The sequence below is a fragment of the Gossypium raimondii genome, chromosome 3, assembly GCF_025698545.1.
Source record: "Gossypium raimondii isolate GPD5lz chromosome 3, ASM2569854v1, whole genome shotgun sequence".
NCBI lineage: Eukaryota > Viridiplantae > Streptophyta > Magnoliopsida > Malvales > Malvaceae > Gossypium > Gossypium raimondii.
Window position 1 is genome coordinate 37,606,693 of NC_068567.1, and position 72,089 is coordinate 37,678,781.

At 35.2% G+C, this 72,089-nt stretch overlaps 3 non-coding genes across 3 annotated transcripts; 1 reads left to right on the forward strand and 2 right to left on the reverse strand.

The window, feature by feature from the left end:
• Window positions 1-11,805: 11,805 nt before the first annotated feature.
• LOC128040034 (small nucleolar RNA R71) lies at window positions 11,806-11,912 on the reverse strand. The gene has a single exon (XR_008194694.1). It is a non-coding gene; the product is annotated as a small nucleolar RNA R71 (small nucleolar RNA).
• A 12,204-nt stretch (window positions 11,913-24,116) lies between these two features.
• On the forward strand, window positions 24,117-24,222 carry LOC128040269 (small nucleolar RNA R71). The gene has a single exon (XR_008194926.1). It is a non-coding gene; the product is annotated as a small nucleolar RNA R71 (small nucleolar RNA).
• Window positions 24,223-48,781: 24,559 nt separating this feature from the next.
• On the reverse strand, window positions 48,782-48,888 carry LOC128040260 (small nucleolar RNA R71). The gene has a single exon (XR_008194917.1). It is a non-coding gene; the product is annotated as a small nucleolar RNA R71 (small nucleolar RNA).
• Window positions 48,889-72,089: the final 23,201 nt, after the last annotated feature.

Genomic DNA, 72,089 nt, shown 5'->3' on the forward strand with positions numbered 1-72,089 from the left:
TACAACTCTTTACGTAAGCATACGCGTCTCTGAACAACGTTGGCCAAAAGAATCCAGCTTGCAATACTTTGGTTGTAGTTCGTGTACCTCAAAGTGTCCCCCACTCCGAGCTGTGTGAAAATGATATAAAATCTTATGTACCTCATTTTCTGCCACGCATCTCCTAATCATTTGATCTGCCCACTTTTTGAACAAATATAGCTATTCCAGAACTAGTACTTCATATCGTGAAGAAACTTTTTCTTTTGTTGATACGTCTTATCAATCGGCATTAAACCTCAAGAAAGATAGTTAGCAAAATCAGCAAACCAAGGGGTATCATGGACAGGATTTACCTTAAGTATGTGCTCGTCTGGAAATGTCTCCTGAATGGGTATAAGTGGAGAATTTCCTTCTTGTGGCTCCAATCTGGATAAGTGATCTGCTACTTGATTCTCTACCTTTTTTTCGATTTTAAATTTCTAGATCGAATTCTTGGAGTAGAATTACCCATCGAATCAATCTCGGGTTGGCATCTTTCTTAGCAAGTAAGTATTTAATTGCCAAGTGATCTGTATAGACAATCACTTTGCTACCTACAAGATACGATCGAAACTTGTTAAAAGCAAATACAATAGCAAGTAAATTTTTCTCTGTTACCGTGTAATTTAATTGAGCTCCCTTTAGAGTTTGACTTGCATAATAGATGGGATGAAAAACTTGTTCCTTCATTGGCCCATCATAGCTTCTATCGCGAAGTCACTTGTGTCACACATCAATTCAAACGGCAAATCCTAGTCCAGTGTGACGATGATTGGTGCCAAAACTAATCGACTTTTCAAATAGTTGAAAGCTCTTAAACCCTCCTTATCAAATTTGAACATTGTGTCCTTCTCCAATAATTTGCATAAGGGTTTAGCAATTTGGAGAAGTCATTGATAAATCTCTGATAGAAATCGGCGTGGCCCAAAAAGCTCCTAACACCCTTTATATATATTGGAGGTGGGAGTTTTTTAATAACGTCTACCTTTACTTTATCTACCTCGATTCCATATCTCGTTATTCAATGCCCTAGAACAATACCTTCTCGTACCATGAAATGTGACTTTTTCCAGTTAAGTACGAGGTTTGTTTCTTCGCATCGCCTTAGTACCTCAGCTAAATTGGCTAGACAATCATCATATGTATCTTCGAATACTAAAAAATCATCCATAAAGAATTCCAAGTATTTCTCAACCATATCAGTAAAAATAGACATCATACATCTTTGAAATGTAGCAGGTGCATTACATAAACCAAATGACATTATTGTTTATTTAGGTAACGCTTCTACTTTGCCTATGATTGTTTCAGTGGAGTTAGCCGTTGAGTAAGAAGAGAAACTCATCTTAGTATTGAAACAATTGAAGAAGACTATCGGATGGACTATAGCCAATATTCGCGGCATTAGTCCGTCTGTATGCATGCACAAGATCATCCTAGAAGATGACGAAAAAGGGACGATTGATGGAAAACAAAAAATAAACCCCATCATGAAGGATGTGGTAAAGAAAGAAATCATCAAGTGGTTAGATGCGGGTATAATTTACCCCATCTCAGACAGTTCATGGGTAAGTCCGGTTTAGTGCGTGTCAAAGAAAAAAGGTATGACGGTCATTGAGAACAATAAGAATGAGTTGATACTAACTAGAATGGTTACGAGATGGAGAATTTTTATTGATTACTGGGAGCTGAATAACGCGACCAGGGAAGATCACATTCCTTTACCGTTTTTGGACCAGATGCTGAATAGACTTGCAAAGTGAGACTATTACTGTTTTCTCAATGGATACTCGAGGTATAATTAGATTATAGTAGGATTGAAAGATCAACACAAAACAACATTCACCTGTCCGTACGATACATTTGCATTTAGACGCATGCCATTTGGTTTATGTAATGCGCATGCTACATTTCAAAGATGTATGATGTCTATTTTCACTGATCTGGTTGAGAAATACTTGGAATTCTTTATAGATGAATTTTCAGTAGTCGGAGATACATATGATGATTGTCTAGACAATTTAGTTGAGGTACTAAGGCGATGCAAAGAAACAAACCTCGTACTTAACTGGAAAAAGTGTCATTTCATGGTACGAGAAAGTATTGTTCTAGGGCATCGAATAACGAGACATGGAATCGAGGTAGATAAAGTAAAGGTAGACATTATTAAAAAACTCCCACCCCCAACATCTGTAAAGAGTGCTAGGAGATTTTTGGGCCACGTCGGTTTCTATCGAAGATTTATCAAGGACTTCTCCAAAATTGCTAAACCCTTATGGAAATTATTGGAGAAGGACACGATGTTCAAATTTGATAAGGAGTGCTTAAGAGCTTTCAAAGATTTGAAGAGCTGGTTAGTTCCGGCAACCATAATCGTCACACTAGACTGGGATTTGCCATTTGAATTGATGTGTGATGCAAGTGACTTTGCGATAGGAGCTGTCATGGGCCAGTGAAGGAACAAAGTTTTTCATCCCATCTATTATGAAGTCGGACTCCGACAGGAGCTCAACTGAATTATACGGTAATAGAGAAAGAGTTAATTGCTATTGTGTTTGCTTTTGACAAGTTTCGATCCTATCTTGTAGGTACCAAAATGACTATTTATACAGACCATTCGAAAATTAAGTATTTACTTGCCAAGACAGACGCTAAGTCGAGACTAATCCGATGGATACTACTACTTCAAGAGTTTGATCTAGAAATTCAAGATTGAAAGGGAGCATAAAACCAAGTAACAGACCATTTATACAAATTGGGGTCAGAAGAAGGGAATTCTCCACTTATACCCATTCAGGAGACATTTTCAGATGAACATATACTGAAGGTAAATCATGTCTATAATAACCCTTAGTTTGCTAATATTTTTAACTATTTAGCTTGTGGTTTGATGTCGATTGATAAGACCAATCATCAAAAGAAAAAGTTTCTTCACGATGTGAATTACTATTTTTGGGAAGAACCATGCTTGTTCAAAAAGTGTGCAGGTCAAATGATTAGGATATGGGTGGAAAAAGATCAAGTACATAAGATTCTATATCTTTGACACTCAACTCTGAGTGGGGGACAATTTGGAGGTACACGTGCTGCGGCCAAAGTATTGCAAGCTAGATTCTTTTGGCCAACACTATCCAAAGACGCGCATGCTTATGTAAAGAGTTGTGATCGATGTCAAAGGGTTGGAAACATCACCAACAGAAATGAGATACCCCAAAAAAACATCATTGAGGTAGAATTATTCGATATTTGGGGTATTCACTTTCTCAGTCCTTTCCCTCCATCTTTTGGTCACAAGTACATATTGGCAGCAGTAGACTACATGTCTAAAAGGGTTAAGGCTGAGGCATATCTGACAAATGATGCTAAGGTTGTGATGAATTTTTTGCAGAAGCATGTGTTCACAAGGTTTGGAACCTCAAGAGTTATCATCAGTGATGAAGGGTCCCATTTTGTGAACAGATGGTTGAAATGGTTACTCGACAAACATGGAGTGAAGCACAAGTTGCCACAGCTTACCATCGATGTAACGCCCCAAAATTCAAGTTTTTAATGTTTTCATGTTTTCTCACAATTGCTTGTTTGCTTCAATGGTTAAGTGATTTGGGTGTGTATGGGGTGTTTGAGAAGCTTAGGTTCAAGTCTTGGCTTTTGCAAAATTTTTAAATGTTTCCCTTAAATGAATCTGGACACTAGCATATAGGCTTTATAAATATTAGTGTTGGTTTTATGACACAAAATGAGCTTGTGGTCTAGTGGCAAGGTGGCGTGCTGTGTAGCTGTGAGGTCTGAGGTACAAGTCCTGGGTTGCATAATGAATTGTTATTTGGCTGCTTAAGTCGTGTAAGTGGCAGAGTTGGAGTTAAATACTGCCGAAGGAAGTTTGAATTGGTCATGGAGGAAGTTGAGGAGAAAATGGTGGAGTGATAAAGGGAGAGAATTGTGGAGAAAATCGAGGAGGGGTTGAAAGGGAGAGTTGTGCCATATTGGGGCACTGGTACTCAAGGTTTCGACTAGGCTTGTGCCGAATTAGTCACCTGATAGTAGAAGCTTTCAGTTTTGGGAGTGTTTTGCCTTTTTCTGTGACGCCAACTTCGGGTTACTCTCCTTTCACATTAAGTGCACATTTCGACAAGTACTGAACTCGTTTCTGCTCATCTTATCTTTTTCTTTTTTTAAAAATTTGGCCGAAACACTCCCCTCTCTTCTTTTCTTCTGCTGCCAAAAGCTCCTCTCCTATTCACTTGGTTGTTCTTCTTCTCTCATCTTTCCTTCCCAACCCGATTCTTTCTTCTCTTTTGGTCGAACCTTCCTTTCTCCTAGTGGTTGAATTTCACAACTATCCTCCCCACCTTTTATTTTCTTTTTTCCTCCTCATCTATTTGGTTTTCCCCTAATCAACTCCTCCCCCTCTTACTTCCTCTGATCATCGTTTTCCCTCTCCTTTTTCGGGCTAATCGTCGAGCTACTTCTTGTCGTCGTACTCTCGCACGTTGGGTAAGTTTAGCAAAATAAGTGATTCTCTCATATCAAATCAACTTAAGTGTTTTCCAATTTCTACTAGTGCTTAGGAATCTCGTGAAGGGACGAGGGTTGGCAAATACCTGAGTAAGCGAACCATTTTTCTTTGCTCGATCGAAGTTGGGTAAGTGTATGGTCGTAACAACTTAAGTTTAATTAATTGTATAATTGTGTGGTCGATTAACGAACTTTGATTCCCAAATATAGGTTCGGCATTCGTGGATTTAAGGCGTCTTCAAAATCAGGTGTGTATCCACACCACCTCTACTGCGAATTGGCAAAAGCAAAAAAGTCGAAACACGTTAATCAAGGCTACATGAGCTTGCGATCGCTCGTGCCAAAAATTGAGCCTACGAAACTGGGCTTTGGACTGTAGAGACCTCTATGGGCATTTTCATAGGCTTGGGCCTGAAAATTTCTGAAATACCCTCAAAGGGTAAAATTACAGAAATACTCCCATAGGGTAAAATTACCGGAATACCCTCGAATGGTAAAATTATCGAAATGCCCTCAAAGGGTAAAATTATCGAAATACCCCCAAAGGGTAAAATTATCGAAATACCCTCGAAGGGTAAAATTATCAAAATACCCCCGTAGGGTAAAATGACTGTTATACCCCTAGGAGTTGAAATATGTGTATGACCAATCTGTTCTATGATATATATACATGACTGTTACTGAATATGACATACTGCATACACGTATGATTTATGAAATGACATACTGCATGGGGTTGAGATTCTGATATAGGGGAAGTATACTATACTGGTGGATTTGCCACATATACTGTCACTGGCAACATGGTGTGTCGGTGGTACGGAGTGGTGTGTTGGCTGGATTGGGATGGGTTGTATCACTGCATTGTATTGATTTCTGTATTGGGCTAAGGCCCACATGTTACTATAATAGGCTAAGGCCCACACTGTGCTGATACTGTATAAGGCTCAGGCCCAGACTGATTCTGCATAGTGATTGTTTAGAAAGGGATTACACAATGAGTTTCGTAAATTCACCCTCTCCTTTAGCTGTGCAGGTAATCCTTAGCCTTAGGCAATTTAGTGCTGTGAGGGACTTGGAGATGGCCACACAATCACTGTGGTTCACATTAGCCTGTATTTTTGTATTAAGGCCTTTAATTTGGTTTAAGTTTTTAATTGGGCTATTTCTTTATATTTTAAATTGCTAGTTAGATGAAAACGAGTTTTCAAAATAATTATTGTTTTCAAAGACACGAACTTTAATCGTTACATTTAACAAATGCTTTCGCGTTTTAAATCAACTTAAAATAACAATAGCAGTTAACAAGGCAAACATTTGGTTAATTGTACAGTTAAAATTTAATAAATTGGTTTCCAAATTTAAGAATCGAGTTTTACCAACTAGGCCAAAGTTTGAGAAACACTTCGATGTGACACATCGGATTCTGCCATAACGTCTAGGCCGGGTTTGGGTTGTTACAATCCACAGACGAATGGGTAAGTGGAATTGGAAAACAAAAAGATCAAAGGCATACTCGAAAAGGTAGTTTGCCCGAACCGACAAGATTGGTCCAAAAGACTGGATGATGCTTGATGGACCTACAGGACAGTATACAAGACACCTTTAGGGACGTCTTCCTATAGGTTGGTCTTTGGGAAAGTCTATCATTTGCCCTTCCAATTAGAGCAGAAAGCTTACTGGGCTTTGTAACAACTCAACTTGGATCTTAAGCTTGCTAAAGAGAAATGAATGCTCCAACTCAACGAGTTTGAAGAATTCTAAGTGTTCTCATACGAGAATGCCAAATTACTCAAGGAAAGACTTAAGAGATGACATGACAAGCACATTCAGGTTTGAGAATTTGAAGCAGGTCAGCAAGTCTTGTTATCCAATTCTAGATTAAGGTTTTTTCCAGGTAAGTTAAAATCACGTTGGTCCAGTCTATTTACGATTCACCAAGTTTATCCATATGGAGTTGTCGACCTTCAAAGTAAGTGAGGTAATTTTCGAGTTAATGCTCAGCGGTTAAAACATTACTGGGGGGATAAAATTGAATGGGATCAAATCTCATTCATTTTACCAGATATTTAATTTTTCTTATTTTTCTTTTTAACTAAATTATTTAGGGTATATTTTCAGGATTAGTATGTTTAAATAAATTCTGTCTAGTAGATTGGAACTTAAGCGGGACCGCTTGGGACCCCTCCAATCTTTCCTGGGAATTGATTTTAACCTAATCTTCCGAGAAATTATTCCCTAAATGGAAAAATAAATTTTTAGTGTTTAAAATAAAAGGGTAAATTTTGATCCAAGTTTTAATTGCAACTCAATTTCAAATTTTCTATAAGTCTAGATACTTAATTGAACTATTTTCAAATTTTGGTTGCTCTTTTGTAAATACTAAAAATAGATTCTTTTTGTTGTAAATATTTTCAAAAGACATCTAGAATAAATGTTATTAATTTAATTTAATAAATAAGATGATAATCATTAATATATAATTATATCTATTATAATATATATTAAATATTATTAACTTTGCATAGAATTAGGATTAGTTTAAATTTGATCATATTTTATTTAATAAGTATTTATTTTTAATAAATTAATAGCAAATAATAATTTAATATACATTATATTGATTTCATGGCATGCATTCGACAAATTACTGAAGCTCTTAATTGGGAATTATTTTGTGAGAAAAGACCGAGTGCAGATAAAGAGTTAGTTTGTGAAATTTACGAGAATTTGACCTCAAGCAAATTGACGGAAGTTTCTATTCACTGAATCAATCTACCAATAACCTCAAACGCTGTTAATGAATTCTTTGAATTACTTGATTTCGAAGACGACTAATATTCCTCCTTGATGAGCAATATTGAGTCTGAAAATCTGCAAGAAATTCTTGAAGAACTTAGAGTTCCAGGTTCTAAGTGGATTGTGTCAAAGCAAGGGATGCACACTTGTCGCAGAGAATATTTGACACCTCTAGCAAAGGTATGGTTCTATTTCATTTGACTCAGCCTTATTCCTATTTCACATGGGACTACAATTTCATTAGAGCGAGTGGTCTTATTATACTCGATTTTAACTAGAAAGACCATTAATGTGGGAAAAATCATCCTGAGAGAAATGTAAAATTGTGCCGCTAGACATTCTGGCCCAGCTTACTTTTCCTTTACGATAACGATTTTGTGTTTGAAAGCTAAAATTCTTGCAAACGTAAAGAAGAAAGGTTATAGCCAGGGCACAATCACAAATTGGGACCTCTACCGAATAGCTAGAGACTTTATTGTACAGCAATGAGTTGAAGAGAGTGATGATCCCAAAGAAGAAGAAGAAGATCCCAAAGAGATCGAACCAATGCAGTCAGCTGAAATCCCTGATAAGGCAGAACCAATGGAAGCAGTAACTGAATCTGACGTCTTAACTTCAATGTTCAGAACTCAATCACCTTGCCTAGATCTTGGAGATTGAGCTGTCAAAGTTGATAGACATAATGCAACATATGCAGTGGCAGCAACAAGCTTACTAGAGATATTCAAAAATACGGGATGACTCAATGAAAAACACTCTTACAAAAATATACAATGACCCATTTATTTTTGTGCCTGAGTTTTCAGATTTAATATTTGAACCATGGAGTCCACTATCGAAAAGGGAGCAAAGTGATTCATGCAAAAACAAAGACGATGGAGTAAACGATGAGTCGAATTCAGAGGGATCCGCAAATAAATAAAAAAAGGGGATCTTGACTTTATTTTATTTTCGTTCTTCGGTTATTTAATAGGATTACGTTTTATTAGGAATTTTTATTTTTGAATAATAAAACAAGAGGTGAAAATCATAAATAAAAATGAACAAGATGCAAAGTACAATGTGTGGCAATAGATATATACATGTCTAGGATTGGATCTAGAGAGAGCTTGGAACTTAAGCAGTCAAATTGACTCACCTCCTCTTTTCTACAATCCTACCTGGTGTATAGTATCTATTCACTTTTAACAATGAGGACATTGTTCATCTTAAGTGGGGGGACCTAAAAATTGAAATTATTTCCTGTTAGAATAAAATTTTCTTTTAATTATGATTAGGATATATTTTGTTCAAAAATTTGAAAATTTGTTAAGTATGCTAAACTTTAGTACAAACCCATTGGTTAAGTATGCTAAATTTGTTAAGTATCTATGTCTCAAACCCATTAATTTCTTAACTTCTCTCTCACTTTTCTCTCTTCATTCCCTTCCATCGTTCTTCATTTTCTTCCCCCATTCCCTTGTCAATTTCACCTATTGAAAAAGAGTTATTAAACCACCATTTGGAGCAGTATTCAAGTCTTCGTGGAAGCCTCAGTTCAACAAGAACAAGCAGAGAAGGAGGAGCGAAGCAAACTAGCCAAGCCTTGGAGAAACACTTGATTTGATTTTTGTTCCCTATCCTTTTTAATTTTGTTGTTGTTATGATGAATATGTTTATGAATATTTGTGATGTTGATATGTTTAATTTAATTAATATGGCTTAAATTTAATTTGTGTTAGGTTGGTTGCATTCTGTCTACTTAATTTATTAAAATTGTGTTTGTGTTGTTATAGGTCTCGATAAGATGTTTGATTAAGTAAAACCATGACTAAGTTATTCTTACATTACAATTGTAAGGTAACTAATGAATTATTTTTAAACAAATTGAAATTGTAATTAATTGACACGATACTTAATCGATGCATGTTTAATCATCTAAGGTAGCTAAGGGTTAAATTAACAACAGTATCTAACGATACATTAGCTTTGCATAACTTGCAAGATTATTATGATTAAAATGTTTCAAGGTAGAAATACATTGTAACCTCACGTAATCTTTTATGTGCTTATGATATTGAATTAATTGTTTGAATTGGCATAGAGATATGTACAAGAGATAATTTTAATTTCATAAGTATGTATGTGTAAATGGAAAATATATAGGATTTTTCCTATGTAATTTATCACCTTTTACTTAAATTCATTGTTAAAACTAAGTAATTGTTTAATAAATTAATGACATATGTGAAAATATGAAATTAGGACATAAAAATTATTAAAATGTGAGTTTATGCTTTATTATATAGTTTTCACATAATAAATGACTTATTTTATATTAATTTGAATATATTATATTTTTAAGATATAAAGTGGGCCATGCATGATTAAATTATATAATAAAATATAAAATTATATTTAATAATTCATTTCAAAATATTTCATTTATAATTTGGGTTTTTAATTGCACAAGGTCCTTGAAGAGTTGAAGAAATTAGAGATTTACCTAAAGATTTGCACTTGACTGAGTCTCAGTCCTGAGTTGTTGTGGCACTCAAATTGACCAAAAATCAAGAAAAATCAGCTAAACTTGCTCAATTTATGGTCGGCCACCCATGGAAGATGCTTCAAAAGATGAAAACTCCTATTTTCAGCAAATTATCCCGTCTCCACATCTATAAATAAGACCCTCTCATTCCTTCATTCATCATCCCTCAAGCATCATTCTCTCTTTTCTCCAAATTCTCTTAGCCTTTTCCATTCCCATGCCTAGCATCATCTCTTCATAGAGATTTTAACAATTAAACCTCTTAAAGAACCCTTGGTCAGCGACCTTGGAGAGCCATCAGCAAAGGAGCAAAGCAAAGGAATGACGGAGCCTCGTCAGTCAGAGTCTTGGGTGACAACCACTCTGAATTGGGTTTAATATTCCTTTTCTTTAATTTAATATAAAGATGTTTGCTATGTGTTCTTTGTTCTTGTTTACAACAATGTTAGCTTAATTTTATTTAAGTTAGAATGATTGTTTTGATTAAATAATATTTATTTGATTCATGTTTATAATGTTTGTGCCTCAATCGATCATGTTTTCAATTAAAATCAAGTCTGTATTTCATTCATACGTGATTGAAATGCACCCGAATTATCTGAGCGATCTTGACCAGACGACGGCTAATGGACCCATAATTGAAATGTACATGCTAAATTTAGATCCTGACCTGATTAAATTGAAGGTTGCATAGTAACTCTGACCAAGCTCTATTATCTGCATAGTTTTTAGATTTGTGTGATTAAATTGTTTCAAACCCGACACGTCCCTATTACCTCAAACGAATGCTAAGAAACCTTTAGTAAATAAGGATCAGTAAAATGCATATTTACTAAGTAAAGGATTCTGAAAGAACCTAATGTGGTTTCCAAACTCATGAAAGATCGAGTCGTCATGGAATGTTTTTCCGAATGTTATTAAACATGTTAATAATAAATTGAGTTTGATTAAAGTAATTATCCTAGTTATTTATGTTATAATTGTTGCAAATTGTGTTTAATTTTACTGAAATCTATTTTATTCATATAGTTGTCATACTTAGGATAATTTGCATTAGGGACCATTGCATTTAGTTTAATATATTTTAATCACCATTTCTCAACTATATTGTGTTTTTATTTACTGAATTGTTAATATAATTTTACAAATTAAGTGACTTAGCACAAATACAATCCCTATGGAGACGATAACTTGATCCTTACTTATTACTTGATAACGACTGTGTACACTTGCACAAACCTACGCGTTACAAGTTTTTGGCGCCGTTGCCGGGGACTGTCAAATGTTGCCATAGTGATTTATTTTTTTGTGAAATTATTTATTTTTAATGTGATTTATTTCTAACATTACTAATTTATTCTTTTTAATTTTTGCGATCTTCTTTTCAGGTGTTTATGAGCATAGATTGAATTATCAATTTTCCCTGTAGACACTGAAATTGAGCGAACTTTTAGACAAAGAAGACGTGAACGAACAGCTCAAAGACAAGTCAAGATAGACCTTGGAAATTAGAATCAAGACCAAGGTAATGAAGCCGGTCATGTATGAAATCCTATCTTCATTGCGGATGATAGAGATCAATGCATCAAACAATATGTTGTGGCACTTTTCAATGAGTTAAACCCAGGAATTAGAAGGTCAGATATTGAGGCAACCTAGTTTGAATTGAAACCAGTGATGTTTCGAATACTACAAATGGTGGGCCAATTTAGTGGTATGCCCACGTAAGATCCACATCTCCACCTTCGATTGTTTATGGAGGTGAGTGATTCATTCAGGATAGCCGGTTTGACTGAAGATGCACTAAGGTTGAAGTTGTTTCTTACTCGTTGCGAGATTGAGCAAGAGCATTGCTCAATTCATTACCACCAAGTTCCATATCTACATGGAAAGAATTAGCAGAGAGATTTTTGGTTAAGTATTTCCCACCTAGCAAAAATGCAAAGTTAAGAAATGAGATCACAACTTTCCAGCAATTGGATGACGAGTCTTTGTATAAGGCTTGGGAGCGATTCAAGGAGTTACTTCGTAAGTGTCCTCATCATGTGATTCCTCATTGTATCCAGTTGGATACATTCTATAATGGTCTCAATGCAAATACAAGATTGATGGTAGATGTTTCCGTGAGTGGTGCAATTTTTTCTAAGTCTTATAATGAGGCTTATGAGATCATCGAGAGGATCACGAGTAATAACTATCAATAGCCAGCAGATTGAACAGTTTCAAGAAGACGTGTAGCTGGAGTTCATGAAGTTGACGCCCTCACTTCGTTATCAACTCAGGTATCGTCTATGTCCTCTATGATAAAATAATTAACCGCTAATAGTACTAATAATTCTGCAGTTCAGCCACCAAGTCCATTTGAAGTAGTTTCCTATGTGTACTGTGGGAAAGGTCATTTTTTTTAGAATTGTCCATCAAATATCGAGTCAGTGTACTATGTGGGGAACCAATATCAAAATAGGAGTGGAAAAAGACCCTGGTCCAACTTTTATAATCCTCCATGGCGTAATCATCCTAACATTTCTTGGAGCAACCAACGAAATGGACGGAACAATAACTTATTGCAGTAAAGACCCAACCAATCTCAAGGGTAAAATCAGCAAGCTCTGAAACCACCTCAAGCTAAGGCATCAAATAGTTTGGAGAACTTGTTGAAAGCGTACATGGCAAAGAATGATGCTTTGATCCAAAGCCAAGACGCAACACTAAAAAAATTTGGAAAACCAAATGGGTCAGTTAGCTACGGAGCTACGAAATAGACTATAAGGAACCTTGCCGAGCGATACTGAGAATCCAAGAAATTTGGATAGAGAACATATCAAGGCAGTGGCATTGCGATGTGGTAAAATTCTAGAACCCCGATTGATTGATGTCGAAGATAAGCCCGTTGAGAAGAATCAACCAGCTGTTGAAGTTCCTACCCCAAAGGAATCAGAATCTGCAAAGTCTGACAAGATAAACCCTGACTTAGTGAATCCAGATATTTTAACATCTTCTTTGAATGCAAATTTACCTACTCAGAAACATTGTCCGGTTCGACCGAAAGTTCCATCACCTCCATATCCGCAAATATTGCAGCAAAACAAGCAGAAACAGGAGGTGCAATTCAAAAAGTTTTTGGATGTTCTGAAGTAGTTACACATCAATATTCTGTTGGTGGAGGCTTTAGAACAAATGTCGAATTATTTGAAGTTTATGAAGGATATACTGTCCAAGAAGAAACGACTGAGTGAGTATGAGACTGTTGCCCTGACAAAGAAGTGTAGTGCGTTCCAGTAGAAAAAATTTCCACCGAAATTGAAAGACCCAGGAAGCTTTACTATACCCTGTAACATTGGTGAATCTTACTGTGGTAAAGCTTTCTGTGACTTAGGAGTGAGTATCAACTTGATGCCTAAGTCTATTTCTGAGATGTTATGGATAGGTGAAGTAAGACCTACAACTGTGACGCTTTAGCTAGCGGATCGATCTTTAGCATATTTCGAAGGAAAGATCGAGGATGTTTTGGTAAGAGTCGATAAATTTATTTTTCCTGCTGATTTTATTGTCTTAGATTTTGAAGCAGAAAAGGAAGTGCCGATCATCCTTGGGAGACCTTTCTTAGCCATGGAAAGAATGTTAATTGATGTGCAGAAAGGAGAGCTCACCATGCGATTTCAAAACGATTAGGTACACTTTAACATTTTTAAAGCAATGAAATTTCCCGATCTGGTAGTGGACTGTACAGTTATGGAAGAGATAGAAACCTTGGTTTTTATGGAAAGCAATTTTGAAAAAGATCCATTAGAGAAAGCCTTAGATCTTGACCCTCTGGAGGATGAAAAAGGTGAAGAAAACATGGCTTTGATGGAAGCCAATCCAAGAAATTTTATTCAATCCACACGGTTTGTACTGTTGGAGTTGGAAGTCGGAGAATTTGTACAACCCATGTCTTCAATTGAAAAACCACCTAAACTCGAACTAAAGGTACTTCATTCCCATTCGAAATATGTTTATTTAGGTGATTGTTCTACTTTGCTTCTGATTATTTTAGCGAAACTGACGAAAGATCAAGAGGAACAACTAATTGTTATTCTAAAGAAATTTAAGAAAGCAATTGGTTGGACTATAGCTGATATTCGAGGTATAAGCCCTTCTTTTTGCATTCATAAAATCATTTTAGAAAGTGAAAAAGCTTGAATTGATGGGAAAAGGAGGCTCAATCCTATTATGAAAGAAGTTGTGAGAAAGGAAGTGATCAAATGGTTAGATGCAGGAATCATCAATCCTATTTCAGATAGTTCGTGGGTAAGTCTGATGTAGTTTGTGTCGAAGAAAGGTGGAATCACGATTGTTGAAAATGAGCATAACGAGTTAATTCCAATAAGAACTATTATCAGTTGGAGAATCTGTATTGATTACTGAAAGTTGAACTAAGCCACTCGGAAGGACCATTTTCCGTTGCCTTTTATGGATCAAATGTTAGATAGACTGGCAGGTAATGAATTGTATTATTGTTTAGATGGCTATTTGGGATATAACCAAATAGTTGTAACTTCGAAGGACCAACATGAAACAACCTTTTCTTGTTCGTACGGTACGTTTTCTTTTATTTGAATGCCTTTTGGTTTATGTAATACGCCTACAACTTTTCAATGATGCATGATGACAACATTTACTGATATGGTTGAAACTTTTGTTAAGGTTTTCATGGATGATTTTTTTGTTTTTGGTAACACTTATGATATCTGTTTGAGTAATTTGGCTAAGGTACTGAAGAGGCACGAAGAGACGAATCTTGTCCTTAATTGGGAAAATTGCAATTTTATGGTCAAGGAAGGGATTGTTTTAGGTCATAAGATCTCAAAAAAAGGAATTGAAGTCAATAAAGCAAAGGTGGACGTAATTGAAAGATTACCAACCCTAATGAATGTGAAAGGAGTTAGAAGTTTCTTAGACCATGGTGGTTTTTATCGAAGGTTTATAAAAGATTTCTTGAAAATTTCTAAACTGTTGTGTTTGTTGATAGAGAAAGATACAATGTTTGATTTCAACAAAGCATGTTTGGAAGCTTTTCAAGAGCTAAAGAAGCGGTTAATCTCAGCCCCAATAATCGTTACACCTGATTGGAACTCACCTTTTGAGTTAATGTGCGATGCAACTGATATGCAAGTAGAACTTTGACGAGAGCCCAACATAATTATACGGTAACCGAAAAGGAACTCTTCGCTATAGTTTTTGCTTTTGACAAATTTCACTCATATCTTATTGGTACCAAAGTTACAATATTTACAGACCATGCGACCATTAAATGCTTGCTCACGAAGAAAGATGCAAAACCAAGGCTAATTCGTTGGATACTTTTACTCCAAGAATTTGACCTTAAATCCATGACAGAAAAGGTGTCGAAAATCAAATAGTTGATCATCTATCGAGGTTGGAGCAAGATGAGGTAACTCAGTCATGTGTGTCTATCAACGAGAATTTCCCAGATGAACACTTATTTGAGGTAAAACGAATTCATGAAATACCCTGGTTTGCTGATTTTGCCAATTATCTTGCATGTGGAATAGTTCCTCAAGAAATGACATACCAACAAAGGAAAAGATTCCTTCATGATAGTTGGTGTTATCTTTGGGCGGATCCATTTTTGTTTAAACAATGTGCAGACAATATAATCTAAAAGTGTGTAGTTAAAAGCGAGATTGCTGAGATCTTGTATCATTGCCATTCATCTCCAAGTGGGGGACACTTTGGTGGTTCATGTACTACAAAAAATATTTTGCAAGCAAGTTTCTTTTGGCCTACATTATTTAAAGATACTTATGCTTATGTGAAAAACTGTGATAAATGTCAAAGGACTGGAAATATATAAAGAAGGAATGAGATGCCCTTGACAAACATTTTGAAGATTAAATTGTTCGACGTATGGGGCATTGACTTCTTAGGCATGTTTCCTTCTTCGCATGGGAACAAATACATCTTAGTTGGTGTGGACTATGTATTTAAGTGGGTTGAAGCTGAAGCATACCCAACAAATGATGCTAAGGTAGTCATGTGATTCCTACATAAGCATGTGTTTACACGATTTGGGACACCAAGAGCTATTATTAGTTATGAAGGTTCTCACATTGTGAACAAATGGCTTAAGTGGTTGCTTGACAAGTATGATGTGAAGCACAAGATTGCTACTGCCTATCACCCCCAGTCTAATGGGAAAGTTGAAAGAGTGAATTGTGAAATCAAAGGTATCCTTGAAAAGGTAGTATGCCCTAGCAAAAAAGATTGGCCTCGAAGGCTCGATAATGCATTATGGGCCTATCGAACATCATTTAAGACTCCGTTAGGAATGACTCCTTATCGGTTAGTCTTTGGAAAGGCATGTCATTTGCCATTAGAGTTGGAGAATAAAGCTCATTGGGCTTTGAAGCAGTTGAACTTTGATCTTAAGCAAGCTGGTGAGAGAAGGATGTTACAACTTGATGAGTTGGAAGAGTTAAGGTTTTTTTTCCTTTGAGAATGCCAAAATGTGTAAAGAAAGATCCAATATATGGCATGATAGTCATATACAACCTCGCGAGTTTAAAAAGGAAGGTTTTGTTGTTTAATTCAAGGTTGAAGTTATTTCCTGGGAGGCTTAAATCCCGATGGAAAGGACCTTATACCATCTACCGAGTTTATCCTTATAGAGCTATTCAATTATACAACAATTACGGAGGTACGTTTAAAGTTAATGGTCAACGTCTCAAACACTACTGGGATGATGAAGTTGAACGAGTTGAATCCTCGCTCAAATTAACAGACCTTTAATTTTTCATGAACTCATTTTGTAAATAAATAATTAGAACTTATTTTCTTATCTTATTACATTTAATTAATTTTGTCTAAGGAGATTGAAACTTAAGCAGGACTGCTGTGACCTTTTCAACCTTTCCTGGGAATTAATTTAATGTAATTTTTTAAGAAGAAATTTTCTAATTAAGACTTAATTTTTTTAATTTCATTTTTTCTGTTTAAATTTTAAATTTTTATATTAATAAAGGGGGTCAAATTTGGCCCAGTACTAATCAGATTTTTTTAGTAAGATACACTCTGAGTTTGAGGCCCAAGATAGTAAAAAGTAGGGAAAAATCCATGCCTTGCCGTCACACTCATTGCTTGTCGCCCTGGTAACCCTAATGTAGCTAATTTTTTGCTACATGTTGCCCTAATTTTTCCTATGTAAACCCCTTTGAATTCTACTAATATTCATATCCCTCAAAGCAATTTGCATACACCCTAAAAATACCTAAATCTCCATTTTGTGCTATCAACCTCAAATTTCAAAAGAAAACCTAGTTCTCTTCCCTTTTGCCATCACAAGATTTTTACCGTAGCAAGTTCTACCCACTTTGCTGATTTCTCTTCTCTCTTTTCTGTAGAAACTTTGCCGAATTTTTGGGAAAAGATACTATGTCTCGCAAAAGAACCAAATCTTCAATTTTCAATTTTCGAGCATCAACCTATGATGTCGGAAAAATGTTTTGACTTGAAGAGTAATGATTTGATGTTTGTTGCTATACCAGTTAGAAAGAAAATCAATGCTCTCAAGTGGGAACAATATTGTGATGCAAGTTCACTTCCCGATGATGAACTAGTTCAAGAATTCTATGCTAGTTTGACTACGCATGATGCTACTGAAGTCATTGTTCAAAAGAAAAAGGTACGTCTTACTTCTAAGTTCATCAATGATTTGTTTAATTTACTTGATGTTGAAGAAGATGAGTACTACCCTATGATGAACAATATCAATTAAGATTTTCTTTAACAAGTGCTTGATGTTGTGACAAATCCGGGATCCCAATGGATTATAAGAAAGTATGAAAGCTATTCTTGTCGAAGAGAATACTTAAAACTAGTAGCAAAGGTATGGTTTTAATTCGTTCGCTACAGTTTTATGCCTATCTCACATAGTTTGGCAGAAAAGTCCATTAATGTTGGGAAAATTATCCTTAAGGAGATTCACAATTGTGCTAAAAAGAAGGCAGGAAGTGTTTATTTCCCACCATTAATCACTTCACTTTGCTTAAAGGGCCATGTTAAACCACAAGCAAATCTGAAGGGGTGATATGTTCAAGGATGAATTAAAAATTATGATCTTTAAATATTAGTAGAGAGGGTGCATGAACTGAATCAAGGCGAACAAGAAGAGCCAACTGAGTCAAATACAGAGGAGTCAACAGAGGGAACTGAAATTGAAGTTAATTTAGTCACAAACACTGAAGAGGAAGAATCTGATAAGGAACCGAACATTCCTGAACCAAGGGTTGAGCCAGAAGAAGAACCAGTCAAGCTAAGTGTTGAACTTGAATATACAACTCCCATGCCGACTTCTGCAAGTACTTTAAGGAAATCGGAGTTGTCAGTTTTGATAGATATGTACAAGTTCATGCACAATCAACAACAAACTTACTGGAAATATGCAAAAATTAGAGATGTCTCAATTAGAAATAATTTTAAGAATATCTCTAATACTTTTGTTCCTGAGTTCCCAGATGCTATCTTTAAGACATGGATGGAAGATACTGACGATGCAAGCAGAGATAGAGCTAAAGAAGACAAGGGGAATAAGTCAGAAAAATAAACGGGGGGATTCTTGTCCTGTTACTTATTTAATTATTTTTAGGTCTTTAGGAATTTATTTCTTTTGTAATTAGGATTTAATTTCTGCAGAATAAAACATAGCAAGCATGAACAAACTTAACACTTCTTTAAAAAGAATAAGACTATGTGATGTGGTAATGAGAATGAACATGTCTAGGATTGGGTTATTAGGGAAGAGTTGGTATTTAAGCAGTCTTAATGACTCACCTCTCTTTCTTTACAACCCTACCTGGTGTTCAGTTTTCATTCATTACTTTGTTCTTGCAATGAGGACATTGCTTCTTTTTAAAGGGGGTAAGGCAAATAAATTGCTCAAACTTTTAAATTTTTTTTTCAAGTATGCTTCAATTATTTATTTCATAAGTATGTTTTAATAAATGAATGTTTAAAGATTTTTTTTTCTAATGAGATAGCTTGTATGCAAGTATGAATAACGATTTTTATCTGAGTGAAAGTATGTTATCATGAAGAATGGAATGCTTGTATGATCTTAGCCTTAGTAATGTTTGCCATGAAACCTTAGTTTCTTTTGAGATGAGACATGCATGAAGGTTTATATCTTTAGAATTGACTTAGTAACTTTCTTGAGGAGAAATCCTAGGGGACATAAAAATCTAAAATGATATAGGCACTATTTATTTGGACCATTTGAGCCTTTTCAAGCCAACCCTATGATATTAGAGCTTTGAAACTGTAATTTTGAGCTTAAAAGCCTATTTTTGCAATGAACCTACATTATAAGCCAGTTACCATCTTTTTAAAATTATCCTAATTTTGTGCACCTATCTTAACTAAAGTTGTCTTGGGAATCAACATTTGAGGAAACTTTCATAAAGATGTATGTGCTCATGCTTAAAAAAAAGAGAAGAAAAGTTCGCTCAGTCTCCAAAAAGGAAAAATGTATTTAAAATAAGTTTGGGGGTGTTCCAAAGGTTCACTTAAATAAAAAGGTTGTATTACGAGAAAACCAAGAAAAAGATAAAGGTTAAGATTTTTAAAACCGAAATGTCCCATCTCTTAAAATCCCTACCTTTAACTGAGCCTCATTACAACCTTACAAAAGACCTATTTATTTGATGATTATGTCACCTACATTAGTAGAGAGGAAATCCTAAGTCTAACATATGAAGATCATAAATAAGCCTTGTGATTGTTTGCTTGATTGATAGGAAATTATCCTGAATGAAGAATGTTATCTATGGCTGTGACATACATGCAAACTGTGATTCATGTTGGCATATTTTGAAGCTTAGTATAATCTTAAGGAATGTTTGCATATGAATTACTTGTTAATAAAGAAGATCGATAAGCATGAAGTTATTAATGTATGATTATGGGACAAAGATTGATGTTGCTTACACGATTAGCAATTATACCTTAGCAAGACCTTTTACTGTGCATAAACATTACTCGGGATGAGCAATGATTTAAGTTTCGGGGTGTGTAAACGGAAAAATATGTAGGATTTTTCCTATGTGATTTATCACCTTTTTACTTAAATCCGTTGTTAAAACTAACCTTTTTACTTAAATCCGTTGTTAAAACTAAGTAATTGTTTAATAAATTAATGAAATATGTGAAAATATGAAATTAGAACATGAAAATTATTAAAATGTGAGTTTATGCTTTATTATATAGTTTTCATGCAATAAATGGCTTATTTTATATTAATTTGAATATATTATATTTTTAAAACATAAAGTGGGCCATGCATGATTAAATTAAATAATAAAATATAAAATTGTATTTAATAATTCATTTTAAAATATTTCATTAATTATTTGGGTTTTTAATAAATTAATTAAATTGTATAAATTTTATTCTTTGGTCCTCTAACTTGTTGATTTATTTCGGAAAGGTCTGATAGCTTTATTGGATTACAAAACCGGCCCAATTGGAGACCAAGTCAACTCCAAAATTTGGCTACACATGGCTGTTCATAAACCACTCTTTGGTTTAATTGTACAAGGTCATTGAAGAGTAGAAAAAATTAGAGATTTACTTGAAGATTTGCACTTGACCGAGTCTCAGTCCTGAGTTGTTGTGGCACTCAAATTGTCAAAAAATCAAGAAAAATCAGCTAAACTTGCTTAATTTATGGTTGGCAGATGCTTCAAAAGTTGAAAAATCCTATTTTTAGCAAACTATCCCCCTCTCCTCACCTATAAATAAGACCCTCTCATTCCTTCATTCATCATCCCTCAAGCATCATTCTCTTTTTTCTCCAAATTCTCTTAGCCTTTTCCATTCCCACACCTAGCATCATCTCTTCATAGAGATTTTAGCAATTAAGCCTCTTAAAGAACTCTTGGTCGGCCACCTTGGAAAGCCATAAGTAAAGGAGTAAAACAAAGGAACGAAGGAGCCTCGTCAGTTAGAGTCTTGGGTGACAACCACTCTGAATTGGGTTTAATCTTCCTTTTCTTTAACTTAATATAAAGATGTTTGCTATGTGCTCTTTGTTCTTGTTTACAACAATATTAGTTTTATTCTTTTAAGCTAGAATGATTGCTTTGATGAAATAATATTTATTTGATTCATGCTTATAATATTAGTGCATCAATCGATCATGTTTTCAATTAAAATAAAGTTTGTATTTCATTCATACATGATTGAAATGCACCTGAATTAGCTGAGCGATCCTGACTAGACGACGACTAATGGACACATAATTGAAATGTGCATTCTCAATTTAGATCCTGACCTGATTAAATTGAAGGTTGCATAACAACTCTGACCAAGCTCTGTTATCTCCATAGTTTTTAGATTTGTGTGATTAAATTGTTTCAAACCTGACACGTCCTTGTTACCTCACACGAATGCTAAGAAACCATTAGTAAATAAGGATCAGTAAAATGCATATTTACTAAGTAAAGGATTTCGAAAGGACCTAATGTGGTTTCCAAACTCTTGAAAGATTGAGTTGCCATGGAATGTTTTTCCAAATGTTATTAAGCATGTCGATAATATATTGAGTTTGATTAAAGTAATTATCCTAGTTTATTTATGTTATAATTGTTGCAAATTGTGTTTAATTTTACTAAAATCTATTTCATTCATATAGTTTGCATACTTAGGATAATTTGCATTAGGGATCATTGCATTTATTTTAATATATTTTAATCACCACTTTTCAATTATATTGTGTTTTTATTTACTGAATTGTTAATATAATTTTACAAATTAAGTGACTTAGCACAAATACAATCGTTGTGGAGACGATAACTCGACACTTACTTATTACTTGATAACGACTGTGTACACTTGCACAAACCTACGCATTACAGTATGTGGATTAACATATTTGCTTATAAAAATTTGTTTAATCGGTTGAATGGACGTAGAGATATAGTCAAGAGATAAATGGATTTTAGTAGGTGAGTATGTTCATAAGTTAGCAAATTATCGAGTATTCTTGAATTTAGTTGTAACAACTTGAACATGAGTTCAATAATTTTATATTAAGAAATGTAATTAATCTAACACAATTATGTCATCTTGATTAAAATCATCTTTTGAAATCGTGCATTGGAACTTTTATTTTATTTTTATATATTTTACTTTGTTAAAATCCTATTTTTAATCACCTTTTCAGATCAAAATATTTTTCTTCACCAAAGTGTTTTTAAAATTGCATTCATAAATAATTATTTTTACAGTCACTGTGGGTACGATAAGTCAACATTTACTTGTCACTTTATTACTTGTTGCGATTGTGTACACTTGCACATTTTCGCCGTTCCAAGGGCTTTAAATGGAGTTTTAGGGAAACTTTGATGATTGTTTTGCAAGCATAAAAATAAATAAAAAAATCAGCTGATTAGGTTAGCTTATTGGACGGTTTTGGGCTGCCAATTTTCTTGCTAGATCAATCTTCTCTTCTTAGCATACTAGGCCACTTTCTCCTTCAGGCTTTATATTAATTTTTAACCCAATTAAATTTGGATAAAAATATATAAAATACATAAAATAATCATAATTTGGACCATCCATGTCTGGAAAATATTATTAGCCTTGATCTTGATCACTTGATGCACAACATTTCCCCAACGATTCAAACTTCTCGAGGTTTCTGTCGAGCCAATTTCGCCCTTTGTGCAAAACTGTCGAAAATAAACCAAATTTGTGTAAATTTATTATAAAAATAATTAAAATTAAATATGTTAATAATTCAAGTGTAAATTAATTATTTTATAATTAAAGTATGAATTTTGACAAAAATTATTACAAAACTGCACGAATTAGGGCTCAAAAGGTGTTGAAAAAATCTACTTATTTTTGTGTTTCCACTGGACATGGGCATTAAGTTAATGCTCGCACCCAAATCGCATAGTGCCTTACCACAATATGTTGCTCCAATGTTGCAAGGTATGGTAAAACATCCAAGGTCATTCATCTTTGGGGGTAGTTTATTTTGAAGATATGCATTGCATTCCTTTGTCAGGGCTACCATCTCGAATACTCCAAGTCTCCGATTCTTTGATAGGATATCCTTTATGTACTTGACGTAGTTTGGCATCTGTTCAAGTGCTTCTACCAACGGAATTTTGATGTGTAGTTGGTTGAGTACATCTAAAAATTTCTTGAACTCGACTTCATGTTTTTGCTTTTGAAGTCTTTGAGAGTAGGGTGGTGGAGGATTCTTTACTAGAATAGGTTGATTTGTATTTTGTGGCTATTCTGCATCTAATGAAGTTTTTAGTTTATCAGAATTGACTGGTTTAGAAATTACCTTATTGGGTTTTGCAGGTTCTGGCTCTGGTTAAGCTAGAAATTCAACACTTGGTTGAATTTCCATTGAATCTTGATCATTAGCCGGCTCCTATTCACTTTCGATAGTCTTGGACTCTAATTTCTTTCCGCTCCTCAATGTAAATGCTTTACAATGCTCTTTCCTCAAATTTCTTGGATTTTTCGTATCACTAGGTAGAGCACCTTGTGGTCGATTCCTAAGTTCAGTAGCAAGTTGACCCACTTGATTCTCCAAATTCCTTAAAGTTGCGCCATTCTTTGCCATATATGCCTTCAATAGGTTCTCTAAGCTATTGGAAGGTTCAACTTGAGTTGGTTTCTGAACTTGTTGGGTAAAAACATGTGGTTGGGTTGGTCTAGGTTATGCATAAGCGTTACTGGTTCCAGCCCATTGGTTGCGCAAAAATTAAGGTGGTTTCTCCAAGATGGGTTATAAAAATTGGATTGCAGTCCTCACCTTCATTGGTTTTGGTTTTGGTTAACCATGTAATACACAGATTCTAGGTTTGATGGACATTCTTCGAACAAGTTTCCTTCCCTATAATAAACATAGGCTACTGTCTCAAATTGATTCGGTGGCTGAGCTACAAAATTATTAAACCCATTAGTGGTAAAAATTTTAAGCATTGAAGAAATCGAGGATACCTGAAATGCAAGTGATGTGATAGCATCCACTTCATGTACTCCAATAACTTGTCTTCCTAACATTGCTTGATTTATTGGCCATTGATAGTTGTTACTGGCAACCCTTTCAATGATTTCATAAGCCTCGTTATAAGACTTAGAAAAGAGAGAACCATTAGCAGAAGCGCCCACTACCATCCTCGTGTGAGCATTTAGACAATTATAAAATGTCTCTAATTGGTTGCAATGAGGGATTCTGTGATGAGGGCATCTTCGTAATAGTTCTCTAAACCTCTCTCACGCCTCATACAAGGACTTGTCATCCAAAGTTGGAAGGTAGTGATCTCATTCCTTAACTTAGCATTCTTGCTAGGTGGGAAATACTTCATAAGGAATCTTCCTGCTAACTCTTGCCATGTGGTAATGGAATTTGGTGGCAATGAGTTCAACCAAGCTCGAGCTCTGTCCCTTAGAGAATATGGGGACAACTTTAATCATAGTGCATCCTCGGGTACTCTGGCTAGCTTGAAAGAATTGCTTACCTCCATAAACAATCTTAAGTGAAGGTGAGGATCTTTGGTAGGCATTCCATTGAATTGGCCCATTGTCTGAAGCATCCGGAATATGACTGGCTTCAGCTCAATTTGTTATGCCTCGATTTTGGATCTCCTAATACTTGGATTAAGATCATGAAACACTGGCATGCCATACTATCTTAGAGCTCTATCCCTATCATCAGCAATAAGGATATGATTTTAAGTAAGGTTTGCTCTATTTCCTTGATTCAGATTTTGAGAGTTCATCTCTTCAGTCCTTCTTTGAGCTGCTTTTCTTCTTCGTTGTCGAAAAGCCTTTCAATCTCAAGGTTTATGGGGAGTAAATTTGTAATTCGATCAATACTCATCAACACCTTAAACAAACACAAAAAAATTGAATAAGTTAAAATTGAATAGAAAAAAATAAAAAAAATAGAAAAACCAAAATACAAAATTAACAAATTCACAAATAATGCCTTTTAAAATATTCCCCGAAAATGACGCCAAAAACTTGGAATGATGGAAATGTGCAAGTGTACACAATCGCAACAAGTAATAAAGTGATAAGTAAAATGTCGAGTTATCGTACCCACAGGGACTGTGGAAAGAAATATTTATGAAATGCAATTAAAAACATTTTAGTGAAGGAAAATCTTTTGTTTTGAAAAAGGGTTTAATAAAACCAAATTTTAACTAAGTAAATTAACAAAGAAAATTAAAAGGTAAAAATTCCAAAGCACGATTTTTGAAAAATAGGTTTAATCAATATGACAAAATTCTATTAGATCAATTACATTTCTTAACTTAATATTACTAGAACAATGTTCACGTTGTTACGAATAAATTCACGAAACTTGATAATTTGTTAACTAGCACATACAAACTTACTAAATTAACTAATCTCTTGAACATATTACTATCCCAATTCAAACTATTAATCAAATTTAATAAGCACTTAAAAGAGTAAGTGAGGTAACAATATATTTCTATCTGAAATAGTTTAATCACAATAATCTTGAAAGTTATGCAAGGCTAATGTACCGCTTAATACCGTCTCTAATTTAACCCTTAGCTACCTTAGAATATTAAACATGCACTGATTAAGTATTGTGTCAATTAATTACAATTTCAATATGGTTAATAAGTAATTCATTAGTTAGCTTACAATTTAATTGCTAGCATAATGTAATCATGGTTTTACTTAATCAAACAATATACCGGACCTATAACAACACAACCATGATTTTAATAACTTAAATAGACAAAATGCAATAAACCTAACATGAATTAAATTTAAGTTATGTTAATTAAATTAAGAATAAAAACATAACAATTATTCATAGACATGATCATAACAACAACAAGAAAAGTTTAAGGATAGAAAACTAGAATCAAATCCAGCGTTTCTCTGAAGCCAAACTAGTTGCACCTCTCCTCTGCCACTCGTTCTTGCTATTCCAATGCTTCTATAAGCATTTGAAATCAACAAAGGAAAGTAGAAGGAAAAATGGGAAACAAAGGAGAGAAAGTGAGTGAAAGAGAGAGGGATGTGTGGAATGAGAGGTGTATTGAATAAATAGGTGAATGGGGTATTTATAGGTAGGATTGGATGCTAGAAATAACAAAAACTCAGCAGTCATGCACCCCCTTGTGCAGCCACACATGTCACAAAGCTTGATGTTTCAAACTTTACTAAATTTAGCTTGGGGAAGATCTTTAAAGGCACAGAAAGTGGAGGGGTTTGAATAGGATTTTAAGGAGACTTAAAGGCTATTCTGGAATTCATTTAATCAACTAAATACACTGATTGGGTCAGCTTATTGGGTCAGTTTTGGGCTAAAAATTTCCTCATTGGATCAGTTTTCAATGCTTAGCACACTGGGCCACTTTCTCATTCAGGCTTTATATTAATTTTTAACCCAATTTAACTTGTATAAAAATTAAATATAAATTATATAAAATGATGAATATTTGGACCGACCTTGGCCAGAAAGATATTTAACCTTACCATTGGTTCACTTAATGCAAAAATTCCTCCAACGGTTCAAGCATTTTGAGGTGTCTGCCTAGCCAATTTTCACATTTTGTGCAAAACTATCGAAAATAAACCGAATTTGTGAAAATTTATTATAAAAATAATTAAAATTCAGTATGTTAATGATTTAATTGAAAATTAATTATTTTATTATTAAAGTGTGAATTTCAACAAAAAATTACTACAAAACTGAATGAATTAGGGCCCAAAAGCTACTGAAAAAGTCTATATATTTTTGTGTTTTCATTGTTCTTATGATCTAAGTTCGAATCCCATATTTTTACTTTTATTTGCGCAAGTTTGAGAATAAGGAAGTGAATAATCTAGTTGTTTATTAACTTCTTAGCTATCCTTATGGTCCAAGGTTCAAGTCTTAATGTTTACACTCTTCTATTTAATTATTTTACAATATTTCCATGTGATTTAAGTTCTTGTCGTCCACCCCTTTTTCACCATAAATAAGAGGATTCCTTTCCTCTAATATATTTCAATCTTACCTTAAGCTGAGGGTACATGATCCCCCTTTTTACTCCATGTCTCCCTTATTTACCAAAACTTCTCATCCTTGCCATACAAGAGGTTCATTGAACCTAGACCTAGTTGACCAATCTATTCCTACACTCCCAACATCACTTTGCCACCCCTACCTCCCTCTTACTCTCATTTTCTCTCTTTTTCATTTCTGTTCTCATCCATTTTATCTCCATTTTGTAAAATAACCACCGCCCTTTCTTTTACTCATTGCTCATTTCCTCCACTATGACCAAACCCTCCACCACCGTTAACCATACCTCATGCCCGTCACACCTCCTCACCTCCTGTTTTTCTCCTCCCATCACCGTCGTGATCGCCACTGCACACCACAGCGGGTCTAATTTTTTCTCTGCCATTACGCTGAAACCCTATAGCCCCCTACTGTCAGAACATCACTCCACCATCGGTGAACTACCGTTGAGCCACCGCCATTGTCAGACCACCACCGCCACTGCCGTCGATGACGAAAATTCTTCCTTTCTCTTCCTCTTTTCCTTATCGATTCTTTAAATGATTAAACTTACATATTCCCTTCATTCTATTAATCTTTTTAGATCACTTGATTCATCGACCATTTCGTATTGAATCAAGTTGTAAGTGTGGTTATTTGGATCGCAAAATCCTTCTCCTAGTGGTTTCATATCATGGTCAAATGGTATCGTGGCGATACAGACAATGCTACATTTTACTATCATCTATTTATTATTGTACTAATACTACTCCATACCATCTTGAAAGACCAAACAATAATTGTAAGGGAGACCCCAAGTTTCACACTAGGAATTATCTTTTCGAGAGTCCAAAACCGTGGGGTAAGTGTTGGTGAGGACTTTGGTAACCGATCTATTAGTGATGAATATTTTTCAAACAGATCCTAACTAATAAACATTATTCATGAGTTAGATTCATCTTTCAAGTTAGATCAAAGTGAAATCGTTATTAAGGATTGTGGCAAATCAGGTCTACGATATAAGGTGTGGGATTGTTACTATTTGTTTGTGTGATATAGTTATTTTCTTACATTAATAATTTAGTTATATTAAAACATGAGTACATAAAATATTCATGAAGAGTGAAAAAACTTAACAATATGAACACAAGTAAATGACTCTAATCGAGTGATTCTATGAAATACATTATAATTGATGTGATTATGATGTATGTGTAAATTTCATCCTCGTGATATATGATGTATGGCTTATGTGATATATGTGATGATTGAAGCATGTAAGACTTATATATGTGTATGTGAAAATTAAGATCCATGATCTAATGTGAAAAGCATGTTTAACATGTTAAAGTGATTATAAGTGATCACTAAGTGATATGTGATTATGATAGCATGTTTACATGCCTAAGTCTAAAAGTGAATAATATGTGTTAAAAAGTGAAATATCCATATCACATGCATGGGGTGGGGTTTTGTGAAAGGTGAAAGTTATGTGACAGTTTATTTGCGATTATCTGGATGTTATCGATAAATAGGAGGTGGATTGTCCACAATGTGTTATGTGGTCGTTTATCAGCATTTATGTGGTGGCTTGTCCAAAAATGGTGTGTTATTGGATGGACGAGTTCTGGGGAACTCGATATATACTGTGTATCAGAGAAGGGTAGGAATGTTTATAAAATGTTAATCATTTTTAAAGTATGCATCAACATGTTCATGCATAAGTATCAGTATCAAAACTTGTGATTATTTTGGTGATTAATATGATGAGACTAATTTTGTGATATGTATGTGATTATATTTGTGTTGATCTTACATTAGGCTTTTAAAGCTCAACCCTTTTTAATTTTGACTTTTCAGATAATAATAGAGGTTAGGACGGGCTCGGCTTACGGAGGTGCTCTCGATCATTTTCAAAAAATATATTATTTTGGTACTCGATATTTTGGGGATGTGTTTTTTTTGCTTGGGATTTTCATTTGGACTTTGGATTGTTTTGATTTTGGATTTTTCTGTATGATTTAGGTTTTAAAATTATCATTTAAAAGATTGTGAAACTAACAATTTATGATTGTTTTTTCATAAATAAGTCAAACAAGGCCTAACAAGGGTGTTTTAAAAATTCAATACTTTGTTTTCGAAACTCAACACTATCTGCTCACAAAATTGATATTTTCTGAGATATATATTAAATCTACGTTTTAGAAATGACAAACGAGTTTTAGATATGCAAATTATCTGCTGTGATGTTTTAATTGAAGTACGACACTTTCTGAAAAACATATCTAAACTTGAGTTTTCTAAAGATAAACAATTTCAAACAAATTTTGTTTTCTTAACAAGAACGATTTTAACAACGACAATTTTTAAGGGAAAATATCTAAATGATTTTTTGCGTCATCAATATGGCCAATGTGATCTTCAAGATTTGGCCATAACGTCTAGGTCGGGTTTTAGGGGGGTTATATTTACTTCATTTTAGATTTAGAGCCTTTATCCCTGATAAACTGGTTAGATATCTCACCTTGTATCATTGGTTAACTCTGGTGACTAGTACACACGTCATCATAACAATGGATTCCTTTTGTAACTCCCCTCACCCGGCCTGACTACCAGACCAGAGTTACGAGATACTACAGTAAAGACAAACATGAACATTCACATACTAATATTATTAAGAAATTTGTTTGAAATCATTATACTTAGGGTTTAATATAAGGTTACTACATGAACTTGTCCACTTCTCCTAGATTGGTCTCTATGGTTCTTTTTTTCCCTAGATTGATACTTGAACTTTTTTTCGTCCACAGATTTGGTACTCGAGCCTAACGGCGTTAAGATTTTGCTAATGTGGCAGATTTTACCATTCGTGCACCACCACATGTCGCTCTCTTGAAATGTTTTTGACCTTTTTTACCCGATTATGACCATTGTCTTCAACATTTTTCCCTATTCCTCTTTCGTTTTCTCTGCATTGTCTTCTCTGCCATATGTTTGGATCATTTTTTCTTTTCTTTTCGTTTCTTTTTTCCAACCCAACCCTTCGAACAACTTTTGGAGCTTATTTGCAGTATACATTATGCATTAATTAGAATGGTAGTTTCAAGTTTCGAGTTTCCACTACTTTAAATAGACACCACTTGGTAAAGGATCATCCAACAATTCATCAACCACTTTAAAATAAGGAAGCCATAACAACACTAGAAAGTTCTGCATGACATGGTGCCAATTAATAGCGAATCCACAAGATTATAACAAATGAGAAAGCTTTAAAAAAAGAAATATAATTGTTTATCATCTAACTATTTTCCCAGAGGATGTAACTGCTAAACATGATTTCTTTCCACAAACCCAGATTCCATTTGATTATAGTAATCACAGTTACCATTCTCAAGAAAAAAAAGAGTTTTAAAAAAAAGGAATAGCTTTTCTGCTAGGAATAATATCATAGACGATGATGCTTGGAACAATGTTGCTATTCCTCTCTTTTTTCACAGCCTGAACGGTCTTATCTGTTGATGGCGTACTAAATTTCAAACTAAGAGAAGAATCAAAACGGTCTTATCTGTAGCGTAAAACCTATTTAGATATCTAAAATAGCTAAGAATGTTGTAGCAATTGAATATCATTTCAAAAGAAAAACCTTCATTCATGTTTTTACAACCAAATTCTAAACCCATTACCCATACAAACATGTTATATAGCTTCTGGTACTAAAATTTTTGATTCATCACTTATATTTTTATGAATATTCCCATTACAGAAATGTTTGGAAAACTCTAGTTAGATACCAGTTGCTTCAACATTTTATGCTATACCAAAACTTCACTGCTCAACATCAATGGAACTTCACTTTTAGTTTCACTTTCTCCTATAGAAAAACTCGAACCCTTCACCAAAATGAAGCATGAAAGCTTCTCGAGACTCCCAATGGAGGAGGAACCAAGAAATTCAATAGAGGTAAAAACCAGAGTCTTGATAATTAGTGTGAGTCCAGTAACCAGACTTTGGGGAAAAACCTAGATAGAGAAAGTAGAGTAAAATTGAGGGAAAGTTTTTGTAACGCCCCAGAATTTGATCCTAGAAGTATTGGGCCTTGAGCAAAGGAACGGTTAGGAAGCTGAGCATAAAAGTTTATGTGAGCTAGAATTGGCACAAAAGTATGTTTGTTTTAGTGGATAAGAGTCCTGAGAGGAGTTGGAAAAGTCCTAGGTTTGAACTTGGGCTTTAGCAAAAATTTTGGTTTTAAGTTGATAAAACCTTGAATGCTTGGATGTAGGTCTTTTAGATTGTTGTGTTAAAAAATATCATAAGGAAGCATGTGGTCTAGTGGTTGTGGCATCATTAAGGTTGCAAGGGAGCTTAGGTTCAAGTCTTGGCTCTTGCAGTTTATTTTGGTTTGTTTTAAAGGAACTTGGACTTTGGCCTTTAGACCTTTTTATTAATTGAAGATAAAATGTGGCACAAGGAGCTTGATGGCCTAGTGGTAAGTGGCGTGTTACCGCTTCTAAGGGGCTTGAGTTCAAGTCACGTTATGCTCAAAGGAGTACTTATTTTGCTTCTTTGTCATGCCCTTCTGGGACCTGAAACTCTTGAAGAATCTTTTCCATTTTTTGGTTATATATGGAAAGATAAAAATAAAATGACCACAATTTTGGGTATTCACTTAATTTTGCTAGGTATAGATGCATTTTTCTAGTATTCAAGGCTCTTTATTTTGGGGGCGTATACGATACCTGGGCTCCAGGAGGGGAGATGTAAGGAAAATTACCAACTTGTCTCTTAGCCCAAGTGTTATATTTGGTTATTTACTAAACTCGCCCTTTGGAGGCGAAGGGTGGATTGTTAGTGTGGACAATTTGGAAGATATAATTGGAGGACATGTATGGTTAGGTTCCATTTGTATATTTGGTGGAATCTAGCATATCTTAAGCAAACCTTTTGCATGGGCTCGCCGTGCACTTGTATGGTCGGGAGAGGCTTACTTGTCTGTGAGAAACAAAAGTTGATTGAAATACTACTGAGTAGAAAAGAGTTTGAATTGGTCTTTGAAGAGGTTTGTGGAGAGAATTTAGGAGAGAAATTGGGGTGTTTGATAAGGGTTCGATTTGTTGTCGTTGTGGAGAAATTATTGGAGGAAATCAAGGCTATGTGAGGGGAAAGGGAGAGTTGTGCCGTATAGGGACTTTAGGCACTCTTGAATTCAGTTTTTGTAGGGTTTTTCTTTCGGAATTGGGTTGGTTTGTGGGAGGGAACTTGTTTTTAGTCATACTTTTGTTACTTTTCTCTGCTTTTTGGTTTCGGGAGGCCGAATAGGCTATAGACCCTTTCAGTCTTGGTTTAAGGGATTCTCTGCTTCTACATTCCGTACTCTGTCCATTCCTTTTTTTTTGGCAAGTAGTCTCTATTAATCGAACTTTCGATGGGTGAAGAGGGTGCTAGTAGTAAAGTGATAGCAAAGGTATCGGCTGAGTTTGAGCGCGTAGCCTCTACTCCCAAGTTTAAGCGGTGTAAGGTGTTAGCTCTTCGTGATTTTTCACTAGGTTGTGGAAGGGTGGCTGCACCAATCTCTGGAACTAGTGGGCAACCACAACCGACTGATCTAATCAAAGGAAAGGTAATCTGTTGGACAAGTATTTTCAGTAGTGGCTATTTTTGATAAAAGGTTGGTTTGGGATAGTATGTTTAGGAAACCTAATGTTTGGATGACTAACAATATGATTTGATGGAAAATAGGCTTTGGAGCACGTGGACGATTCGTACGTTTCGCAATCATGTGTGTAACTGTACACCATAAATCATTACTGTTGTAAAGCCGAAAAGCTGAAAATACGGCGATTAAGGCCACATGGGCCTACGAACGCTCGCGTGGTGAACCGAGCCCACAAATATGGGCATTAGACTGTAGAGGCCACCACGAGTATTCTCGTGCTCTTAGGCCATTATGGGCCTCGTTGGGCTGAAATGGACCGTGTGGGCCCAATAGGCGCGTGGGTCCCCCACGGATAAAAGATACGAAAAGTGGCAGGAACTGGATTGGGCTATGTAGTTCGCATATTAGTGTTTGAATTTGGGCCAAATGGACCACATGAGCGTGTGGGGCCACTTGGGCCGAATATTGGGCTTTGGGCCCATTCACACTGTTTTGACCGTGTAGATTATTTGTGTCACTCGAGGCGACTGTAGACCTTTGGGAAGGTCATTATTGGTACTAGAACCATAAAATAGGTATAATGATCGTAATACCCCCATAGGGTAAAATAACCGTAATACCCCCATAGGGTAAAATGACCGTAATACCCTCATAGGGTAAAATGATCGTAATGCCCCTATTGGGTAAAATGGTTGTAATGCCCCTGTAAGGTAAAATGATCGTAATTCCCTTATAGGGTACAATAACTATAATGCCCTGTAGGGTAAAATGACTGTAATGCCCCTAGAGGGTAAATGACTATTTTTCCCCTCGAGTGTAAATGATTGATTTGCCCGTGATGTAAATGACTGATTTTTCTGTGATTTGTATGACTGGTTCTGAGCATGGCATTCTACATACACGACATACTGCATGGGGTTGGGATACTGTTATGGAGGAAGTACTGTACTGGTGGCTCTGTAACAATCACTGTTACTGGCGGCTTGGCCACATATACTATTACTGTCAGCTTTGCTGCGATGTTATTGATGGCTTTGTGCCGATCATATTACCGTTACTGATGGCTTTGTTCCAATCATATTACCGTTACTGATGCCTGTGTGTCGATCATATCGCTGCTACTGATGGCTTTGTGTCAATCATATTACTGTACTTATGGCTTGTAGGCATTCTGGTTTATGACAGCTTTGCTGCGATTTTGATGAGTGCCGCAACCAGTGCTAATATTGGTGTGTTGTTGGGTGGGTCGATTTTATCCCCACATGGTGTGTTGGTTGGTACGGGTGGTGTGTTGGCTGGATTGGGATGGGTTGCATGATTGCATTGTTGCATTTATAATACTACTACTGATTCTGTTCCTGATTCTGATACTGTAATGGGCTAAGGCCCACACTACACTTTTACTGTTTTGGGCTAAAGCCCACATTGTTCTGTTACCAAAAATGGCTCAGGCCTAGATTGTTACTGCTTATATTACTGACTGAATGATAGGGGATTACACACTGAGTTTTCGTAAACTCACCCCGTTTTTAACCTTTCAAGTAATCCCCAGTGTTAGATGGTTCGGAGCTGCGAGGGACTCAGAGAGGGCCACAGAACAACACTTGTTTTATTCTGTTTTGCTCATTTACTTAAGCAATTTGATTTTGATTCGAGTTGTAATAAGGCCACTATAATTTCTGGATTTAAAATTTGGGATTTTATGTGATTGTGGTTTATATCTGCTAGAAGTAGAACCCAATTTTCCAAAACAATAACTATTTTCAAATGCTACGTTTCCACAACTCAATTTTTAAATATCACGTTTTCGTAAATCATTTGTTTTAAATTAAGCTTCCGTAACAATAAAGTTTTGAAGGTAACTTTTCTTTTGATTTAAGTTAAACAAACGCAAACTGAGGTTTTTACAAATTTTAAATGACAAGAACTTTGAATTTTCAAGAAGGGTTTTTTAATGAAAACATGGTTTTCGAAAAACAATTCAATGTGACACGCCAGATTCAGCCATAACATTTGGGCCGGGTCTGGGGTGTTACATTTTTAAATTTAGAAAAAGAAACGTCAAAAAAATTGGGAGAGACACTTGTAACTAGGTTTTTTTCTCGAGAAACAAATAAGAAAAAAATAAAGGGAAGAGAAGAGTTTTAAGGTTGAAGAAGAAACATGGGTTGAGGGAATAATAATAATAATAATAATAATAATAATAATAATAATAATAATAATAATAATAATAAAGAAGGACAAAAAGAGAACGACAAAGAAATTCGGGGAAAAAGAAGAAAGAAGGGAAGAAAAAAAACGTCAAAAACCTTAAGTACCAATCTGGGAGAAGTGGACAAGTTCAGGTACTAATCTTATATTTAACCCTTATATTTACTTTAAACATATATAGAAAATAACATTTTCACATGAAAGGAAACTAGTAAAGATTAGAAACAAACGTTAACAACTTCAGGCATGTTTAAAAATCATTCGGAAATATTAAAACATATTGCGTCGAAGTTGATCACTAAAAGAGGTTTTACGAAAAGCCTATCCGTCAAATGACTGATATCGATAAAATAGAAAAGATAATTCACCATATTTCTAGTATATACTCTGCATGCCATGACTACTCGTACCTAATCATATCTGCCACATTTGTTCGCCATTGGACATTATTCCATACTAGCTTGGTTTTACATAGTCTGCATATCAAGTAGTACATGGATTGTCTGCCACAAACGCTCATACAAAATATTGTCCGCGATTTTGGTTATAATAACATTATCCGATTGACCCTCCTCATTGATAAATCCACCATGTAGCTAAAATTAACTTAACACATTTGGAACATGCATTTGTATCCAATCAGGCAAACCATTTAACTATGTCATACACATAAGCAAGCATCGTCAATGTATATATATTTACACACAAGCGCCATCATCTATTCCCATTCACTTTTCAAAATAAAATTATATACTATTTAACTTATATACATGTCACTTGACCAAGTGTAAAATTTAAAAGAAATCTACCAATTTAGTAGATAGATAGTGTGGGTTGTGAGTTGATCCGCCTACCGAGTTCTGCAAAAAAATAACTACAAGAATCAAGGAATTAAACAAAGTAAGCATTGACTATTCTTAGTAAGTTCAATTGTTTTAAGAATTAAGCTTACCTTAAAAAACATTAATATAAATAACATAAGTTCTATACATTTCATATGTACAAGGTGAGTGCATCACATTTAATCATGTAACATTTTCCATGCATTTTTTACCATTAAAACACAAGTCATTCCATCAAGCATTCCTATATTTTTCCAAAATATATATATGTATCACCATAAAATCAGAGACACCTTTACTTTAAATAGTCAGCCCGATAAATTTTCATGAACAAAAATGGATACGCGGGTAACCAACCGAAACACACCATTTTTCTCATAAAAGCTATTCCATCTGATAACACGTCGGTTTGCTCATAAGAGTTATTCCATCCGATAACGCGCCAGAATCTCCATAAAGGTAAAATTGAAAATCCACAACAAATTTTTGACTCCAGTAACATCAATGAATTTTCTTCATCTTCTTCACATCTCTTTTACAACCCATACAAAGCGCAATAACCCTATTTCCATGCTAATTATATCCTTTGTTCACTTAGGCTCCATATACATATCTGAACATTCCTTTTTACCATTCAATACCTTTCTCACCTTACATGCCAGTTTGGTAACATTTTCCGTATACATTCAAACTTAAACATTCCATAATTAAACACAACATTACCATATGAACTTACCTGGTATAGTAGAAACAATAGAATATTAGAGAGTAATATGTGATCTTCCCTTTTTCCTCTGTTATCTACTGGTTGATTTGGTTCTTGATCTATACGTTAATACAATCAATTCATCAATGACAACTCTTCAAACTTTAATAGTTTTGAAATAAAACATACAAGTTAGCTAAATTGAGATACAACAATCTCAAAGACATAAAATTCATGAATAATAGACTTTGAAAACACTTACATGCAAAGCTGATTCTTTAAGACTACTTAGAGTTTTTCTTTCTTCTCTAATGGAGATGGTTTCGGTAGAGGAAGATGAGAATGAAAAACTCTCTTTTCATGCACTAAAGATTTCTACTTAAATACCCAACACTAACCGTTCATTACTAGGAAAATGTGGTTAATTACCATATAACATCTCGATCAATTATTATAAAATACATTTAACCAGGTAGTCAATAATTATTGTGGTTTAGCCCATACATCAACATTACTGACCAATTCAACCAACTAACAAATCAAGGATTTACGTAGCACTATGACAAGCTTGTAAATGTTAATGAATAATATTAACTGACTCACACATCAAAATTGTGGTTCTGGAACCACTATTTTCGAAACTACAAACAACCAGGCTTCTACACTTTCCATTACTATTCATTCCTTGAAACTTCATAGTATACACACGATATCATTTGAAACACCTCGTTTATATAACGTAGCAAACTTTGATATTTACCTAGAAAGAAGACCCTCACATACTTAACCTCAACAGGAGGTTTCTAAACCTATTGTCAAGTGGGCTGTAATATAAAATAACCCATTTCATGCAGAACCATGTAAGAAAGTGCCAATGGAATTCCCTGCAATAAGTTAGTCATTATGGATATTTTTATCTTCAAGATAGTCCTTAGTCGGGCTTCTCCTTCATGGAGTAATCCTTAATAGATTTCCCAGAACGATTAACCTTTGGCGGACTTACCTAGAGAAAATAACCTTTACGGATCTCCCTCTCATACAATAGCCCATTGCGAATTTTATAGAATTGATAGTCCTTGTGATACGATCTCGGTTTAGTGGATTATACCGAGTCGATTAGTTGCTCGATTGTTAAATGAATAAGTATGTTTTAGTTTTAAAGTTTCAAAGAAAGTGGATTAAGTTTGGGTTTACGAAAGTAAAGTTGGCTCGAAATAGAAATTGTTAATGAGTTTAGGTTAGGCTAGAAAGAATTGGTTTAAGTTTGGTCGAATATGTTTTAGGTTTAGTTAGGGAATGATATAGGTTTTGGAACGAAATGGGTTTTGGTGCAAGTACGAAATGGTATAAGTTTTGGTACGAAATGGTTTGGTTTTTGGTAAAAAAAATGAAACGGATGGAATTGTGGTTGATGTATAGAAATTGTTATAAACGGATCAAAAGCTCAAGAATGAACCAACACAAAAGTTTGTGTTGACCTGAAACTTATAGGACCTTAAGAAGTTTGAATTTGGTAAATTTGGAACCTTGACCCGATACTTAGGTAAGTATGAACCAGAGGTATAAATTTGAACGCCATACTCAGTTTAGGGAGTGATAAATTCAGGAAAGTGACTCAGGTAGACGCCACTAGATGCTAGATAAGTCTTACGGGTCTCGAACAAAATTTGAGAGAAAAATGACTCACAAATTTGGCAGCAATTCATTAACAAAAATGCCAAAAGTCATTTTACAATGAAAATGAACAACTATTTATAATGTTCAACTAGGTAGCCGAATGGTCATCTTCATGGCTAAGTAAATTGAGCTAGAATGAGCTGGAAAATTCTAGAATTAAACAATGAATTGCTGTAGCTAAATTCAGCTGATTGAAGTCTAATAGGCAGCTTCTAGACTAAGCAAATGAGCTTGGAAAACTTGGAAAGGTGCATAGCAGCAGCTAGGTTCGGCCAATGAGCTTAATGAGCTCATTAAAATGTAACTCTTGGCTGAAAAGATACCAGCCTTAAAGGAGAATGTGAATAGCCAAATAAGTGTGAGACGTCAGCCTTGAAGAGTCCTTTAGGTGTGAACTCCAAGTGTAAAAGGCATTATGTTGTTTTGGGGGATGAATTCGGTCAACTGAACATGCACTTGAAGAGCTTTTCTTAATGTATCATCAAGTTCATTGAATCTGAGGTAAATGCACTTTTCTTAATGGCTCTCCCAAATTCGGCTCACCTACAAAATGGATGAATTCAGCTTAGATTAATTCACATTCAGCTGAACATAATGAAGCATCACTTGGACAATATAATTAAAACAAGACAATTTTAATTAAGCTAAGACATAATTAATTCAGTTAGGACAAGGCATATTAAAACATGCAATAACAAAAACATATTTATAAGCTGTGAGATTTAAGACAACTTAATAACATGCAATAAAACACAATTAACATGAATACTTAAATTAGTCTAGATTTTAGACCAATTAAACAACGATTATTAATTGAGCTGTATTTAACTAACTTAAATAGTTATTCCAGCAGCTATATTAATATCTAAATGGAATTGAGCTGATTTGAGCTCATGGAGCTAAAATGGAGCTAAGTTCAGCTTGCAAAAATATGCATGGAAGGTTCGTAAAGCTGGTACGAATGTGTCCAACACTTCCAGCCGATATCTCATCCCAAAAGTTGATGAGCTAAAGCCGATATAGCTTCTTTGAATTGCCTTGCACGAGCTCACGTAATTGGTCCATGAGGAAACACGATGGAATCCTTACTCGAGCTAGACTCATTATGGGACATGGTCACATCATTCCCCCTCTTTGAAATGACTTTTCCTCAAGTCGGAATCCACATCAAAAGTAGATAAGTCAACAACATTAAAACTCGCACTAACATTATAGTCACCAGGTAAGTCGAGTTTGTAAGAATTCTCGTTTATGCGCTCTAACACTTGAAATGGTCCGTCTCCACGAGGTAGTAATTTGGACCACCGTTGGGCTAGGAATCGCTCCTTCCACATGTGAACCCAAACCCAATCACCGGGTTTGAACACAACTCACTTTCGACCCTTGTTGGCCTTTTGTGCGTAGATCTTCATTCTTGCCTCAATGTTATCGCGCACCTTCTTATGTAGTTCCTTCACATACTCAGCTTTCTTCTTTGCATCTACATCAATAAGCTGATCGTTAGGCAGAGGCAACAAATCCAAAGGTGTCCAAGGATTAAAGCCATAGACTATTTGAAAACGGGAATATTTGGTTGTCGAATGAACTGATTGGTTGTAGGCAAACTCAATATGCGTCAAGCATTCCTCCCATAACTTTAAGTTTTTTTGGATTATCACTCTAAGTAATGTCAATAATACTCGATTGACCACCTCGATTTGGCCGTCGGTTTGGGGGTGACAGGTGGTTGAAAATGGAAGCTTGGTTTCGAGTTTTCCCCACAAGGACCTCCAAAAATGGCTTAAGAACTTGGTGTCACGATCGTTCTCGAAATCCCATGCAAACATACAACTGCCCTAAAGAAAATATTTGAAATATGGACAGCATCGTCATTCTTTGTACATGTAATAAAATGAGACATTTTAGAGAACCTATCTGCTACAATGAAAATAGAATCCTTCCCCGTTTTTGTTCGTGACAGCCCGAGAACAAAGTCCATAGAGACATCGACCCAAGGGCCTTTGGGTATTGCAATGGAGTGTATAATCCATGTGGCTGAATTTTGGACTTGGCCCTTTTACATGTTATGCAACGTTCACATATGCGCTCAACGTCTTTCTTCATTTTAGGCCAATAGAAGTGCTCTGGTAATGTCGACATGGTTTTACTAATTTCAAAATGTCCCATAAGTCCGCCACTGTGCGCCTCGAGTACAAGGAGTTCTCGAACGGAACATTGTGGAATACAAAATTTTCCTTCCTTGAAAAGAAACCCTTCGTACCTATAAAATTTCTCAACAGCAGCATTCTCACAAGCAACAAATATCCCACCAAAGTCGTCATCATGAGCATATAAATCTTTCAGCAAAGAGAATCTAAGAAATTTAAAATCGAGAATGGATAGTAAAGTATACCTCATCGGCAACGCATCAGCCACGATATTGTCTTTACCTTTTTTGTACTTTATTACATAAGGAAAAGATTTGAGGAAGTCGACCCATTTGGCATGGCATTTATTCAATTTCTACTGGCCCTTAATGTGCTTCAAAGCCTCGTGATCAGAGTGAATCACGAACTCCTTCGGCCATAAATAATGTTGCCACGTCTCTAGGGCTCCAACTAAAGCTTACATCTCCTTGTCGTAAATGGGGTAGTTGAGGGCAGCTCCACTAAATTTCTCGCTAAAGTAGGCAACTGGTCTTCCATCTTGCGTCAACACGGCTCCTTTGCCCACACTTGAAGCATCACATTCAATTTCAAACATTTTATTAAAATCAGGTAAAGCTAGTAAAAGGGCATTAGTAAGATGCTCTTTAAGTAAAATAAATGCTTTCCCTTGTTCTTTGGTCCATTGAAAGGCCTAATTCTTTTTTATCACACTTGTTAGAGGTACGGCTACAGTGCTGAAGTTAGGCACGAATCGCCTATAAAAACTCGCCAATCCATGAAAGCTTCAAACTTGGCTTGTGCTAGTTGGTCTCGGCCACTCTTGGATTGCTTTGATATTTTCTTGATCTACTTCCAGGCCTCTCGAACTAACCACAAAACCTAGAAAAACAACGTTGTCAGAAAAAAAAGTGCATTTCTTAATATTAGAATATAAAGTTTCCTTTCTAAGAACTTCCAAAACAGACTTGAGATGCGTGATATGATCTTCCAAAGTTTTGCTATAAATAAAGATATCGTCAAAATACACAATAACAAACTTACCAATGAAAGATCTTAACACGTAATTCATTAACCTCATAAATGTACTAGGGGCGTTGGTTAGGCCAAATGGCATGACCAACCACTCGTACAAACCATGCTTGGTTTTGAAGGCCGTCTTCCATTCGTCGCCTTTCCGCATTCAAATTTGGTTGTAACCGTTTTTTAAATTGATTTTTGTGAATAGCTTGGCACCATTTAGTTTGTCAAGCATGTCATCCAACCGAGGTATCAGATGTCGGTACTTTACGGATATTTTGTTCAGGGCTTGGCAGTCGACATACATTCACCATGTGCCATCTTTCTTTAGTACCAACAGGACTAGGATGGCACAGGGGCTAAGGCTCTCATGGATGTAACCCTTTTGCATCAATTCTTGAACTTGCCATTGTAACTCTTTTGTTTCTTCAGGGTTTGTCCTATAAGCTGGCCTATTTGGAATTACGGCGCCACGAACAAAATCAATCTGATGCTCGATCCCATGAATAGGTGGTAACCCACTCAGAGTTTCGTCGGGAAAAACATCTTGATAATCCTGCAAAAGAGTCAAAATTGAAGGGGGAAGGTTTTCAAGTAAGTCGTTAGTGATAAACATGTTCTCCTTGTACAGGAGCACGAGAAGAGATTGTTTCAACATCAAAGCCTTCTGTACATCACTAGCTCTCGCAAACACACTCAATTTTTTACATTCTTTATCTTTTTCATTGTTTTCTTTTTTCACTCTGTTTTCATTTTCTTTTACAATTTTCCCACTTTTTTCTCAATTTTCTTTTCTTTTTGATTTTCACTCTTTTCTTTTTCTTTTCCTCTCGCTTGTTCTACAGATTGTTTCAATTTGATTTGGTCTTCATAAACTTGCTTCAGAGTCAATGGGGCTAAAGTCACGTTTCTTCCTATATGCTTGAAGGTCTATCGGTTAGAATATCCATCGTCCAGAACTCGGGGACAACATCACAAAGAACTTCATCGGAGTACTTTCCTATATACAAGGAAGGAAGTACTGTCTTGGTAACCTTTAGTTCACTGCCATCATTGAGCCATTGCAGTTTGTATGGGCTCAAATGCTTGGTGGTTGGCAGGCCTAATTTCTCAACCATTAAAGTGCTTGCCACGTTCATACAACTGCCACCATCAATGATGACACTACATATTTTTCCTTGAACTTGGCAACGCGTGTGGAAAATATTTTCCCGTTGTTGTTCATCTTCCACAGTTTGGATGCTAAGGCTTCTTTTGACAACAAGAAGCCCTCCTTCGGGGACTTGTTCAATCACTTCTTCCTCGTCAGAAATCGCTTCGGGTTCATCATCAAGTTCTTCCTCGAATTCTATGTCTCTGTTTGTACGAACCACCATAGTACTTCGATTCGGGCATTGACTTGTGATATGCCCTCATCCAAGGCATTTAAAACACTTAATGTCCCTCGAACGGTTAGAGAATCTTCAATAGCCTTGCCTTTGCTCGATTCAGCCAAAGATTTATTCGTCTTGGATGGCACGGGGCTTCTTTGGTTCGGTTTGGTGGATTAGTTTTGCTAACGCTTGGCTCCATTTAGATGAAGTCGCAGTAGGATACCTTCGAACGGCACCTTTACGTTTCAATTGTTTCTCCACCTTGACGGCCATGTGTACCATGTCCACCACTTCAACATAATGTTGTAATTCTACAACGTTGGCTATGTCACGATTAAGTCCTACCAGGAAACGTGCCATTGTTGCTTCTCGGTCTTCTTGTACATCGACACGAATCATCGCGATTTCCATCTCCTTGTAATAGTCTTCCACACTCCTCGACCCTTGAGACAGGTTTTGGAGTTTTTGATAAAGCTCTCTATGGTAGTAGGATGGAATGAATCGTCTCCGCATAAGGGCCTTCATTTCAGTCCAAGTGGCTATAGGTCGTTCGCGATTTCTTCGTCGACTTCTGGTCAGTTGGTCCCACCAAATCATAGCGTAGTCGGAGAACTCTATTGTTGCTAACTTTACCTTTTTGGCCTCGGAGTAGTTGTGACAATCGAAAACAAGTTCTATCTTTTTTTCCCACTCCAAATAGGCTTCCGGATCAGACTTTCCTTGGAAGGGAGGAATGGCAAGTTTCATATTCCTAAGATCATCGTCGATGCATCAACGCTCCCTTTGGCCTTGATGTCGTAGGCCTCTCCGTCGGTCGGTTAGATTTGACCCTTGATCACTTTCGACCTCACTAGGGGAATCAAAGTCTTTTTCGAGGTCTCGTTGCGTTCCGCGATTTCTTCATGGACTTTGAAGAGTTCTCTCTCATCGGCCTCGCTCTTCGACTAAATTAAGCCTTTCTTGAATAGGCTCGAGCTTGCGATCGAATAACCGCTCCACTTCTCGCAACAAAGCTAGTAGGTTAAAATTCGGGACATTACGAACAAGTTGTTTTTCATTCATTTCAGCCATGTTCCTCTCCAGGCTTCTAGACATGAATGAAATCTAAAAGAAGTAACCTCACCACAAAGCCTTACGTTCACTCGGAAAGAAAAGTCAATGTCACTCACACTCGTGTTTGCGCTCTTTTTAGGCTTTTACCTCCGCTCTAATGCACTCACACACTCGTGCCTTTTTCCACTCGACTTTCTCTCGTGATTTTGTAGGAGACTCGATGTGACGTTATCGTAGTCTAAGGGGTGGGCTTCAAAAAGGTTTGCAAAGGATCGATGTTAGGTTAAAAGGTAGGCTAAAAGAAACAAGAATGGTTCGTAAAAGTGTGGCGTGAATGAAGGAAAGAAGGAAGATGGGTGACAGGGCTACACAATGTAACAATCTTTCTTCAATTCACAAAGCTTGTAAATAAATCATATTTTTAAATCTCGAATATTTTTTTATATCACAAAATTTTTTTTATTTCGTTTAATTTTTTTAATTTCAAATTTTTTTACGTACCTATTTCGGGATGACTTTGGACATCTGTACTTCTCGTTCTAACCAGCTTTGATACCAAAAGATATGATCTCGATTTAGTGGATTATGCCGAGTCAATTAGTTGCCCGATTGTTAAACGAAGAAGTATGTTTTAGTTTTAAAGTTTCAAAGAAAGTGGATTAAGTTTGGGTTTACGGAAATAAAGTTGGCTCGAAATAGAAATGGTTAATTAGTTTAGGTTAGGCTAGAAAGAATTGGTTTAAGTTTGATCGAATCTGGTTTAGGTTTAGTTAGGGAATGGTATAGGTTTTGGCACGAAATGGGTTTTGGTGTAAGTACGAAATGGTATAAGTTTTGGTATGAAATGGTTTCGTTTTTGGTAAAAAAATGAAACGGATGGAATTGTGGTTGATGTATAGAAATTGTTATTAACGACTCAAAAGGTCAAGAATGAACCAACACGAAAGTTTGTGTTGACCCGAAACTTATAGGACCTTAAGAAGTTTGAATTTGGTAAGGTAAGTATGAACAAAAGGTATAAGGTTGAATGCCACACTCGGTTTAGGGAGTGATAAGTTTGGAAAGGAGACTCGGGTAGACGCCACTAGATGCTAAATAAGTCTTACGGGTCTCTAATGAAATTTGAGAGAGAAATGACTCACAAATTCGATAGCAATTCCTTAACAATAATGCCAAAAGTCCTTTTACAATGAAAATGAACAACTATTTATAATGTTCAACTAGGTAGCCGAATGGTCATCTTCATGGCTAAGTAAATTGAGCTAGAATGAGCTGGAAAATTCCAGAACTAAACAATGAATTGCTGTAGCTAAATTCAGTAGATTGAAGTCCAATAGGCAGCTTCTAGACTAAGCAAATGAACTTGGAAAACTTGGAAAGCTGCATAGCAGCAGCTAGGTTCGGCCAATGAGCTTAATGAACTCATTATAATGCAACTCTTGGCTAAAAAGATATCAACATTAAAGGTGAACGTGAATAGCCAAATAAGTGTGAAAAGACAACCATGAAGAGTCCTTTAAGTGTGAACATGTCCGTAACCGAATGGTCAATGGTGTGAACTTCAAGTGTGAACGGCATTATGCTATTTTGGGGGATGAATTCGGTCAACTGAACTTGCACTTGAAGAGCCATGTATGCATCATCAAGTTCATTGAATCTGAGGTGAATGCACTTGCTTAATGGCTCTCCCAAATTCGGCTCACCTACAAAATGGATGAATTCAACTTAAATTAATTCACATTCAACTGAACATAATTAAAACATCACTTGGACAATATAATTAAAACATTACAATTTTAATTAAGCTAAGACATAATTAATTTGGTTAGGACAAGACATATTAAAACATGCAATAATAAAAACATATTTATTAGCTGTGAGATTTAAGACAACTTAATAACATGCAATAAAACACAATTAACATGAATACTTAAATTTGTCCAAATTTTAGACCAATTAAACAATGATTATTAATTGAGTTGTATTTAACTAACTCAAATAGTTATTCCAGTAGCAATATTAATATCTAAATGGAATTGAGCTGAATTTGAGTTGATTTGAGCTCATGGAGCTGAAATGGAGCTAAGTTCAGCTTGCAAAAATATGCACGAAAGGTTCGTAAAGCTGGTACGAATGTGTCCAACACTTCCAGCCGATATCTCATCCCAAAGATGATGAGCTAAAGCCGATATATCTTCTTTGAATTTCCATGCACGAGCTCGCGTAATTGGTCCTTGAGGAAACATGATGGAATCCTTACTCGAGCTGGACTCATTGTGGGACGTGGTCGCGTCACCTTGGCATACATTCCACAAAAGATAGTCCATGGTGGACTTCCCGCATAACACAGTCCTTGGTGGACTTCCCTTTTCTAGCAACCTCATTGCAAATAAACACTTAGAAATAAAATCCAGAGAATCGTCTCCCTTTCTCATAACCAATGTTGTCTTATTCATCACCTCTAGTGGACGATTAATTACAAATACCTATTCACAAATACTCTGAAGGAAATACCCCTTTTCCCATACATATCCACACATAAGGAAATTTTACATATTCCTCCTACCTTCGTATCTTGGCTGGACCCCTTATCCATATACTTTCTAGCTGGAAACACAAAAATATACACACTTTTTCATGCCCTTTTTAACTCAAATTCAAGCAGTTTTGATAAAATTCTTGTCAAAAAATATATAAGTATTATAAAATAATTATTTTGTACTTAAATTATTAGCATGTTGAATTTTAATTAATTTTATAATTCTTTTTGATTCATTTTGATTATTTTCGATAGATTTGCACACGGCGGACACTGTTAAAAGCACAAAATCGAGGCGCAATTTTGAAGCATCAAGGCGAACTAATTTTTCAGACTAAGGTGGTCCAAATTATGTGTATTAATTCATAATATAATTAATTTTCATTTTAATTTTAATCCAATCTAATTTGGGTTAAATAAATTATTGCTAATTAATTATGAAAAAAAGGCCCAATTGAGCTAAATCGAGAAAATCGATCCAACCGAGCACTAGGTAGCCCAAAACCGTCCCACATGCTGACCCAATCAGCTTGTTTGGGTGATTATTTGGCTTGAAAAATAGCCCTTAAAGAGTCCTTCAAATTGCATTCAACCCCTCCACTATTTATGCCTTTCTATATTTGCCCCTACCTTAAAATAGCAAGTTTGAAACCTTCAAACTTGCCACATGTGTGGCCGGCCCTGGGGGACTCTATGGCTATTGATTTTTCTAATTTTGGCAGCCATCTCAACCAATAAATACCGCCCTTTTCTGCTCACTTCAAACACATCTCAACCCATTCATTTCTTCACTTCTCTTTCACTTTTCTCTCTTCATTCCCTTCCGTTGTTCATCATTTTCTTCCTCTATTCCTTTTCCGATTTCACCTCTTGAAAAAGAGTCCTTCAACCAACATTTGGAGTAGCATTCAAATGTTTGTGGAAGCCTCGGTTCAATAAGAACAAGTAGAGAAAGAGGAGCGAGCAAACTAGTCAAGCCTCGGAGAAGCACCATAATTGATTCTTGTTCCTTATCCTTTTAATTTTATTGTTGTTGTTATGAGCATGTCTATGAATATTTTTGATGCTGATATATTTAATTTAATTAATATGGCTTAAATTTAATTCGTGTTAGGTTGATTGAATTTCATCTACTTGAGTTATTAAAATTGTGTTTGTGTTGTTATAGGCCTCGGTAAGATGTTTGATTAAGTAAAACCATGAATATGTTATTCTTGCATTACAATTGTAAGGTAACTAATGAATTTATTATTTAAATGGATTGAAATTGTAATTAATTGACACGATACTTAATCAGTGCATGTTTAATCATCTAAGGTAGCTGAGGGTTAAATTAGCAACGATATCTAACGATACATTAGCCTTGCATAACTTGCAAGATTATTGTGATTAAACTGTTTCAAGGTAGAAATACATTGTTACCTCACGTAATCTTTTATGTGCTTATGAGATTGAATTAATTGTTTGAATTGGCATAGAGATATATAGAAGAGATTATTTTAATTTCGTAAGTATGTATGTGCATTAACACATTTGCTTATTAAAATTTGTTTAATCGGTTGAATTGACATAGAGATATAGTCAAGAGATAAATGGATTTTGGTAGGTAAGTATGTTCATAAGTTAGCAAATTACCGAGTTGCTTTGAATTTATTCGTAACAACATGAACATGAGTTTAATAATTCTAAGTTAAGAAATGTAATTAATCTAGCACAATTATGTCATCTTGATTAAAATCATCTTTCGAAATTGTACATTGGAACTTTGTATTTTATTTTTAATTATTTCACTTAGTTAATATATTAGTTTTTAATCACCTCCTCAAATCAAAATATTTTTCTTCACCAAAGTGTTTTTAATTGCATTCATAAATAATTCTTTTCACAGTCCTAGTGGGTACGATAACTCGACATTTACTTGTCACTTTATTACTTGTTACGATTGTGTACATTGCACATTTTCGTTATTCCAAGTTTTCGGCGCCGTTGTCGGGGACTGTTTTAAAAAGTCGTTATTTGTGAATTTTTTATTTTTGCATTTGTGTTTATTTTTCTATTCAATTTTTAAATTAATTAATTTTTCTATGTTTATTTCAGGTGTTTATGAGTATTGACCAAATAATCGATTTATTCTCAATAGACCCTGAGATTGAAAGAACTTTTCGACAACGAAGAAGACAAGCAAGTCAGAGAAGGACCAAAGAGATGAACTTCGAAAATTTGAATCAAGGAAATAGAGCAAACCCTGCTCAAAATCCTATCCTTATTGTTGATGATAGGGATAGAGCTCTGAGAAAATATGTCGTGCCAGTGTTTCATGATCTTAATCCTAGTATTAGAAGACCCAAAATTGAGGCACGACAATTCAAGCTGAAGCCAGTCATGTTCCAGATGCTTCAGACAGTGGGCCAATTCAGTGGAATGCCTACCAGAGATCCCCACCTGCACTTAAGACTATTCATGGAGGTGAGTGATTCTTTCAAGTTGGAGTACCCGAAGATGCACTACGATTGAAGTTGTTCCCATATTTTCTAAGGGATAAAGCTCAAGCCTGGTTGAATTCATTGCCACCAAATTCAATTTCAACATGACAAGAGTTAGCAGAAAGATTCCTCATGAAGTATTTCCCGCCTAGAAAGAATGCAAAGTTGAAGAACGAGATCACTACTTTCCAACAAATTGATGATGAGTCCGTGTATGAGGCATGGGAAATGTAAAAATAATTATTACAGAAGTGCCCTCATCACGGAACCCACATTGCATCTAACTTGAGACGTTTTATAATGGTCGCTATGCTCAAACGAGGATGGTAGTGGATGCTTCTGCTAACAGTGCTCTCCCATCGAGTAGCGTCAAGAAGACGAGTCACTGGAATAAATGAAGTAGACGCTCCAACTTTACTCGCATCTAAGGTATCTTCAATATCCTCAATGCTTCAAAATTTTAGCACTAATCGGTTTAATAGTTTTGCAGCACACCACCGAATCAATTTGAAAATATAGCCTATATCTATTGTGGGGAAGGACATCTATTCAAAGAATGTCCATCAAACCGAGAATCCATTTATTACAATGGTAACCAGAACCAAAACTGAGGAAGGCAAGGACTACAACCCAATTCCTATAACCCATCATGGCGAAAACACCCAAATTTCTCCTGAAGTAACTAAGGGGTTGGACCTAGTAACACATACACCCAACCTAGACCGACCCAGCCACCTATTTTTACCCAACAAGTTCAGAAACAACCTCAAGTTGAACCATCTAATGGGTTAGAAAATTTGTTGAAGGCATACATAGCCAAGAATGATGCGTAAGTCCAAAGCCAAGTAGCTACATTGAAAAACCTAGAAAACCAAATGGGCCAGCTTGCAATTGAACTCAGAAACCGACCACAAGGTGCTTTACTTAGTGATACGAGAATCTAGGGAAGGATCATTGTAAAGCGTTGACATTGAGGACAGGAAAGACATTAGAGCCCAACACATTCGAAGTTGAAAAGGAGTCAGCTGATGTTCAAGACTCAGAGGAAGTTCAACCGAGTGTTGAAATTCTAGTTTCACCAGAACCTGAATCTGTAAAATCTGAAAAGGTAACTTCTGAGCCAGCTAATTTCGATAAACTAACAACTTCGTTAGATGCAGAATTGCCACAGAAGATAAATCAACCAGTTCTAGTAAATAAGCCTTTACCACCCTACCTCAAAGACTTCAGAAATAGAAGCAGGAAGTTCAATTCAAGAAGTTCCTAGACGTACTCAAGCAACTTCTTATCAACATCCTGTTGGTTGAAGCACTTGAAGAAATACCGAACTATGTCAAGTTCTTGAAGGATATCCTATCAAAAAAATGAAGACTTGGAGAATTTGAGACAGTAGCCCTGACAAAGGAATGCAATGCATATCTTCAAGACAAACTACCCCTGAAGTTGAAGGATCCTGGGTGTTTTACCATTCCTTGCAACATTGGAGCCACATATTGTGGTAAGGCACTATGTGATTTATATGTGAAGTTAGACTTACTACTGTTACACTTCAAGTAGAAGATCGATCCTTAGGACATCCAGAAGGAAAAATCAATGACGTATTGGTACGTGTAGAAAATTTTATTTTTCCTACTGACTTTGTTATTCTAGATTTTGAAGCAGAAGAAGAAGTGCCACTCATCCTAGGAAGGCCTTTCTTAGCAACTGGAAAGACCCTTATTGAAATGCAGAAGGGCAAACTTACTATGCGTGTTCAGGACCAGATAACATTTAATGTTTTTAAGTCTATGCAATTTCTTAACATAATTGATGATTGCTCTACAATGTCTAATTTAGGAATTAATCATGGAAAAGGAACTCAACTATGTTGAGGACCCATTGGAACAAATTTTGACATCAGACCCTCCAAGGGATGAAGAGGAGGATGAATACTTAGCTTTAATAGAAGCTAATCAAAGGGGATTCAATCTACAATCCCTTTTTCAATCTTTAGAGTTAAAGAATAGAGATTATACCGAACCAAAAGGGTCAATCGAGGAGCCACCTAAATTAGAATTGAAGGTACTTCCTTCACATTTAAAATATGTTTATTTAGGTAACACTTCTACTTTGCTTGAGATTGTTTCAGGAGAATAAACCGTTCAACAATAAGAGAAACTCATCTTAGTATTGAAACAATTAAAGAAGGCTATCGCATGGACCATAGCCGATATTTGCGGTATTAGTCCGTTTGTATACATGTACAAGATCATCCTAGAAGATGGTGAAAAAAGGACGATTGACGGACAACGAAGACTGAACCCCATCATGAAGGACATGGTGTGACACATCAATAAAGATTGAACCCCATCATGAGGAACAAAGTTTTTCCTCCCATCTACTACGCAAGTCGGACTCTGACAGGAGCTTAACTGAATTATACGATAACAGAGAAAGAGTTACTTCCTATTGTGTTTCCTTTTGACAAGTTTCGATCTTATATTGTAGGTACCAAAATGACTGTCTATACGGGCCATTCAGCAATTAAGATGCTAAGCTGAGACTAATCTGACGGGTACTTCTACTTCAAGATTTTGATCTAGAAATTCAAGATCGAAAAGGAGTAGAAAACCAAGTAGCAAACCACTTGTCCAGATTGGAGCCACAAGAAGGGAATTCTCCACTTATACCCATTCAAGAGACATTTCTAGATGAACACATACTGAAGGTAAATCATGTCCATAATACCCCTTGGATTGCTAATATTACTAACTATTTAGCTTATGGTTTGATGCCGATTGATAAGACATATCATCAAAAGAAAAAGTTTCTTCACGATGTGAAGTACTATTTCTAGGAAGAACCATACTTGTTTCAAAAGTGTGTAAATCAAATGATCAAGAGATGCGTTGCAGAAGATGAAGTACATAAGATTCTATATCATTGCCACTCAACTTCGAGTGGGGACACTTCAGAGGTACACGTACTGCGGCCAAAGTATTGCAGGCCAGATTCTTTTGGCCAACACTATTCAAAGACGCATATGCTTACGTAAAGATTTTTGATTGATGTTAAAGGGTTGGAAATGTCACCAATAGAAATGAGATGCCCGAACAAACATCCCTGAGGTAGAATTATTCGATGTTTAGGGTATTGAATTTCTCAATTCTTTACCTCCATGTTTTGTTCACGAGTACATATTGGTAGCAATAGACTACGTGTCTAAGTGGGTTGAGGCAAAGGCATATCCGACGAATGATGCTAAGGTTGTGATGAAGTTTTGCAGAAACATGTGTTCACAAGGTTTGGAACCCTGAGAGCTATCATCAGTAATGAAGGATCCCATTTTGTGAACAAATGGTTGAAATGGTTACTCGACAAACATGGAGTGAAGCACAAGGTTGCCACAGCTTACCATCTATAGACGAATGAGTAAGCTGAACTGGTAAACAAAGAGATCAAAGGTATACTAAAGAAGGTAGTTTGCCTAAACCGATGAGATTGGTCCAAAAGATTGGAAGATGCTTCACGGGCCTACAGGACAGCATACAAGACACCTTAAGGGATGTCACCCTATAGGTTGGCCTTTGGGAAAGCCCGTCATCCGCCCTTGGATTTAGAGCACAAAGCTTACTGGGCTCTCCAACAATTCAACTTGGATCTAAAGATTGCTAAAGAGAAATGGATGCTCCAACTCAACGACTTAGAAGAATTTTGAATGTTCTCATACGAGAATGCCAAATTTGTAACATCCTGATTTTGGGCCTAGTCGGAACAGTGGTTTCGGGATCATAAATTTGATGAGGAAAAAATTTATTTTATTATATTTTTATGGTCTACAATTTCACAAAATGATTTCGTGAAAATTTCATTCGAAAATTTCGACGTTTGGGCACTCAATTTAGTCAAAAGGACTAAATTGTAAAAAGTGCAAAAGTTGAGTTCTACATGTTAGAGGTTTCCCATTGTTATGAAATTTTAAATTGGAGGTCCTTATATGGTAATTAGACCATTGGTTAAGTTGGTAGACAAAAATAGACCATGTTTAGGCATGTTTCCAAAGTTTTTCATTAAGGGCATTTTGGTCATTTAGTTATTAAAATGAATTTAAAACAAAATTAAAAGCCAATTTTTGTCCATTTTCAACCCCATGGCCGAATTTCACAAGGGGAAACCATGGTTAGGGCTTTTCAAGCTTCCAAGCTCGATTGTAAGTCGGTTCTAGCCCCGTTTTTAATGTTCTTTACGTTTTTGGAGTCCCGATAACTTGATTTAGCTTGTTCTAGCAATAATTTAACCTAGGGTTCATATTTGGAAAAATACCCATAGGTGAAATTTGTTTATTTTGATGTTTTATGGTAGAATATGAAGCTTGAAATTATGTTAAATAACTTTTCCTTAGTGATTTTAAGTGTAAACGAGTAAAACCACATAATCGGTAAAAATACCTAATGTTCATAAGTGTTAGAGTGGGAATTTGATGTTGCCATAGAAGGGAAAAATGTTCAGCATGTCAAAAACATAAGAATAAGGGATGAATTTTAATTTCTGAGCTTTGGGACAAAAGTATAAATATGCAAAAGTTTAGGGGTAAAAACGTAATTTTGTCAAATTTTGAGTTAAGGACTGTTTTGATGAATGTGAGTATTAAATAATCTAAATTTTCTATTATAGATCAAGAAGAACAAAATTCGGAGTTAGACCGGGGAAAAAAAAGGTTAAGGACTAAAGTGCTAGATTTGATCATATTTTGTACCGAGGTAAGTTTACGGTAAATAAATGCAATATTTTGATAATTATTATTAATGCTTTTATTTTTCAGCAATTATGTATTTTTTCCATGAAAATACCTAATGTTAACTCAAGTATGAGATGATAGAGAATCAGTGTTAAAAGGCCCCGTTGAAACATGATGTATTGGATACAAATGTCATGACATTTGAGTAAAGAGGTCCCATGTAAGACCATGTCTGGGACATGGCATTGGCATCATTGAGATTATGAGAGGTCTCATGTAAGACCATGTCTGGGACATGGCGTTGGCACCGAGATGAGAGGTCCCATGTAAGACCATGTTTGGGACATGGCGTTGGCACCGAGATGAGAGGTCCCATGTAAGACCATGTCTGGGACATGGCGTTGGCACCGAGATGAGAGGTCCCATGTAAGACCATGTCTGGGACATGGCGTTGGCACCAAGATGAGAGGTCCTTAGTTATATGAGAACTCTCATGTCACCCGTAAGACCATGTCTGGGACATGGCATGGGCAACTATATGAGAACTCTCATGTAAGACCATATCTGGGATATGGCATTGGCAGTACAAGAAACATCCCATGTAAGACTATGTCAGGGACATAGCTTTGGCATGTTATATTCAGACAAGAGACCGAGCATCCTTAGTATTCCAAGTTATTCAACAAGCTAATAAATAGACGATGTTACATGAAAGTTCAGGTAAAAGCTTAATAGTCAAGTTAAGGTGAGTTAATAAGATTAAGAGTATCTCAGCTATCAGTTGAGAAAAGAAATTTTAGCAACGAAGGAGTAAGTTAAGCAAGCAAGTAAGTAAACGAGTAAGAGAGTAAGTAAAGAAGAAAGTAAAGATCTTAATGCTTAATAAAAATTTATGAATATAATTGTTTATGATAAATGTTGTTATTTATTTACTTGTAAACTTACTAAGCTTTATGCTTATTTCTTTTATTTATCTTTCTTTCATATAGTATTATCAAGTATAGTCGAGATCTTGAAGACGTCAGAGAGCATTAACACTATCAACCACCACAACTCGGTATTTTAAGACGATAAATGTTTTGAGCTGTGGCATGTATAGGGACTTGGTCATTTCGATTGTATATTCTTAAGATATGACCAAAAGACGATATGTAAATATTTGATGATGAATAGTTATTAAAATGGCTAAGTATGAAGGTTTTTGTTGTTATAAATGTCTAGGTGATAAATTATGCATAGAAATCATGAAAAAATAAAAATTGGTAGTGAATCGGTTTTGAGACAAGAGTAGTGACATGATTTTGAAAAATCACCGGGATAGTATAAAATGAATTAGAGGGTGGATGAGATATATAATTAAATCTTATTGAGTCTATTTTCATAGAAAAATAACGGTGTAGACAAAGGAATTATGTATTATGAGATATTTTCATTTTAGTTAGACAATGTCAAAGTGGTTTTCGGAATCCCTTGTTTTGAATTTGGAAAATCATTAAAAATTGTAAAAATATATTTATGAGTTGTAATTTACATTTCTAGATTCCTTATTGAGTCTATTTTCTGTAGAAATAAGTGAGAACACTATATGAAGTTTGTACAGTGATATAATTGAATTTTAGTTACGAGAGGTCAGGACAGTCGATCAGTGAAATAGGGGAGACTTTAACTAATAAACTGTACTAATTGGCTGAACCAAAAATTCTAAAACAATTATGGGAAAATTTTTGGATCTAAATTTCAAGTTTCGTAGCTCGAGTTATAATTGATTTAGTGACTGCTGCGCAGGTGGACAGCCTTATTATGAACAGTGAAATAACTTTTAAAAGTAAATTTTTGTGCCCCAAACTTTTAAGTTAAGTCAAGTAACGCCTCATGCTCGACTCCGGAAACGGTCTCGGGTAAGGGGTGTTACAAAATCACTCAAGGAAAGACTTAAGAGATGGCATGACAAGCACATTCGAGTTCAAGAATTCAAAGTAAGTTAGCAAGTCTTGTTATTCAATTCCAGATTAAGGTTCTTACTAGGTAATTTAAAATCACATTGGTTCGGTCCATTTACAATTCACCATGTTTATCCCTACGGATTTTTCGTCAAAGTAAGGGAGGTAATTTTCGAGTTAATGCTCACCGTTTAAACCATTACTAAGGGATGAAATTAAACGGGATCAAATCTCGCTCATTTTATTAGATATTTAAGTTTTCTTGTTTTTCCTTTTAAATAAATGATTTAAAGTATATTTTCGGGATTAACATGTTTAAATAAATTCAGTCTAGGAGATTAGAACTTAAGCGTGACCGCTTGTAACCCCTCCAATCTTTCCTGGGAATTGATTTTAACATAATTTTCGGAGAAATTATTCCCAAAATGGCAAAATAAATTTTTAGTTTTTCAAATAAAAGGGTTAATTTTGATCAAAGTTTTAATTGCAACTCAATTTCAAAATTTCTTTATGTTTAGGTACTTAATTGAATTATTTTCAAATTTTGGTTGCTCTTTTTGTAAATACTAAAAATTAGATGTCTCTTTTTGTAAATATTTTCAAAAGGAATCTAGAATAAAGGTTTCTAATTTAATTTAATAAATAAGATAATAATCATTAAAATATAATTATATCTATAATAATATATATTAATTATTATCAACTTTGCATAGAATTAGGATTAGTTTAAATTTGATCATATTTATTTAATAAGTATTTATTTTAACAAATTAATAGCAAATAATAATTTAATATGCATTATATTAATTATTAATTGTTGTTAACTCTATGTAGAATTAGAACTTAGAATATCTTAATTATTAATTTGTTCTAAGAATTCTAATTAAACTCCTACTCACTTCACTATAAATTTCACCCACCTTTTCCATTTTATTTTCACTCATCCCTCCATCAATCCTAGCATCCAAAACCCACCAAGTACCAAATCACCTTATGCCGAACTCTCTGCCGCAACACCACCTAGCTCCACATCTCACCCGCACGCCTAGTAGTAGCCCCATTCGGTTAGCAACCTACGCACACACCAGTAGCTCACACCGCTTCTACTGCTCGCGCTAGACCTACTCTCATGCACCCGCTTGTGCGCGCCAACGCACCAACCCTACTGTTCGCCTGATAGTGCCCCCTGCTATCCGCATATCTACTCACACCGTGCCTTGCTACTCGCACCAACACCCTTGACTATTGTACCACACCTTCAAGGCACCCTAGAGCCATCCTTAAACTGACCACTTTTGCTTTATATTTATTTTCTTTGAGTTCTTAACTTTTATTAAAAGGTGGTAAGATAAATTTTTCTCTTAAATTTCAATTTTATTTAATTATTTAATTTTTCAAATTATTGAATTATTAATATTTTATACTAATTAAATTTTGGAGAAAATATTTATTCTATCTTATGTTCAACTAAATCATGCCTCTCAAAAGAACTCGTGCCTCTGCTCAAATTAACGAATCACAAAAGAAATTCCACAGTGAAGAAGCCAAAGCAAGATACACCAGCATTTTCAAGAATCAACAGATACACATAGAAAAAGGCTTTACGCTGAAAGAAAGCAACTATATCGATTTCATGGCGCTCATTCGACAAATTACTGAAGCTCTCAATTGGGAATTACTTTGTGAGAAAAAGACCTAGTACAGATGAGGAGTTAGTTCATGAATTTTACACGAATTTGACCTCAAACGCTATTAATGAATTTTACACGAATTTGACCTCAAACGTGAACTGACAGAAGTTTCTATTCGCGAAATCAAGGTACCAATAACCTCAAATGCTATTAATGAATTCTTTGAATTACCTGATTTTGAAGACGACGAATATTCTTCCTTGATGAGAAATATTGAGTTTGAAAATCTACAAGAAATTCTCGAGGAACTTACAATTCGAGGTTCTAAGTGGACTATGTCAAAGCAAGGAATTCACACTTGTTGCAGAGACTATTTGGCATCACTAGCGAAGACAGGTTATAGCCAGGGCACAATCACAGATTGGGACCTCTACCGAATAGCCGAAGACTCTATTCTACAGCAATGAGTTGAAGAAAGTGAGGATTCTGAAAAAGAAGAAGAAGAAGAAGAAGAAGAAGAAAAAGAAGAAAAAGAAGAAGAAAAAAGAGACCCTATAGAGATCGAACCAATACAGTCAGCTGAAATCCCTGATAAGACAGAACTAATGGAACCTGTAACCAAACCTGACATCATAACTTTAATGTTCAGGACTCAATTGCCTCGCCCAGATCTTCGAGATAAGCTGTCAAAATTGATGGACATAATGCAACATTTGCAGTGGCAACAACAAGCTTACTGGAGATATTCAAAAATACAAGAGGGCTCAATGAGAAGCGCTTTTACAAAAATATTCAATGACCTATTTTTTTTTTTGTGCCTGAATTTCCAGATTTTATATTTGAACCATTGAGTCCACTATCAAAGAGGGAGCGAAGTGATTCATGCAAAAACAAAGACGATGGAGCAAAAGATGAGTAAAAATTGGAGGGATATACAAATAAATAAAAAGGGGGATCTTGATGTTATTTTATTTTCGCTCTTAGGTTTTTAATAGGATTAGGTTTTATTAGGAATTTTTATTTTTTGCATAACAAAACAAGAGGTGAAAATCATTAATAAAAATGAACAAGTTGCAAAGTATAAAGTGTGGCAATATATATATATACATGCCTAGGATTGGATCTAGAGAGAGCTTGGTACTAAAGCAGTCAAATTGACTCACCTCCTCTTTTCTAGAATCCTACCTGGTGTATAGTATCTATTCATTTTTAACAAGAAGGACATTGTTCATCTTTAGTAAGGGGGACCAAAAAAATTGAAGTTATTTCCACTCCGAATAAATTTTTCTTTCAGTTATGATTAGGTTATATTTTGTTCAAAAATTTGAAATTTTGTTAAGTATGCTAAACTTTAGTATGAATAAAGTTCAATTATTTCAATAATTGTTATGTTAACTGAAATATGACATAAATTTATTTTCAAAACATGCAAATCATACCATAAAATTTTTAGTTCCTTAGGAAAGTTAGGATGCATGAAAGTTTAAGTGTCTAGAATTGACTCAGGGTCCGTTTGTTTACTTGCAAAAGGTTTTACGGAAAATGTTTTCTGCATTTTCCTGTGTTTGTTTCACAGAAAACAGCTTGGTCAACGGAAAATAAGCCTTTTTCCTTGTAAAATGACTTACTTTTTTGAAAAGCATAAGTCATTTTCCGGAAAAGAGCTCATCAATAGATAATTTTACTTTTATATAAAAATTAACTTAAATCAAGTTTAATATTATTATATTGATAATAAATTTTATTTTTATTTTTAAAAATATTTAAAATATTTAAAATATTAATATAAAATATTATATTTTTAATATTATTAAACATACGTATTTAATTATTTATATCTAGTCATAATATAAATTATTAATATAATTAATATAATTTATTATTTTTATAAATTATTTAATATTTAAATTTTATTTTAATAGTAAATTTTAAAAATAATAATTTTAAATAATATTATTCACATATTATTAAAAATATCAATATTAATATTTTAATGCTAAATATTCATTACAATTATAAATATACTAATAATAAATGTTTTGTAGTATAAATGTTGAAATATGTCATAAGTCTATATACTCTTCACAAATTTGCAATTTAGTTTCGTACTTTTATTTTCAATAATTTAGTCTCTACTTTCCAGTTTGAAAATCAAGTCCAATCACGACATTGTTGATTTTTTTCTCAATTTTGTTAAAGTCACATTTTAAATAAAAAACTCAGTTGGTAGTCATGTAACTAAAAATAATCGTTGTAATGACCCTAAATTTAACAAAATATTTTTAATATATGTAAAAATTATGTAAAATATAAAATTATAGATATAAAATAAACTCAATTAAACAATGAAAAAATAAAAAAAATCTCTAATGTATGTTTAATTGAAAACGACTTTTATGAAAAATTTTTAAAGAACCTGCCAAACAAAAGAAATTATTTTACACAGATTCATCCAAACACCAGAATATATTAGCTTTTCCAGAAAAGTAAGTCATTTTCAATAAATCATTTTCCGGAAGCCATTTTCAGTGAAACAAATGGAGCCTTAGTAGTTTCTTGAGGCGAAATCCTAGTGTAATACCCGATTTTGGCCCGGGTAAAAGGCCCAAATTACAAAAGGGCCTGTAAAGCCCAAGATAAACAACGGCCCAAACTACAGTGACCCAGGAACACTAGAAACCCTAGGGTTTCTAACCTTTGTGCCACAACCACCTAACTCCTCGCCCAGCCAAGACCCGATCGTACCTGCACATCAAGCAACAAACAATAAAAAAGGAAAGGAAATCAAATATTTGCAGAATCAAATCGAACGGATTCATTATTTGATTTCGGCTATAAAAAAGCCACCAATACATTGTAATAAGACCCGGATTGGAAAATCAAATAAAACAGAGAATTACTTTCCCAATACAGAGAGCAAAAATCGAATCAAAGGTTGTTACTTGTAGTTTTTATATTCTACTGCTATACTTATTTATTTATTATCATTTATATACATACGAATAAAATGAATAAGAGGAAAGAGAGAAATAACCTAGGTTTTGAGCCCAAATCACTCGTGAACGGCCGAGGAAATCGTCTCCGAGGAAAGACGGTCGAAACCGAAAGGTTTCCCGGGCTTTTGAGGCTTTTTCTCTTACTGTTTGAAGATCTTAAACCCAGATCTGGGCTTGGAAGGAAAAAGAGGGCCAAATCAGAGATTTTCCTCCTTTTCGCCATCAAGACATCAAGCTGTGCTTGGCCAGAGATCGGCGGCAAGGCGGGCGGTTGATGACCTGGACATGTTTTACATCCGGGAGGGGAGAGCTATTCTTGAGGTTTTTTTATTTTTTTTAAACTGAAGGGAAATGAATTTTTTTAACTGAATTTTGGCTTAAATAGCCCTCCCAAAACGGCGCCGTTTAAGGCCTAGGTTGACCCAAATCCTACCCGACCCAACCTTAGGATCCGCGTGTTTTATACGGAGGGGCAAATTGCGCTTTTAGCCCCTCCGCCTTTTAAATATTTTATAATTAAGTTTTTTTATATTTTTAAATTCACCCTTTTATTAATTTTCAATTTCAATTTAACCCTACTTGAACGACGCCGTTTTAGAGGAGAAGGGAAAATTTCCCTTCCAGCCCCTCTATGTAATTCGCGTGTTCAATTTAATCTTTTGAGTTTTATTTATTTGCGAATCTACCCTAGATTTTTATATTTGTAGTTCAATTTAGTCTCTTTTAATATTTTTCTTAAAATTAATTAACTTTAATAAAGTAAGTATTATTATTTTTAAATCTATATATAAACATGTATATTTATTTTTATACATGTACATATTTATTTTTAACTAATATTTTCATATTTATAAATACATATATTTTTTAATGTAGATATTATTTTAATATATTTTACATGTATATATATTTATTTTTCTCTAATATTCTATTATATTTTCATATACATACAGCATTTCTTTATATTTTCAAAATGCTTAAATGCATATTTATATCTTTAACACATATATTTAAAAATTTTACATTTGTATATTTATTTAATTTTCATAAATGCATTATATAAATTTTATAATTCAAATTTTATATGTAAATCATGTATTTTATTTCTCATAATTCCAATGCATATGTTATGAGCTCTCTTTTCTTTCTTTATTTTTTTATTTTTGTTGATTTATGTTTTCATATTTTTATTTATTTGATACTTTACATGTTATCGATTTTGTTTATTCATTTATTCATATTATTTCTATGCCATTGTAATATTTATTATTGCATTGTATATTTAATGTAGCATCACATCATTTTTTTACCCGATTTCAAACTTTTCAAAATTGAGATAATGCTTGTATTTAGGATTTTCAAAGAAATTGAGCCCTAACGTATTGGGTTCCGATTTTCTTCGTTAAATCTAACAATCGAGCATTTCTCTTTATCAAAAATAAGAACTCATTATTGGGAATTCAACACGTTGTGTCCTAACGAATTGGATGTGATGCATTGATTTCTTGAAATGAAGATTTTTTCTAAAAAATAATAAAGGAAATATTCCAAGTTTAGGATTTTGGAGGAATTGTACCCTAACGTATTGGGCCGCGATTTCTTAAATCTTGAATAAATGAATATTCTTTTAAATTTTTATTACACGGGTATTCTGGCCTAATTCATTTTTGAGGAAATTAGAATGTCGTGCCCTAACACATTGGGTGTGACATTTTCTTTCTCTAAAATGAGAAGGGTCTTAGTACGTAACGTTTTTAAGTTTTTGCTAAGGATTATATTTTTCAAATTTCTGACATTAAGACATTAATTAATTAACTAGGTACCAATTTTTGGGCGTTATGAGGGTGCTAATCCTTCCTCATACGTAACCGACTCCCGAACCCGTTTTTCTAAAATTCGTAGACCAAAGTCGTTTTTAGGTGACCTAATCACACCTTAATAAAAGATTGGTGGCATCTCCAAATTTTCATCGATAACTAATTTTTGTTTTTTTCTAAAAATAAAAATGGTTTCGACAACTTGGCGACTCCACTGGGAAACAAACATTTTTTTAAAAAATAAGAGAGTCGAGCCACAAATTTGATTAATTTTTGTCTTATAGTCGAAAAAATGAAATTCGTTTTAAAAATCCTCTTGCATTCATGCTTAATTGATTTAAGTACTTTAAATTATTTTGCATTGTACATTACATGTACTGGATAATTTTACCCTCTAAGTGGGAGTGAGAAACTATTCATTCGTGAGGTTTTCACCTTCGTATAGGATAGTGGATCGCTTTCGGGATACATCAGTACCTATGCCTTCGTGAGATTTTCATCTCCATATAGTCATAGGGAAAATGTGTCCCCCTGAACTGAACTTGATCTATATGAGCCTATAATGGGTGAGGATCAAGGAATCTGCTGGTTCGGGTACCTTTACTTTAGAACCAAACCGCATATAATGAACCTTAGGAACTTGCCCTAGGTAGAACTATGCCAAAACCCTAGGGGTCACCCGAGTAGGTACTTTATTTATTTGCTTTTACTTTGTACTAACTTGTTTTTTATGTTGTTTTTATTATGATTGCATTGCATTTGCATCTTAAAAAAGAGGTGTTGATTCACATTCAGTTGCTGAATAGAGAGTTTGTCATAAGGAAATGAGTTTCTTAATAAAGGGGATGACAATATGGTTGTTCGAATATGGTCCAAGAACATGTGATAAGAGAAGGATGATAATTTAATGGAGGACTACACGACTATGGCTCCATTGCCCAAGGATTCAAGATGACAAAGATTATTCGGGAGCTGCTGAACCTTTTTAAAGAGAAGCCAACGAGCATCACGAGGATGAGTGAACAACAAGTTATGGCCCGGATCGAGCAAATGCTAGAATTCCAAAGTAATGTGATAAACCAGTTAACCCAGTAATTGGCTAGAGGGTTAGAAAGAGAGGAAAGCCCAGTGGTCCACTTTGGGGAGGATAATGAAGACCCTAATTATCCCTCAAATTTTATCCCAATAAGTGTCCAGCCAAATATGCACCCACAAGGGGCACCCCTTACTATCAAATCCCAGCAATATCAGACCAATACCTTAACACCAATCAATCACCTGACAGGCTCAAGATCCAATCTGAAGAACAATTTAGTCCATCCTATTGCTCTTGATAATCCAGCAGAAATAAAACAGGCGAGGGTAGAATACTCAGATACTATAAAGGCCCCAAGGAGAAAGGGGAATAAGGGGGATAATGCAGGCCGATATAACAAGGGCCACTCAAAACCAATCGCTGTGGGCCGGCCAAAGATCGAAACCACTAGCCATCAGAGTCCTTTAAAGTGAGAATCTTACACGAAGGAAAATACAGAAAAGCCTCAATTCATGCCTATACTGATTTCATATAGCGAGCTATATCAAAGCCTATTTAATGCGCATGTGGTGTCCCCTTTCTACCAGAAACCAATGTTGCCTCCATTTCCTAAATGGTATAACACAAATGCTTAGTGTGAATACCACGCAGGAATTACGGGGCACTCAATAGAGAATTGCACCGCCTTCAAGAAACTGGTTGAAAGACTCATGAACATGGGTGTTGTCAGATTTGATGACTCGTCTAGCGCAGAAAATACACTACCCAATCATATTGAAAATGGGGTAGACATGAGGGTAGGAATGGGATTAGTTATTTCTGATTCAGAAGGAAACCATGGAAAGACAATGAACCATTGTGAGTTTCATCACGAGAAGGGGCACGAGACCCAAGAGAGTGTGAAATTCAAGGCCTTGATTCAGGGCATGATGGACGACAAGGAGATGAAGCTTTGTGAGGAAATTAAAGAGGAAAAAATATGCACATAATGATGGGAAGTGTTCACATCAATGACATATGCGAAGACACAATTGAAAAAGGGACCTTGTTAGATGTCCGCCCTTATAAATTTGGGAGTGTTCTAAGTAATTGGATTGCGGAAGAAATTTTGTAGTCTTTAAAGCTTATTTAGAGTAATGTTCAGAACATTCCTGTTGTTTTTAGCCTAAAAATGATAGGAATTCCTTTGTGAAAAAGGCTCATGTCTGAATATCATTATTCTAATAAAATACATCTTTGCATTTATTCTTGAGCCAATATTCTTTTATTCTTTGCGAGTAATTATTCTTTCATTCTTTTGGATTTTCTTCCACGTCATTCTTTGATTCATAATTATATTGTACAAATAATTATTCGTAAATTCACACATTCTTTTGTATATTCTTTTGCACTTACTATGGGTCCCCAGATATCAATGATATGAGTGACGCTGGTACATACTTAGAATCTCCTTTTGAGCGAGATATGTGTTTAGAGGGATCTCATAACTTAGAAGATGACATAGATTATAGCCTATTTCTAAACTTGTTAAGGATAGTAGAACAAGTCGAGAAAAGGATCTTACCCTACAAAAAAAATCATTGGGATACATGACTTCTCCTTATGTGGGGTATGAAGGTCATTTGGTTGATCTCGCCAAAAGAGTCTGACGGTCATCGATTCGTCTTTGTGGTCGTCAATTACTTTACTAAATGGGTGGAAGCTGCCTCGTATGCCAATGTCATAAAGTCGTCAGTCAGCAAATTCTTGAAAAATCCTATGTCAGTATGGAACCCCAAAAGGATCATATCTGACAATGTACTAAATTTGAACAACAGCAATATCAAAAGTTTGCAGTCTATTCACGATTAATGTCATATCGCCGCAAAAAAACTCCGGGGGGCAATGCCTTTCTCCTGGGCCCATTGCGATATTGCCTATTGAAGACAAGATTCTTTCTCTCTGAGTTTTAGATTAATTCTGATTGAAGAGGAATGTTTAAAGTTATTCATCATGGTCAAATGCGCCAAAAGCAAATGATACGAGCTCACAAAAAGGTCCGCCCTAGAAAATTCTTTGAGAGGGACCTAGTATTGAAGAAGATCCTTTCCATACAAGAAGAACTTCATCCCAAGCTAGAAAGGATCTTATGTGGAATTCCTTATCTGGAAAAGCGTCGATTTTGATTAGAAGGGATAACAAGGACATGCCTAATCCTGAGTTCAGATTCAAATATTTCAAAAAAAAGAAAAAAGAAAAAGAAAGAAAAAGCCAAAAAAAGAAAAGAAAATGAGAGGCCAAGGTGAAAACCCGCAAAGGTCGCCTTGAGACCAAAGGGGATTTGAGTTGAAAACCCGAAAAGGGCGGCTCAAATATTAATCAGAATGGGGCATGAGGTGATCAGAGTAGTTCAAATTTTGATCAGATTGGGGCATATGATGATCTTGCTATACTTGAATCAACAGGAATGGGTAGGCGACGTCTTGGGGCATCGACAAAGCACTGTAGATCTCCTAAACACATGTCAAACTCAGAATGGTCTTCAGAAAGTTTGTATAGTGAAGCTCAAGCTGCGATATCTGGGGCAACCAATTTTTATACTATTTATATTGAATTTGTTGTTCTTCGAATACTTTATTCTTTTCCAAGATACACATTCCCAATCAATTTCTTTATTATCCTTCTTTTTGGCTATGCTCAGAAGCAACTTTATTCTTATTCATTGTTATGACCTTTTTTGCAAGCATGTTGCATTGGAATAATGATTAATGGACTAATAAAACTTTCACAAGGGAAGTTTGGCATATTACTCTAGAAGTTTCTAAATAATACAGGAACCTGAAACAAGACTATTGTTTAGAACGCACCATGTTTAAAGGTTGGAAATCTGAAAAAGGAAGAGTCTAAATTAGGACATTCTCTTGGGATTTTGTTGAACAAAATGACAAAGCTTAAATAAACAAGTAAGCAATGATCACCAGACAATAGGAAGAGGTTTCCTTGGAGAAGAAAGCTTTCATTTATGCACGAGCCTTTGGTACGACGCCCTGGGAATGGTGTAAGAGACCAGAAAGATTTAGATCCTGTATCCTTGAATTGTGATAGGAGAGGATTGAAGAAAAGCCATATACCCTTGGGTTATAGTGGGAGAATGATGGTATGAATTTTTGCGCCCCAATGGATTAAACTTTGAGGTTTACAGAGGGGGCAACCTGACTAAATGTTTCTTCAGAAAAGCCAGCCAAGCAAGAAGGCGTTGTAGCACGTCAGTGTTAAAGCCTGAATAATCTTCGAACAATGACAACCTAGGTGGGATCATTCTCTAAAAAAAACTATACATTCATTCAAACACCATTCGCACATGTCTAGTTAGGAGCATTTGATTCATGCCACCCTAATCATTAGGCATAATTAGGTTCATTATATAGGTCATGTTCCCCATAGAGCAGATCAGTGAAGATAAGAGATATTCCCTTCCTGCACCGACAGTGAGGCAGATCGAAGACACCAGCCTTGCCTCCCTAGGTTGCAGTGGAGCAGGCTAAAAATAGTAGATCTTGCCTTCCTACACCGACAACGGAGTAGATCGAAGTCACCAGCCTTGCCTCCCAGGGTTGCATGGAGCAGGCTAAAAATAGCAGATCTTGCCTTCCTGCACCGACAACGAAGTAGATCAAGACACCAGCCTTGCCTCCCTGGGTTGCAGCGGAGCAAGCTAAAAATAGCAGATCTTGCCTTCCTGCACAAACAATTAAACAGATCGAAGTCACCAGCCTTGCCTCCCTGGGTTGCAGCGGAGCAGGCTAAAAATAGCAGATCTTGCCTTCCTCCACCGACAAAGAAGCAGATCGAAGTCACCAGCCTTGCCTACCTGGGTTGCAGCAGAGTAGGCTAAAAATAGCAGATCTTGCCTTCCTGCACAGACAATTAAGCAGATCGAAGACACCAGCCTTGCCTTCCTGGGTTGCAACGGAGCAGGTTAAAAATAGCAGATATTGCCTTCTTGCACCGACAGCGAAGCAGATTGATGACCCCAACCCTATCTCCCTGGTCAGCAGTGGAATAGGTTAAAGATTGTGAATCCTATCTCCCTGGACAGCAGTGGAATAGGTTAAAGATTGTGAATCCTATCTCCCTGGTCGGCAGTGGAATAGGTTGAAGATTGAGAATCCTATCTCCTTGGGCAAGAGTGGAATAGATTAAAGAATCCTATCTCCCTAGACAGTAGTGGAATGGGTTAAAGATTGTAAATCCTATCTCCCTGGTCAGCAGTGGAATAGGTTGAAGATTGAGAATTCTATCTCCCTGGGTAGCATTGGAATAGATTGAAGATTGTAGGTCCTATCTCCCTGGTCAGCAGTGGAATAGGTTGAAGATCGTGAACCCTATCTCCCTGAGCAGTAGTGGAGTAGGTGGCAAATAGCAGATCTTGCCTTCCTGCACTGACAGTGAAGCAGAACGAAGTCATCGGTCCTATCACCTTGATGTTGCAATGGAAAAGATTGAAGCCATGATGGCGAATCTTATCTCCCTGGCGTTAAGGCTTGGATTAGCTGAAGTGGAATGGATTGAAGCTGTAGGCAGCGAATCTTATCTCTTTGGCATTATAGTGGAGCAGATTGAAGCTGCAACGGTGAATCTTACTTCCTTGGCGGTGTAATGGAACAGATTGAAGCTACGACGGCGAATCTTGTTTCCCTAACATTGAAGATGGTAAATCTTATCTCTCTGAAATTGCAGTGGAGTAGATTAAAGCCGATAATCCTATCTCCCTGAAGTTGCAGTGAAGCGAATAAAAACCTTGGATCTTATCTCTCTGAAGTTGCAGAGAGCAGAATGCATCTAGTCTTATCTCCCTGAAGTTGCAGTGGGGCAGACTAAATAAACAAATCCTATCTCGCTAAAGTTGTAGCGGAGTGGATTAGAATGATGGATCTTATCTCTCTGAAATTACAGTAGAGCAGATCGCATCAAATTCATCTTTAAGTTGCAGCAGATCAAGCCGAAGCTACAAGTCTTATCTCCCTGAAGTTGCAGTGGAGTAGATTGAAGCACTAACTCCTATACTTCTGAAGATGTACCAGGAGAGAATGAGGCTACTTGAAGAAGAAGAGTATCAAGGTCCAATACGATCGGGCAAAATTTGGCATTTTTTTAGTCTTTGCTCCGTCCCTGTTACACGATAACGAGCAAAGAGGGGCAGCTGTAATACCCGAATTTGGCCAGGGTAAAAAGCCCAAATTACAAAAGGGCCTGTAAGGCCCAAAACAAACAACGGCCCAAACTACAGTGACCCAGGAACACCAGAAACCCTAGGGTTTCTAACCTTTGCACCGCAGCCACCTAACTCCTCGCGCAGCCAAGACCCGATCGTACCTGCACATCAAGCAACAAACAACAAAAAGGGAAAGGAAATCAAATATTTGCAAAATCAAATCGAACGGATTCATTATTTGATTCCTACTTCGACTATAAAAAAGCCACCAATACACTGTAATAAGACCCGGATTGGAAAATCAAATAAAACAGAGAATTACTTTCGCAATACATAGAGCAAAAATCGAATCAAAGGTTGTTACTTGCGCTTTTATATTGTACTATTATACTTATTTAGATAATGCTTGTATTTAGGATTTTCAAGGAAATTGAGCCCTAACGTATTCGTTTCTGATTTTCTTCGTTAAATCTAACAATCGAGCATTTCTCTTTAATCAAAAAATAAGAACTCATTATTGGGAATTCAACACATTGTGTCCTAACGTATTGGATGTGACGCATTGATTTCTCGAAATGATAATTTTTTCAAAAAAATAATAAAGGAAATATTCCAAGTTTAGGATTTTGGAGGAATTGTGTCCTAACGTATTGGGCCGCGATTTCTTAAATCTTGAATAAATGGATATTCTTTTAAATTTTTATTACACGAGTATTTTGGCCTAATTCATTTTTGAGGAAATTAGAATGTCGTGCCCTAACGCATTGGGTGTGACATTTTCTTTCTCTGAAATGATAAGGGTCTTAATACGTAACGTTTTTAAGTTTTTGCTAAGGATTATATTTTTCAAATTTTCGACATTAAGACATTAATTAATTAACTAGGTACCAATTTTTGGGTGTTATGAGGGTGCTAATCCTTCCTCATACGTAACCGACTCCCGGACCCGTTTTTCTAAAATTCGAAGACCAAAGTCGTTTTTAGGTGACCCAAATCACACCTTAATCAAAGATTGGTGGCGACTCCAAATTTTCATCGACAACTAATTATTTTTTTTCAAAAATAAAAATGGTTTCAACACCTAGGAAGCATGGAATGTTGAAAATTTTTTAGGCAACTTTTTGTTTAGACCGTTTGAGCCTTTCAAGCCAACCTATTTAAAAGAAAATGACTTACTTTTCTAGAAAATATTGAAGGTAAATATTTTGAAGGTCTAATTGAAGCTGAGTTTAGGGTTTTAAGCCTAAATTTATCTATCTTTTACCTACCCCTAGCCTAGCCACGTTACAACCTATTTAAAAGACCTATTGATTGAAGTTTCTATGCTACCTACATTAGTGGAGAGAAATTGCTATGTTCAACATATGAAGGCATAAATTAAACTTAATGGTTGTAGCTTAACCTTGAATAAAGAAATAAAACCAAATTGTTAGGGATTTAACATGTCTTTATTTGGGAGCATTTAGTCTATTTTTGCTATCAAAATAATAATTGAGATTAATTTGAATGATGTGTATATATAAGTAGCATAAATATCAAATTTCTTGCTTTTGAGCATAAGTATAAAATCATGATTTTGGGAAGAATGTTGTGATGAAGGAATTTTTAAAAGGGTTTTCGAGAAAATCTTTTCACATTTATGCATTACTCGAGACGAGCAATGAATTAATTTTGGGAGTGTGGAAAACGAAAATATACACACTTTTTCATACCCTTTTTAACTCAAATTCATGTAGTTTCGGTAAAATTCTTGTCAAAAATATATAATTATTTTGTACTTAAATTATTAACATGTTGAATTTTAATTAATTTTATAATTAATTTTGATTCATTTTGATTATTTTTGATAGATTTGCACAAAGGGCAAAAATGACTCGACGGATACTGTTAGAAGCACAAAACCGAAAAGCAATTTTGAAGCATCAAGGCGAACTAATTTTTCAGCCTAAGACGGTCCAAATTAAGTGTATTAATTCATAATACAATTAATTTTAATTTTAATCCAATCTAATTTGGGTTAAATAAATTATTGTTAATTAAATATGAAAAAAAGCCCAATTGAGCTGAATCGAGAAAATCGATCGAACCGAGCACTGGGCAGCCCAAAACCGTCCCACATGCTGACCCAATCAGCTTGTTTGGCTGATTATTTAGCTTGCAAAATATCCCTTAAAGACTCCTTCAAATTGCATTAAAACCCCTCCACTATTTATGCCTTTCTATATTTGCCCCTACCTTAAAATAACAAGTTTGAAACCTTCAAACTTGCCACATGTGTGGCCGGCCCTGGGGGGACTCTATGGCTGCTAATTTTTGTAATTTTAGCAGCCATCTCAACCTATAAATGACGCCCTTTTCTGCTCACTTTAAACACATCTCAACCCATTCATTTCTTCACTTCTCTCTCACTTTTCTCTATTCATTCCCTTCCATTGTTCTTCATTTTCTTCCCCTATTCCTTTGTCAATTTCACCTCTTGGAAAGAGTTCTTCAACCACCATTTGGATTAGAATTCAAGTGCTTTTGGAAGCCTCGGTTCAATAAGAACAAGCGGAGAAGGAGGAGCGGAGCAAACTAGTCAAGCCTCGGAGAAACACCGGATTTATTCTTGTTCCTTATCCTTTTAATTTTATTATTGTTGTTATGAGCATGTTTATGAATTTTTGTGATGTTGATATGTTTAATTTAATTGACATGACTTAAATTTAATTTGTGTTAGGTTGATTGCATTTCATCTACTTGAGTTATTAGAATTGTGTTTGTGTTGTTATAGGCCTCGGTAAGATGTTTGATTAAGTAAAACCATGACTATGTTATTCTTGCATTAAAATTGTAAGGCAACTAATAAATTAATTATTTAAACGGATTGAAATTGTAATTAATTGACACGATACATAATCAGTGCATGTTTAATCATCTAAGGCAGCTAGGGGTTAAATTAGCAACGGTATCTTACTATACATTAGCCTTGCATTACTTGCAAGATTATTGTGATTAAATTGTTTCAAGGTAGAAATACATTGTTACCTCACGTAATCTTTTACGTGCTTATGAGATTGAATTTATTGTTTGAATTGGCATAGAGATATGTATAAGAGATTATTTTAATTTCATAAGTATGTATATGTATTAACATATTTGCTTATTAAAATTTGTTTAATCGGTTGAATTAACATAGGGATTAGTCAAGAGATAAATGGATTTTGGTAGGTAAGTATGTTCATAAGTTAGCAAATTACGGAGTTGCCGTGAATTTATTCGTAACAACATGAACATGAGTTTAATAATTCTAAGTTAAGAAATGTAATTAATCTAGCACAATTATGCCATATTGATTAAAATAATCTTTTGAAATCGTACATTGGAAATTTTTATTTATTTCACTTAGTTAATATCTTAGTTTTTAATCACCTCTTCAAGTCAAAATATTTTTCTTCACCAAAGTGTTTTTAATTGAATTCATAAATAATTCTTTTCACAGTCCAAGTGGATACAATAACTCGACATTTACTTGTCACTTTATTACTTGTTACGATTGTGTACACTTGCACATTTCCGTTGTTCCACTAGCATTCCCCTATGCCATAACCATTGTAACTGACTTCTCATCACGTTAGTCATATAATGAATTACACATATATGCCCTGATGGGCTTCCTTGTTTGCTGTCCTAGCTAACTACAGTTTGCCATAAGGCGTACCTGTCTTGTTGTAAACTGAAAAATATATAGGATTTTTCCTATATAGTTCATTACCTTTTTACTTAAATTTGTTGTTAAAACCAAGTAATTGTTTAATAAATTAATGAACTATGCGAAAATATGAAATTAGGACATAGAAATTATTAAAATGTGATTTTATACTTTATTATATAGTTTTAATGCATAAAATGGCTTATTTTATATTAATTTGAGCATATTGTATTTTAAGTTATAAAGTGAGCTATGCATGATTAAATTAAATAATAAAATATAAAGTTATATTTAATAATTCATTAATAAATTGGGTTTTAATTAATTAGGTAAATTGATTAATTAAAGTGGTTCAATTATATTATTTGGTCCTCTAAACTCTCTACTATTTCTGGACAGGGCTGAGAATTTTCTTTTAATTGCAAAACCATCTAAATTGGGGGCCAAG